General features: G+C 33.0%; 8 protein-coding genes and 1 pseudogene across 13 annotated transcripts in view; 4 read left to right on the top strand and 5 right to left on the bottom strand.

The window, feature by feature from the left end:
- LOC137819175 (ABC transporter G family member 36-like) overlaps window positions 1–5957 on the top strand; it is a 10255-nt gene extending 4298 nt beyond the window's left edge. Inside the window, exons 9-23 of the mRNA XM_068622946.1 lie at window positions 1–208; window positions 670–1268; window positions 1445–1605; window positions 1708–1817; window positions 1902–2058; window positions 2149–2304; window positions 2409–2578; window positions 3130–3462; window positions 3560–3850; window positions 3945–4028; window positions 4104–4237; window positions 4327–4554; window positions 4642–4813; window positions 5040–5294; window positions 5405–5957. The exon at window positions 1–208 is cut by the window's left edge and continues 94 nt beyond it. Coding sequence (XP_068479047.1) covers window positions 1–208; window positions 670–1268; window positions 1445–1605; window positions 1708–1817; window positions 1902–2058; window positions 2149–2304; window positions 2409–2578; window positions 3130–3462; window positions 3560–3850; window positions 3945–4028; window positions 4104–4237; window positions 4327–4554; window positions 4642–4813; window positions 5040–5294; window positions 5405–5677 — 3331 coding nt within the window. The 3' untranslated portion in view covers window positions 5678–5957. The remainder of the gene's footprint in view (window positions 209–669; window positions 1269–1444; window positions 1606–1707; window positions 1818–1901; window positions 2059–2148; window positions 2305–2408; window positions 2579–3129; window positions 3463–3559; window positions 3851–3944; window positions 4029–4103; window positions 4238–4326; window positions 4555–4641; window positions 4814–5039; window positions 5295–5404) is intronic.
- Window positions 5958–7513: 1556 nt separating this feature from the next.
- On the top strand, window positions 7514–12774 carry LOC137819523 (NADP-dependent malic enzyme-like). Its single transcript, XM_068623401.1, has 20 exons — window positions 7514–7721; window positions 7854–8128; window positions 8225–8345; window positions 8447–8521; window positions 9131–9282; window positions 9376–9481; window positions 9587–9652; window positions 10165–10260; window positions 10366–10437; window positions 10546–10629; window positions 10714–10812; window positions 10977–11024; window positions 11094–11147; window positions 11234–11332; window positions 11414–11503; window positions 11588–11665; window positions 11763–11837; window positions 11929–12019; window positions 12110–12238; window positions 12496–12774. Exons 1-20 carry the CDS (start codon window positions 7692–7694, stop codon window positions 12582–12584), a joined length of 1929 nt encoding a protein of 642 aa, XP_068479502.1. The 5' UTR covers window positions 7514–7691; the 3' UTR covers window positions 12585–12774.
- An 8938-nt stretch (window positions 12775–21712) lies between these two features.
- On the top strand, window positions 21713–23424 carry LOC137818605 (histidine-containing phosphotransfer protein 4-like). 3 transcript variants are annotated; one of them, XM_068622127.1, is made up of 6 exons: window positions 21713–21921; window positions 22153–22283; window positions 22382–22453; window positions 22602–22673; window positions 22833–22905; window positions 23129–23424. In XM_068622127.1, exons 1-6 carry the CDS (start codon window positions 21862–21864, stop codon window positions 23174–23176), a joined length of 456 nt encoding a protein of 151 aa, XP_068478228.1. In that variant the 5' UTR covers window positions 21713–21861; the 3' UTR covers window positions 23177–23424. The 3 variants fall into 3 exon arrangements, with proteins under 3 accessions (XP_068478228.1, XP_068478229.1, XP_068478230.1); XM_068622128.1 differs by having other exon boundaries at window positions 21771–21921; window positions 23107–23424; XM_068622129.1 differs by having other exon boundaries at window positions 21773–21921; window positions 22833–22922.
- Window positions 23425–26086: 2662 nt separating this feature from the next.
- LOC137818239 (protein PAF1 homolog) lies at window positions 26087–30330 on the top strand. The gene is made up of 13 exons (XM_068621531.1): window positions 26087–26310; window positions 26387–27254; window positions 27440–27508; window positions 27602–27709; window positions 27793–27973; window positions 28051–28127; window positions 28227–28346; window positions 28515–28620; window positions 29043–29129; window positions 29225–29293; window positions 29453–29524; window positions 29630–29773; window positions 29853–30330. The coding sequence occupies exons 2-13, from the start codon at window positions 26440–26442 to the stop codon at window positions 29988–29990; spliced, it is 1986 nt and encodes a 661-aa protein (XP_068477632.1). The 5' UTR covers window positions 26087–26310; window positions 26387–26439; the 3' UTR covers window positions 29991–30330.
- A 1304-nt stretch (window positions 30331–31634) lies between these two features.
- On the bottom strand, window positions 31635–33774 carry LOC137819504 (uncharacterized). The gene is made up of 4 exons (XM_068623378.1): window positions 33590–33774; window positions 33273–33419; window positions 32436–33189; window positions 31635–32104 (listed from the first exon to the last, which is right to left on the bottom strand). The coding sequence occupies exons 1-4, from the start codon at window positions 33671–33673 to the stop codon at window positions 31893–31895; spliced, it is 1197 nt and encodes a 398-aa protein (XP_068479479.1). The 5' UTR covers window positions 33674–33774; the 3' UTR covers window positions 31635–31892.
- A 922-nt stretch (window positions 33775–34696) lies between these two features.
- LOC137818507 (lysM domain receptor-like kinase 3) lies at window positions 34697–41321 on the bottom strand. Its single transcript, XM_068621972.1, has 11 exons — window positions 40082–41321; window positions 38725–38802; window positions 38309–38614; window positions 37552–37697; window positions 37373–37462; window positions 37156–37261; window positions 36218–36369; window positions 36023–36120; window positions 35795–35942; window positions 35443–35550; window positions 34697–35189 (listed from the first exon to the last, which is right to left on the bottom strand). Exons 1-11 carry the CDS (start codon window positions 40677–40679, stop codon window positions 35025–35027), a joined length of 1995 nt encoding a protein of 664 aa, XP_068478073.1. The 5' UTR covers window positions 40680–41321; the 3' UTR covers window positions 34697–35024.
- Window positions 41322–50021: 8700 nt separating this feature from the next.
- Window positions 50022–53617, bottom strand: LOC137819577 (auxin-responsive protein IAA16-like). Of its 4 annotated transcripts, none has more exons than XM_068623470.1 (6): window positions 53448–53617; window positions 52304–52793; window positions 51333–51616; window positions 50700–50895; window positions 50313–50377; window positions 50022–50227 (listed from the first exon to the last, which is right to left on the bottom strand). In XM_068623470.1, exons 2-6 carry the CDS (start codon window positions 52678–52680, stop codon window positions 50208–50210), a joined length of 942 nt encoding a protein of 313 aa, XP_068479571.1. In that variant the 5' UTR covers window positions 52681–52793; window positions 53448–53617; the 3' UTR covers window positions 50022–50207. The 4 variants fall into 4 exon arrangements, with proteins under 4 accessions (XP_068479571.1, XP_068479568.1, XP_068479569.1 ...); XM_068623467.1 differs by having other exon boundaries at window positions 51333–51619; window positions 53448–53584; XM_068623468.1 differs by lacking the exon at window positions 53448–53617 and adding an exon at window positions 53114–53227 and having other exon boundaries at window positions 51333–51619.
- A 3794-nt stretch (window positions 53618–57411) lies between these two features.
- On the bottom strand, window positions 57412–63233 carry LOC137818187 (hexokinase-1-like). The gene is made up of 9 exons (XM_068621454.1): window positions 62887–63233; window positions 62071–62221; window positions 61771–61953; window positions 61243–61317; window positions 60953–61108; window positions 60729–60827; window positions 60522–60652; window positions 58575–58656; window positions 57412–58049 (listed from the first exon to the last, which is right to left on the bottom strand). The coding sequence occupies exons 1-9, from the start codon at window positions 63156–63158 to the stop codon at window positions 57711–57713; spliced, it is 1488 nt and encodes a 495-aa protein (XP_068477555.1). The 5' UTR covers window positions 63159–63233; the 3' UTR covers window positions 57412–57710.
- A 706-nt stretch (window positions 63234–63939) lies between these two features.
- On the bottom strand, window positions 63940–68502 carry LOC137818186 (nuclear poly(A) polymerase 4-like; annotated as a pseudogene).
- Between the last annotated feature and the right edge of the window lie 246 nt (window positions 68503–68748).

Here is a 68748-nt window from a genome sequence, read left to right as displayed (position 1 = left end):
GCAGCAGATTGTGCACCTCACTGAAGCAACTATCTTAATGTCCCTTCTTCAACCTGCTCCTGAGACTTTCAATCTCTTTGATGACATCATCCTCATTTCTGAGGGTCAGATTGTATACCAAGGTCCACGTGAACACATCGTGGAATTCTTTGAGTCATGTGGGTTTCGCTGTCCCGAAAGAAAGGGAACCGCTGATTTCTTGCAAGAGGTGTGTTCATCATATCACATACCTTAAAAAACAAGACATCACATGACTTGTGTACTTAAGCTTAACAAATACTATATAACTTGTGCCCATAACTTACTGCCACATTCCAATCATGCAAGGAACATTTTTTTATGACACGTGTTAACTGAAAAACAAAACCTCACAATTTCTGTATAAAGTTAAACTTTTAGAGAAGTTATACATTGACAACTTGTAACAGTCTACAACTCTGCCTAAAATTTCAGTTTTTTTTTGTATGAAATAATGAAAATACCATTTTTTTCATATCATGAATCACAAATTGTATAATGGAGCAGGTTGTCTGAAACTTTTATGTGAATGATTGAGTAAAAACACTATCTGTTCTCTCCTACTTTAACTTTCTAGAATAGGTTTGTCTTAATTTGAAAAACAGTGTGAGGGGAACTAAAATTACAATGTTAATTGGAAATTTTGAACAGGTTACCTCAAGGAAGGACCAGGAGCAATACTGGGCAGACAAAAACAAACCATACCGTTATGTTACAGTGACAGAGTTTGCAAACAAGTTCAAGCGGTTCCATGTTGGAACGAGGCTTGAGAGTGAGTTATCTGTTCCATTTGATAAGTCAAGTGCACATAAAGCAGCTCTTGTATACAGTAAAGGCTCTGTGCCCACAATGGATCTTTTTAAAGCATGTTGGGACAAGGAGTGGCTGCTGATTAAGAGGAACTCCTTCGTCTACATATTCAAGACAGTCCAAATTATCATCATTGCCATCATATCTGCAACATTGTTCTTGAGGACTGAAATGCACCAAGATAGTGAAGATGGTGCTTCACTTTACATTGGGGCAATTTTGTTCTCTATGATCATGAACATGTTTAATGGTTTTGCTGAGCTAGCACTCACAATTGGAAGGCTTCCCGTGTTTTACAAGCACAGAGACCATCTTTTCCACCCTGCTTGGACTTACACCCTCCCCAATTTCTTGCTGCGTATTCCCATATCTATTTTTGAGTCTCTTGTTTGGGTTGGTGTCACCTACTACACCATAGGATTTGCTCCTGAAGCTAGCAGGTAAACTCCTGCTTTTTCTTTTCTTTTTGCATAATTTGCATGTACATTTGGACTCATTTACATAGCAACCTAACAAGATTTTGCTACAAGTTTAGTTCATTGTATAATATCATTGATGCAAAATATGAGATGTATTTATAATTACTAAGTGAGCCTTTTCTTGCCTATTCTTTTAGGTTCTTCAAGCAATTGTTGGTGGTGTTTCTCATCCAACAAATGGCAGCTGGGATGTTTAGGGTCATTTCTGGAGTGTGCAGGACAATGATTATAGCCAACACTGGAGGGGCTCTCATGCTCCTTCTTATTTTTCTACTTGGAGGTTTCATCCTTCCCAAACGTGAGTGACAATCCAAACTTTTGAAGCAAAAGCCTTTGGAAACTGACTCTATACTTACATTTGTTCAAAGAATGTGCTCACATACATGCTCAATGGTTACAGGTGAAATTCCTCCTTGGTGGGTATGGGCTTACTGGGTGTCACCATTGACATATGCCTTCAATTCCTTGGCTGTGAATGAAATGTTTGCTCCAAGGTGGATGCATCCACAGGTAAATTTTGGAAAAATGAACATGAATATAACTCACTAAGAAGAAACTCATTGGTTTCTAACTTGAACATGTCTTTGACTGCAGACATCTTCGGATAAAACTACCACATTGGGTCTGTCAGTGCTAAAAAACTTTGATGTTTTTGCTAAAGAAGAATGGTACTGGATAGGAGCCGCTGCTCTTTTTGCTTATACCATTTTCTACAATGTTCTCTTCACCCTTGCACTTATGTACCTTAACCGTAAGAGCTCTGACTTCTATCAATCTTTCAAGCTACTTGCTTCACTTTCTATCTTAATAAAGCTTTTTTTTTTCTTGTTTGGTGCACTAGCTCTTGGAAAGAAACAAGCAATTATTTCTGAGGAAGATGCAAGTGAAATGGAGACTGGAGGAGACACCAACGAAGAACCTAGACTTGTAAGGCCCCCACAGTCCAACAAAGATTCAATGTTTCGATCATTATCTACTGCTGATGGAAATAATTCAAGTAAGTGTTAAAGCACACAACGTTAATAATCTTTGATGGTCTGGCTAAAAGTATGTTCTTAACTTATTGATGTAACATGGTTTGTGTTATATGAATCATTTCAGGAGAAGTGGCAATGCAGAGAATGGGTAGCCAAGCTACCAGTGGACTAAGAAAAGTTGATTCAGCAAATGATTCAGCAACTGGAGTTGCCCCCAAAAGAGGAATGATTCTACCTTTTCAACCACTTGCAATGTCCTTTGACACTGTTAATTACTACGTGGACATGCCTGCAGTAAGGATCCGATTACTTCTATAGTATAATTTCATAATATGCACAGTTAACAATCTATGAGGCTCGGACACACCTTTTGATTTTTGATGTGTCGGACACACAGACACCGACACTTGTAAGACACGTATCGGTGAAGTGTCTAATTAAAAAAATATTTGTTGTATTTTTGACAATTCTGACACAATTTTAAAAAAAATAAATACATTATTTTTCTAAAAACTCAAACTTATTGTATAAACTTTTATTATGATTACAAAAATAAGTAACAATTCCTTTTGAACCATCCATGAAAAATATATTTCTGTTAAAAAATAATTGAAACATACTTACGCGTGCACATAAATATTTATTGTCAATTTATATAATTCATAGTTATATAATATATAGATCCGTATCCCCATGTCCTATATTTTAGAGATTATATGTATCTCCGAGTCTGTGTCCGTGTCATATCAGTGTGAGTATCAGTGTGAGTGTGAGTTTCTGTGCTACATAGTTAACAATCCTTTGTGTACTTGTAAAGTATGTTCTAACTCTAATAACTTTTACAGGAAATGAAAGCACAAGGAGTGGCTGAAGATAGGCTGCAACTGCTTAGGGGAGTAACCAGTTCCTTTAGGCCTGGAGTCCTAACTGCACTAATGGGAGTTAGTGGAGCTGGGAAGACAACTTTAATGGATGTTTTAGCAGGAAGAAAAACTGGTGGCTACGTTGAAGGAGATATTAGAATCTCTGGGTTTGCCAAGAACCAAGAAACCTTTGCAAGAGTTGCTGGTTACTGCGAACAAACTGATATTCATTCACCCCAAGTTACTATTCGTGAATCTTTGATTTACTCTGCTTTCCTCCGTTTACCAAAAGAAGTTAGTGAGGAGGAAAAAATAGTAAGTACTCAACAACATTATAGCCCTTTTATTCTTCTCTTAGTAAGGGTTCATAGAAGGGTGAACTAAAAATTTATTTATTTATTTATCTTTTCAGCAATTTGTGGACCAAGTGATGGATTTGGTAGAGCTGGATAATCTGAAGGATGCTATAGTGGGGCTTCCAGGAGTTACAGGGTTGTCAACAGAGCAAAGAAAGAGGTTGACCATTGCTGTTGAGCTTGTGGCCAATCCTTCAATCATTTTCATGGATGAACCAACTTCAGGACTTGATGCAAGAGCAGCAGCTATTGTTATGAGGACTGTGAGAAACACTGTGGACACGGGAAGAACAGTTGTTTGCACAATTCACCAGCCTAGCATTGATATCTTTGAAGCCTTCGATGAGGTACCAACTAACCTATAAACTATTTCATCTTGTGTTTCTTATCTTTGTATCGTCTATAGCCTCTTTGGAGATTAATGAAATTTTTTTGGTCCAGCTTTTGTTGATGAAAAGAGGAGGGCAAGTGATCTACTCAGGACCATTAGGCCGAAATTCCCACAAGATTATAGAATACTTTGAGGTATTACACCTAAGTGATTCTATTCATTTGATCATGTACTTTAGCATAGGGTTTAACATCAAGTTTCATTCACAGGCAATTCCAGGTGTTCCAAAAATTAAAGAGATGTACAACCCAGCAACATGGATGCTAGAAGTGAGTTCTGTAGCAGCTGAAGTTAGGCTTGGAATGGACTTTGCTGAATACTACAATTCTTCATCTTTGTTTCAGTGAGTCAACTAACAATTAGAATGCCTACATTGTCAAATGGTTTATATACTTTTGTTGGTTTGAGCTGACACATTTGCTTATTGAACAGACGAAACAAAGCCCTTGTGAAGGAGCTAAGCACACCTCCACCTGGAACTACTGATTTGTATTTCCCCACCAAATACTCTCAATCCGCACTGGGGCAATTCAAATCCTGTTTCTGGAAGCAGTGGTTGACATACTGGAGGAGCCCAGATTATAATCTTGTGAGATTTTTCTTCACCTTGGCTAGTGCCCTCATGATAGGGACAATATTTTGGAGAATTGGTGGAAATAGGTGAGATTTGCTTCCTGTGAAATCTAACTCTACTCTTCAACCTTTAGTTCTAAATTTTAGCTAATTTCTCTGGTTATATTTTCTTAGGGACAATTCAAGCGACCTTACAATGATCATTGGAGCAATGTATGCTGCTGTCATTTTTGTTGGCATCAACAACTGCCAAACTGTTCAACCAATAGTAGCAGTTGAAAGAACAGTGTTCTATAGAGAAAGAGCTGCTGGAATGTATGCTCCCCTGCCTTATGCCCTCGCACAGGTTGGTGGATTGATTTACTAGTTGGAGATCTCACACCGACTAGAGATTAAGATATTTCATAATATATAAGTGGGTTCAAACCTCATCTGATAAGTCAGTTTTATGAGGTTGAGTCAGGCTTAAAGTACACTTAATAACTTTAAAGAACAATAATATTTTCTAATATTTGTTTCTTGTTATCATACCTTGTTGTGTTATCCTTAAGCTAATGCATTTGCAATTGCAGGTTTTTGCTGAAATACCGTACGTATTTGTCCAAGCTGTGTATTACTCACTCCTAATCTATGCCATGGTGGGCTTTGAATGGAAAGTGGAGAAGTTCTTTTGGTTCTTCTTTGTCAGCTTCTTCTCTTTCTTGTACTTCACATATTACGGTATGATGACTGTTTCCATCACACCAAACCACCAAGTGGCATCAATCTTTGCAGCAGCATTCTATGGACTCTTCAATCTCTTCTCTGGTTTCTTCATCCCAAGACCAGTGAGTACCTTCTAGTTTGGTTATTATCACATTTTAAGGCATAAGCACTATAACACATATCTTACATAATCTTTGCTAACACAACTCTTCTATCAACTTTGCCTTTTCAGAAAATTCCTAAATGGTGGGTGTGGTATTACTGGATTTGTCCAGTGGCATGGACAGTGTATGGATTAATTATCTCTCAATATAGAGACATAGACGACCCAATTTTTGTGCAAGGAAGTACCATAAATTTCACTGTAAAAGGATATATTGAAAACCACTACGGGTTTAAACCAGACTTCATGGGTCCAGTTGCTGCAGTTTTGGTAGCTTTCACTGCCTTCTTTGCCTTTGTATTTTCCTTCTGCATCAAGACACTGAACTTCCAATCAAGATAAAAGAGCTACAATGTTGTATGTGCAAGTTCTGCTATGGCAAGTTGTAATCAACTTCTGTATGTAAATAACTGAGGCTGGAGTCCATGCTCAAGATTTATGGAACATATTTCATAAGCTTAATAGATGATCACGATAGTTTTGCTAGCAGAGGGTTCTTCAGTAAATGTAAATCATGTCATTCATGCTATTATTAGTTTGGTTTGGTACCTAGAAAAGGTTAGATTTTCTTATGCTTTATTCTTGCAACAATAACAGATAAAAGCTAATTCTTTTGCATTAACTCTTTGTCAAGAAAAGTCTATATTGTTGTTTGCCTATTGCCATTTTTCTCTGATTAACTTTGTAATTTCCTAAAATGAGTTTTACTGTCTAATTGAGACAAACTAATGTTGCATTAAATAATGGAGCCAAATGGTGCTCTTGGTATGTAAAAGGTGGAGAAAGAGACGAGAAGGAAAAACAGCAAAGAGAGAAAGAGAGGATGTTGAATTGTATTGAGAAAGTTGATCTACTTAACACAGACACTTCGACACCTGTAATTTTCAAAATGTAGGACACGAATACATGGATTTATATATTATATCATTATAAATTATATAAATTGACAATCAAAATTTATGTAAAATATTAAGAGTTTCCTCTTTATATGACAAGAAGATATTTCGATTCAAAATAATTTGTTTCTTATTTCTATAATCATAGTAACAACTTCTACAATAAATTAAATTTTTAAAAAATTATTGTATTTGTCATCTTTAAAATTATGTTGAAATCGTGTTAGAATTATTAGAAATTCAATAAATATTTTTTGAATTAAACAATTCACCGATACTTATCATACGAGTTTTGTACATGTATCAGTACTTGTATCTAATATGTATCAGTACTTGTATTTAAGAGATGATCAATATCTAATATGTATATCCGATACCACATTTAAGGCGAGTATCCTATACCACATGTATAATGCATAATGTTTATTGGTCGTTTTCACATGTGTTGTTCCCCTAATGTGTGCACTTTGCATCAACAATTATTTTCAAGGCATTGCTCTATCTTTTCAAACATTCATCACACTAACAATTTACTTCTATGATTCGACTAATGGATAGATATCAGATTCAATTACTCTTATTATTTTCAATAATTACTTATAATCTGCAAGGGTTTATTTACATCGCTAAAAACATGTTCAAATAATAAATTAGTGTGACATTTTTAATCATTTAATTCATTTTTTATTAAATATAATATTTAATTCTTTAATATGAAATCTTAATTAAGTGTTTAAACACCTTTTAACTTGTCCACGAGTGTTATATATATATAATACCATGTTTATAATATTTTTAGTAAAACAAATATATTTTAATTTTAACATTTTTAAAATTGAATTTGATCCCTAATATTTTTTTCATGACTAGAAAAAAAATAATTTAAATGAGTACTATTCTAAATCGTACCTACTAATATTTCATATATAGTTAACATGTAATATTTTTATAAAACTTTTAAGATATGAAAAATACACGTTATTTATTTTTCTTGATATAAATATTCAAAACTAAACTGCTAATTTCAAATTTTATGTTCTTACTCACACCATCACAATCTCTTAATATTCTATGTAAATATAAAAGAACACTCTGTTCTTGCCCACAATGTAAAAAAAAAAAACACATATTTATGTTTTTCACGGGAATTAATAATATGATAGTTTTTTTCTTATAAAATACTTACCAATGTCAGTTTTTTCTGTTTTCAGTTTCACGATAAATATAAAGTAATTAAAATCAATAAAAATAAATAAATAAAGGTACACAGAGGCAAAGAAGAGAAGAGGAAGAGAGAGAGAAAAAAGGAGGGAAGTTTCAGTTATTTTCCTCTGCTTCTCCTCAAGAATCTCTCTTTCTCTTCATTTCTCCCTCCCTTTTGTGTCAACTCGCTCATCCAACCGCAACTCGCTCATCCAACCGCAACTCGCTCTCTGTCACACACTTGTTTCATCAAGATCATGTTCTCCTCCAATGCACACTCCTTCATGGTACTTTATAACACTTCCCAATCCTCATATGGAAGCAAAAAAAAAATTAAAAAAAACTCATTTTTCTAATAATTTTCTTGAGATCGTTTGATTTCTGTACATGGGCATTGATAAAATCTTCTCCTTTTCCAGTTTTCGTGTGAACTTTACCCGCAGTGCAAGTCGGGCATAGGTGGGTGGTCTTCGGGTAGTGACTTCTCAGCTTCACAGAGGAGGCGTTCTGCTCCATCGAGAGTGACGTGTTGTGCTTCAACTTCGAGCAGCGGCAAAACTCACGGCGGCTTTTTGATGGAGGAAGAGGCCAGTGGGACTTCCACAATCGCCGGCGGCGGCGTCCGGGACGTGTACGGCGAGGATAGAGCTACTGAGGATCAGGGTGTGACTCCGTGGAATGTCTCTGTTTCTTGGTGAGTGAATGAGTGTGAGACTTGCTGTGATGATCTTCCATTTTTCTTGTTTGTATTTGTGGTTGAATGAATGGGACACTGTTGATTGGCTTGTAGTGGGTATACTTTGTTGAGAGATCCTCACTTCAACAAAGGACTCGCCTTCAATGATAAAGAGAGGGACTCCCACTACTTGCGTGGCCTTATTCCCCCATCTGTTCTTTCTCAAGAAACTCAGGTTAATCATCTCATCACATCACTTTTTCCTAATAATCTTTCTTTATTAAGGGTAATGATATATTGAAAACCCAATAATTTATCAATGCTTCTTTTGTTCAGGTAAAGAAAATGATCCAACACATACGCCAGTATGAAGTTCCATTGCACAAGTTCGTGGCAATGATGGATCTTCAGGTGGCCTTGAGAACACTTCCTTTTCTTACTTCCTGGCAGATTTTTATGTTAAAAATTTGCTTTAGGCTGTTTCTCCATTTTGAATTTAACTTTGGTACAAAATTAGAAATTGATAAAAAAAATCAATACTAGCTTTAATAAGTTACTGGAAACATTTGATAAAGTGGATTGAAGGTTTATTAACAAGCGCCCTTACTGCACTCATTAGCATGTGTTTGTTTTGAGACATTCTCACATTACAATGCAAATGGCATTTGACAGCAACTAACATCTTTCCCAATACACTATTAGACATTAGTATTTGGTGGAAGACCCTTTTACTTATAGTATGCTGGAATATATGTAGAGTGCAGTATGAAAAAGTTGCAAGTGCAAAAAATAAGCATTGAATAATGAGTCCAAAACTTTTTCACAGAAAACTCTATATTTCCATAGACGTGCTCTTGTCTGCATTCTGCACATGCGTAGTTATTGTCATGATTTTGTTTTGAACTTGGGATCTCATCCTTACCATAAAACCATGTCTTTGGAGAACTATATTCGCAATTTGATTTGAAAAATTTGGGATTAGATTCTAATGCTTTCCATTTGTGATTGGCTGGGTTGCAGGGGAGAAATGAAAGATTGTTCTACAGGCTTCTGCTTGATCATGTTGAGGAGTTACTACCAGTTGTCTATACTCCAACAGTTGGTGAAGCATGCCAGAAATATGGGAATATCTTCATGAGTCCTCAGGGACTTTATATAAGTTTGAAGGATAAGTAAGTTCGAGTTCATTTGCACTTTCATCCTCCTCAATTTTCTGTCTTTACCGTTTAGTCATTGTTGGATTTCTATTGGATGGGTTTTAAAAGAGGGAGGATTCTTGAAGTACTAAGGAATTGGCCTGAGAGGAACATTCAAGTCATTGTTGTAACTGATGGAGAGAGAATTCTGGGCCTTGGGGATCTTGGTTGTCAGGTATTATACTCGTCCATGTATAAAAATTATGATGTTTTGTATTATGTTGTAACTAATGGTCTAATATTGTGATCTCTCTTTTGCTAACTAATGCTGTATTACCAGGGAATGGGAATACCGGTTGGAAAACTCTCTTTATATACAGCACTTGGTGGAGTTCGTCCTTCTTCTGTACGTATTTTGGGTGTACTATACTTGTTACAAACTTCTTGTGATATGGTACTTTGTTTTACGATGGTACTGAAATTTGAGTTGCAGATTTTAGCCCCCAACATATCCACATGCAGAACACCACCCTGGAATAAGTTAAAAGAATGAAAGAAAAACAAAACAAAAAAGAACAGAAGTTGTTTGGGAGATTCCTATATTTGACTTTGAATTTCATTAGTTGGGCCCTTAAGTCCTTACCACCACTCAGAAAAAAGAATCTTGATTTAAAAATTGAGCACCAAGACAATTTGCCATGATTTTTCTGCAGAAAAGTAAATACACTTGTAGTAGCAATTTATACTTTTTTACTGTTGAAATAGTAGTGCTTATTTCAAAGTTTGCTTGCCGCATAACATTCAATTTTGGAAGATTGTCAATAGTGGCTCCTCTGATCTCTGATTTGTTTATAAAAAAATTGTATGGTCTTCCACTTCTTACTAAAATTGTATTGCTATATCATCAAACTGTTTCAGTGCTTGCCTATTACCATCGATGTGGGTACAAACAATGAGAATTTGTTGAATGAAGAATTCTATATAGGACTCAGGCAGAAACGGGCAACTGGGCAGGTTGGTTCATAATTTGTCTTTTTTTTTAGCCTTAGTTTTAATCTCAGGCATTATGTCGTCTGATGTACCACAATAATAATTTTTTTTTACCTTTTCTTTTTCCAGGAATATGCTGATCTTCTGCAAGAATTTATGAATGCAGTCAAGCAGAATTATGGTGAAAAAATCCTTGTTCAGGTACTAAGCAGTATGCGAAGACATCATTTCAAGCCTTATTGGATAGAAAGAATGCAACACTGCTAATTTCAAGTTCCTGTATTCTGCATCTGCTTTGCCATATTTTAGTTTGAAGACTTTGCAAACCACAATGCCTTTGATCTACTTGAAAAATATAGGTCAACACATCTTGTCTTTAATGATGATATTCAGGTGAGAAATTCCTTTCTTAAATTGTATGTTTAGATACTTTGGTAATCAATAATTTTCTTTTATATGCTATCCACTTTGTTTCAGGGAACAGCATCAGTGGTTCTTGCAGGACTAATTGCTGCTCTGAAATTGGTTGGGGGAGACTTGCCTGATCACAAGTTCTTATTCCTTGGTGCTGGAGAGGTAAGTCATTACCATTCTGGGATCATGTTTCCTTCTTTGTTGTTTCCTAGAGATAAGAAAGTTTAATCATTTCACAACAGAGAACAAGGTGAAAAGAAGAGAGTACTGAACATTATCAGATTACGTTGAATTGTTCACTTGAATTGCATGGTTTGTGGTTGCAGGCTGGCACTGGAATAGCAGAACTCATAGCACTTGAAACTTCAAAACGGGTTAGATATTTTATGCTAGCATTAAATGAACGATTTAGATTTTTCCAGAAACTAACTATTGTCTTGCAGACAAATCTCCCAGTAGAAGAAATGCGCAAGAACATTTGGTTGGTGGACTCAAAGGTTGTACAAAAGCCAATTTAGCTCTTTCCTGTAGAAAGCAATTGTTTGCTTACCATTGTATTAATCTTTTATTCCTACTTTTACAGGGTTTGATTGTGGATTCCCGCAAAGAATCACTTCAACATTTTAAGAAACCCTGGGCTCATGAACATGAACCTGTTGAGGAACTTGTAGATGCTATTAATGTATGGCTCTCCATTTCTCTTGCTCTCTCACCCAGAGAGAAGTTGTTTCAAATTTCTTACATTTCAATGTTTTCTTCTCAGGATATTAAGCCAACAGTTTTAATTGGAACATCAGGACGAGGAAGAACTTTTACCAAGGAAGTGATTGAAGCTATGGCTTCCTTGAATGAGGTAATATGTCAATCCACTTGCCAAACTGCTGTGCATTTTGATGTCTACAGAAGCTAATGTATCCATCATTTGCAATGCTTGTAGAAACCTATTATTCTTTCCCTTTCCAATCCCACATCACAGTCAGAATGCACTGCTGAAGAAGCTTACACTTGGAGCCAGGTAATATGAAGACAAAGTTATTATCTTCTCATTATTTGGTTGGAATGGATGAGTAATAACTGGTATCATTTTTCATTTTATTTCGCATTTCAATCAGGGACGTGCCATTTTTGCTAGTGGGAGCCCTTTTGACCCAGTTGAATATGATGGAAAAGTGTTTATGCCTGGCCAGGTCTTAAAGGAGTTTTTTTGTAGAAATGTTAATTTCTCAAATCCTATGAAATGAATTTTACTAATATAAACTTGTTCTTTGTTATCATCAGTCCAATAATGCATACATTTTTCCTGGATTTGGTCTTGGTTTAATAATGTCTGGAACCATTCGTGTCCATGATGACCTGCTTCTGGCAGCTGGTAAGTGCAGAAGAAATTCAAACATTTACTTAAAGTGTTTAAGCTTGGAATACTTATAATTTAAATGACAAATCATATTTCTTGGAACAGCTCAAGCTTTGGCTTCACAGGTGGCTGAGGAGGACTATGACAAGGGGCTCATATACCCTCCTTTCTCCAACATCAGAAAGATTTCAGCACATATAGCTGCCAAAGTGGCTGCTAAGGCCTATGAACTTGGTAAACCTTAGTTTTTCTTTTGATATCTGAAAAACTTTGGCTATGTCTGGATTAAACTTGAAAGTGTTTTTGCAAATTCAATGCACCAAATGAAGAAGGAAAAAAGTTGTTGCTTTGAGAGTAAAAGAATTTTTTAACTTTCCAATGTTAATCCAAACATGCACACTTTATGTTTCATGTTTCTAATACTTATTCTCCTTGAAATAGTGTAAAATAAATTACAAGAGTAATGAAATTGAATTCACATTCTTGAACAGGCTTGGCCACTAACATTCCTCAGCCAAAAGATTTGATGAAGTTTGCTGAGAGCTCTATGTATACACCAGCCTATAGAGACTACCGGTGAAGTGACAACAGTCCATTTTTCATCTTTTTGGGTTTTTTTAATTATAAAATGTTTTCTTTATCCTTTCCCTGCTCTTTTATGTTATGATGGGAAATGATGCTTTAACAACCCTTAGAGTTATATACAACTCTTCTTCGTGATATGTGTTTAGAAATAAATATATATAATAAAAAATAAATTTGTAATTAAATGATAGGAAAGTATTGAGGATTGTAACGTTGTTGTATAAAAAATGAGATGTGAATGTATATTTTTTCCGGTAAAATAGAGTTTAGGTTGTTGTTAATGTAGGTAGATGAACATAAGAATAGCTTTAAATACAATAATTTAGATTCTGGTATACCATTTTTGCATGTCTCTTTTCCTTTCATTTATTCATTAAAAAATTAAAATAATCAAGATTCTGTGCACCTTAAGTGGTAGATACTCCAGAAGAAAGCATCACCAAATGTAATTTACTGTTGAAGGAAACTTGTAGCCCTGGTGGCATTTGCAGACACAGAAATGAGCATAGAAATCTTTCAAAAAAATCAGATCACTCATAACTGTTTTATGCAATATCATTATTGGACATAGAGAGATTCACCATTTGCACTTCTAATTTCATTTTTACTATCTACTGTACTTTAGGATAAACTTAGTTTAATTAATTTCATGTCATTATAGAAAATTCTAAAACATTTATTCTTCATCTAGATCCCATGCACCTATTCTTCATCGCTTTTCATCTTAGTTTCTTCACAAATTCACTCACTAATCATTCTTTCCTCCAATCATGCAAACTCATAATTATTTTGATGGAAGGAAAGACAAAATAAATTGAGATATGCATGCTGTATGTTCAATTCCAGACCTATTCCGATAACATCTTATGGACTAGCCATTCCGGAATGCTACCATGTAATCTCCCATTTCAATTTTGGATTTGCAACTCTGCAAATAAATTGAATTACCACTTCTCTAGTCGCAAACGTTTGAGAGAATAGTTTTATCCTTTGAGTGTATGTCATAGGGTTGACGAAAAAATTCGTTGTATTCAACATTCACCTGAAGATATATTTTTTAGTTTTGTATTTCAATTTTGCAACTTGTAAGTTTTTTTTTTTTTTTTGAATTTTGTGCTTTCCTAATAATAAAAGTAAGCATATTTTTTAAATATCTTTCTGTTTTATTTGATTCAGTTTTTTCATTATTTGAAAAAAAAAATTTAATCATTGTCAATTTATATTTTTATGATACAAATTAACTTAAATAACTTAATACTTTAGTACATCAAATAGATTTTTTAAAATAAACCGGAATCAATTTAAAGGTGACATTTTACTAATTTTATTTTTTATAAGAAATTTTATTGGGTCATCTTGAGTTTTTAATCCCTTTTTATATATTTTTATTAAAATAAAGTTAATGTAGATTAGACATTTAATTGAAAGGTATTGTTAGAATAAATAAAAGTATGGATATGCAATAGAAGGTATGGAGGTGGAGGAGAATTTGCCATAAAATTATTATGAAAAAAATGGTAAAATTAATTTTTTTTAGATTGTAGAAAATAATTTCCTTGAAGTTGGGCCAAAGAAGGCAAATATGGTTCTATCTTTATTGTATGGGCTCTCACCTATGTCCAATTTAAAAATATTTCAATTTGGTCATTTATATTTTTAAAATGGTCATTGCTTTAGTTCAAAATTAACTTCCTTCCTCTTCTTCTTTAATCTTAAACTCTTGCAAAATCTTAGATTTCAGAGCATGAAATTTATGACCAAATTCATCACATTGCTCAAGTACCTCAATTTTACTTGCATCATCAACTACATAACACCTGCAACATATGTAGAAACACATCCTCCTTCCTCCATAATCTTTTCACAAACTCACTCACATGGTGCATAGACACCAAGTGCTTCAACCCCAACACTTTGATTTGGGTGTTCATTTTGATTTCAAGGTTGTTGAGAAATTATATAATGTTATTAGTAAGGATTGTGATTGAATTGAAGACCATATTTTGATTAACAATAATTGTTGTAATATGAAGATAATGCTTCAAGTTGTAAGCTTGTTTTCTAGGGTTTATAGTGAGGATATATGGGTGATTAATCACTCATCACCACTCTTGTTTAATTTTTTAGGAGTGTGAATGTTGTGTGTTATCCTTGAGTGACTTTTCTATTGAAATTTCGATTGTTTGTGAACCAAGTTTCTCTCATGCTAATTGGATTGAATATGAAATTGGAGAGGAGGAAGAGAAAAAACCATTTTTCAATCACTTCAACAACATAAACGATTAAATTAAACTTTTCAAAAGATAAGAGAAATAAAACATTAAAGATAAATAATCCTTTGTATAATTTAGCATAGTTTTACAAATCTGAAATATTTGAATATAAAAAAAAAAGAATTGTTTATTGTTTTTCATGAAATTTAACAACATGTTATTTAAGAAGTGACCTGATAAGTTTAATAAACTTTCTTATTAGGTAAATTCTAAAGAATTCTCATACCATATTAAAAAGTTGACTTTAAACTTAAATTATTTATTTATTTATGTATTATGAAATGTTGTTATATCTAATTAATGCAAAATTTTCGACACCAACTCAAATAAAGTTACTCTTATAAAATTTGGGAAAAAAATCAAACTAAATAGTAATATTGTAAGATTATATATTTACATAAAAATTAAAACTAACTTTATATATTAAACAAATAAAAAATAGGGGAGGGAGAGTCTATGCATATCAATTATGTTTTACTATTTCTCTCACATTATATTTTATATTTGTTCTGTTTTTCCTAATCCTTCTAAAATGATTACAACTCAAACAAATTCGTATTAAGTTGATCTCAATGTAAGAATTAGCTTTAAACATGTTACAAAAGATCTAATAAGCACCCATTTGTGTATGATGTTGTGATAAATTCTTTGATCTTTTACACTTGGTGTGATTTGGTATTCTGGCAGATCATAATTTAGTTTAGAGGAATATGAATGTGTATACAATTATTGAGCCTTGTTTGGAAAGCTTGATTAGGTGAAGGGTGCTTCATTCTGGTTTTCTGAATCTCGAATTTTGTTGGCTAGCATTGTTGTTGCATTGTTGTGCACAAGAATAAGAACTTTATGACAACATAGCAGCATATGAAACCATGATTGTATTGACATCTCTGCTGTCTTTTGGACATGCTGACAACTGCATTGGTGAGTGATAGTAAGTGTACCTGATTTCTTTTCACTGATTTGGCCCTTTTTTGGCATTTGATGTTTTCTTGCTCCCTCCTTTTACAAGTTCATCACTTGTTCATCTTATCTTTTGTTGGATAAAATTTTTGATCAAAAGTTGTCTTTAGTGGCATGCTAGCTGCTTTCAACAATGTGTCTTGCTAACAATGGATTCTGCTGTGAAGATGATGAGCAGAATTTATGCTGCCAGAGGAGAATACAATAGACTCACTCAGAAAGCAACTTCAGCTACCCTCTAACCTCTCTCCATTCCCAAAGACGTGTCACAACATTCTTGATGAAGAAAGGAAAGAATAGGTATACCCTTTTTTCAGGTCCTTCACTTGTTGATGCTTCAACGTGGCAACCCATTTCAGAAGCTAATTCTTTGACGTGCCACCCCATCTGTGGTAGAATACAATGCCTCCATCTCCCTTTTCTCATGGAATATTCTCCTCTTTACCAGAATTTATTATCTAGTCCTGCACTATTATAGTTTTTGTTAATCTTCATATCATGTGATATGATTATGTTTTTAGTGGTCCGATACTGTCAATACAGTACTACATCACTTAGGAGTGAGGTTAATGACAGTTTAAATACATATTTTTCTCTTAATCCATCAAAACGTCTACGGAGCACCGAGTTTCAAAACGAACAATATCTCGGATGTGATGATTGATCCTAGGATGTCATCTCTCTAACTTGAGGTCGGAACATTAATATTTTTCTTAAAGTAAAACATGAATCTGTGTTACATAAAGATGGATTAGAATTGTCTAATATGCAATCAATGTTTTTTGTATATGCTTGCTAGATTGATATGCTTGCTTAGTTATTAACTAAGGAATTTGGTATGAAAAAATGACATGGTTTTTGATATTTTGGCAATTGTTTGGGTTATGTTGGTAATAGTGATTTTGCATGGTTGTAGTAGAAACATTTACATCAGCATATGCTGCATTTTCTTCTCTCCTACCCCACTCATATTATGGCCTTTAAAGGGTTTAGACAAGTATTTCTACAATTGGCCAAGAAAAAAAGATATTTTACTGGTAGTTGCTGTTAGATTGCTGAGGCAAGTATCGGTAGGAATGATCATTGTCCACGGTGGGATCCTTATCAAGATAGGAGATAGTAATGAGAGAAAGGAAAAAATAAGCCACAATCTGCCAAACTTGAAAAGGACTAAGAAACCAGATTCTGATCCCTTTCCTTCCACCACTCAAAACATGAAGCTTTTTAACTCTTTACAAAGAAACAGATGTGACCACTCACACATGGAAGAGAAACAAACAAACAATATGCTATTGGAGAAAAGGAGCAGCAAGGGGAAGAAGAGGGTTGAATTAGTCCTTTCATTTCAGTGTGGCGCAGGAATAAAGAAAGAATAGAGACAGTATCTCTTCTCCAACACTTGTTTCTCCTTTTAAAGGTTTCCCTTTCCTGAAATTGTTGAGAAGGACACGATGGACCACTGAGCTGCATGGCAAAATTCTCATGTCAATCATTGGGAATTTTTCTCTCTTAATTTGTTTCCCTCTTTTTGGTCACTTGCTGATTCCCCTCTTCATTATTCTCTCTGCACCATCCCTTCCCACAGTCACATGGTTTTGTTCTTGTCCAACTTATGCTACTTTTACATGTTTAGACACAACAACAAAACATTCAACAACAGAGCAGCCCTTCAGGGTTGCTTCTACACTGCTTCATCTCTCAGCAAAAAGATTCACTTACAAGGCAAGAAAACAAGGATTACGGAAGCACAGAAGCAACAAAAAACAAATAGCTCAATTCAGACACTGTTAAACTTGGGCTTGCCTTTCACTGCTGCCATCACATTCAACATGGTTAAAGTGCAACGTGTTTCAATATTCCACTGGAAACAATAAACAACGGGGCACGTGTCCTATAAAAATCCTGTGTAGAGTGAAAGCAGTTGACTTTTTTCATGCTGAAGATGTCCCTTTACCTTTTCTTTCCACAGAAGTATACAAATTGTTGTATATACGAGTATAAAGGCAGATACGAGTGTCCTGATTTCTGTTTTTTCAAACAAGGGTCTTTCTGATTTCTATCCATAGAGCATTTCAAAGCATAAGAATTTTCAATATCACACTGATGTCTACAAAAATGATTTTGGTTAAAAGAGAATTTGAAGAACTGAAGTAAAATGTGTGCATGAGTTCAAAAATTTAGTTGCTTGCAAAAGACTCCTTAACCCACAAATTCTAGATCTCTTCTGCTGTCACAATACAAAAAAAATAGTATACTGCAATAACAATTAGTGTTGATTTCTCATTATCAGCATCTCAGAAAATCAACACTGATATGCAACTATCTGCAAAAAGTTGTAAGATATAATAGTGAAAAATGCAAATATTTTTGTAATATGGTGCAGAATTGTTAACATATTACTGAAGTGTGATTTCTCAGAGTTGATCACATGAATACATTATTCTACTCTCTTGCCTATAATTGTATCACATCTGATATGAAATACAAAATTTTGTTGAGGAATGGGATAATGTGTCAGCATCAGATAAGAACCAGGTTTAAATATTATCTTATCAGTGTCTTTTCATAGAATCAGTGGTCTGCTCCACTCTTCTTTCTTGCAGTTATTCCTTCTAGAAATCCTATTTAATTAATGTGAGTTCTGTTATGAAACCATGGTGATGCTACAAACAGCAATTAACAAAGGCAATTCTCTCTTTTTGGTTTTTTCAATCATAAACACTCAGCAATTTAGGATAAATTCTTTGTCTCATGCGATACCCAATATTTTAGGGTATTTTCAATTTTAATTTAATTCCCTTTTGCTTCCAACCAAACATTTTTTCCCTTCCACAAAGTATCAGACATCAAATGAAAAGGAACTCTCAATGTATTTAAATTGTATATATAGAAATATGTTTGTACTAAGGGATAGCCGAGAAAGTCAAATAACTCTACTAATTCAAACATAGTCCATAAATTTATAGTTAACCGTAATTAAGTCAATTTAGTTGTAAATCATGATTAAACTATAATTGAACTCTATTTTGGACCCACAAGCGGGTTCATGACAATTAAGACTCATTTAAAAGGTATAAATATCAGAGGAAATCAAGTTTTAGAGTTAATTTTTCTCTCTCGACTAACCTGCGTATTGTATTGAGACAAACTTGATTGTCAAAGTGCTTTTGCAGGTTCCTCCACTCATTTGACGAAAAGAAAGAAACAATCAGAAATCACTACACCTGAAAACCGTCAAAACTAGAAGCAGAAGACAAAAAGGAGTCACTTTAAGATAAATCCGACCATGTAAGATTAGATTTAACAAACGAATAATAAGTTTGATAATTTTGACTATTAAACTACTTTTTTCAATTAAAAAAAATAATTTAATTTAATTTATGTGGCTTCAAAAGTGTGTTTTATAGTTGTTTGTGAAGAGAAAAAAATTCATCCGGATATGAGTTAGTAGAGAGAAGATGGTATATGCTAATTTGGTGTGTCTGATAGTAGTAAAAAGGAGAATAGAAAATATTGTAATTATTCTTTCTTCTTTCACATCAAATGTCCATAACCTACTTTTCTTCAATCCCATTTTTCAGCAGTTGTTTTTCATTGACGTGGTGCCACATGATGATGCCACGAGACAATCAATGGATCAGATATTAATTGAAGAATTTTATATTCCTCTATGTTAAAAAAATCTACATGAAAATAAGTTAAATGACTTAAAAAAAGGTATATTTTATATTTAGTGAGAATATTTAAGTGTTAGGAAAAAATGTTGGGTGAAGTTAAATTATATAAATGATATTTATCTTTTCTGTTTTATTTTTTTTAATTTTTTAACTTAATTTAACTTTTTTTATAGTTTTAAAATAGTTTAAAATGGTTCCTCTGTTAACTTAAAAAGTTTAATTTTAATTTATGAATTGATTAAAAATCTCTTCGGATATGATTTAAAAATTATTATAAAATTAACAATTTTATCATATGTATAGTAGATAACATTGTAAGACAATTACTTTGTAAGATTAGTTCATGTGTAGGTTAAAAATTAAAAAAAAAATAACAATTATATAAAAATAGTTTATAGAAAAAATAATTTTTAATTTTCCCTTTTTCATAAAAATACTTATATTTTTTTTTATACTATAACAAAAAAAAGTATATTATATTTTCAAAAATAAAAATCATATTTAAGTCAGTTCCTACTTTCTAAGTACTATATATCATAAGTTATGTTATCTTATGATATGCATGGTCACTTCTCATCCATAATGCTATTTCCATTTAAGATTCTTTTTATTATTATTATTATTATTATTATTATTATTATTATTATTAGAATAATTTTGATTATACTGCAATGCAATCAGCACAAATTCTTAAACATTTTTTAATTTTTTTCTGATAAGATGTATCGATAAAAAAAAATTAAAAAACAGTTTGTCATGAACTCTAAATATGAATTACTACAAACCATCTCTTTTTGAAATGCCATATCTAGTAGGTTTTGCCTTTTTAAGATTTTCTTACAATTTTTAGTTTAATAAAAGAAAATTTATAAAATTTGCATTGGAATTCATTTTTATTCAATTATTTGTAAAAAAATATATTTTATGGCTCAAAATTGATTTTAAGTATAATTGAGTATATGTAAAAAAAGAAAGAATAAAAGAGTTAAAAATATGCAATGAATTTGGACTGAAAATGCGTCTACGTATATAATGTCATCTCAACGTTCTGTTGTAATGTTCGCAATCAAGTTAATGCGATGCTCAACAACCATGGCCTACCTTTCCGTACACCCACTTTTCTTCCACTGTAAAATCATCTCTCTTACATCTTCACCACTGTTTCATCTTTTCAAACCATTTTCTCTTTTCAATACATATTTCTTATTTTTATAAATTTTTTATTAAAAAATTATTTTAAATCTAACTCAACCTTATAATAATATAAAGTAATATTCATATTCACTATATACTGTCCATGAGACTATAAAACAGGTGATAACCTAAAAAATCTACTAAACTTTAGTCGGATTTAAATTTCTATACACTCATTCATTGTACGATATAGAAGATTCATTTGTATAGATATATCATCTAAATCCATATATTTTGTAAGAAGCTTGTACAATTTGAAAAGATGTTTTGATTAATCTACTTCAACTGATGTGTCCTTAGACACGACCATACATAATATAGAAATCATACTCGAAAAACGATATGCCCTTAGACACAGTCATACATAACATAAAAATCACATTCAGAAACGATAGACAATTATAGCGAAACTAGAGTAACCGGTACTATAGCGAAACTAATTGCAAAAGAGAAAAAATCGACCACATTAAAATTACTTGATTCTGACACCATATTAAGAGGTGAATTTTAAGTTCAACTTAGTCTTATAAAATTCACTTATAAGATTAGATTTATATTCACTTATATACTATTAAATGTTCTTATTTCTACTCGACCGATTCTTTTGGGTTATGTATGGAGTGTGAAACTTAATATACAACTATTAAACTAATTTTCCATATGAGAAAACTTGTTCTGAAGTCATATTTTTTAGAACATATAATGACAAAACTTGGTTTGAATAAAGTGGAAGTACGTGATCCATCAATTTGTGTATATCCATCCATCCATGTGATGTGAAGGGAGAAGAAAGAAAATATGAGTAATGGTGGTGATATTGAATGTGCAAATACCATTGAAGAAGATACTCTTCCTCCTATAGTGCTTATGAAGTGACCCTTTCCTTGACAAACACCATTTCACTCTCAAATGTGGGAAAGAGAATGAGAATGCATGCAATGCAACATTCCAATTTTCCACCAGCCCCACCCATCAATGATCATAAACAAAAGGTGGAAGCTTTTTGTCTTGTGCTTCTAACTTCTTAGATCCTAGACACCTGACATCTTTTTTTCTCTCCTATAAAACCCTTTCCCTTCACCTTCATTTCTCCACTCCCTTCAACCACCATAACCTTCTCTTCTCATTCTCACCCTTTTCCTCTTCTCCTTCACATTCTCTTCCAATGGACAGAAACCAATCCCGCAGGCAGGTTGCTGCAATGAAACAGTCCCTCTTTGATCAGGTTCTTCCCTCATCCTACCCTTCTACTTCTATGCAATACATCATCTCTTTGTTTTCTTCCAATTTGCAACACTCAAAAAGAATGTTGCAAATCAAAGCTTAGCTTGTGTTGTTGTTAAGATGTGGATTTAAGTCTAACACAACCTTATAAAATTGACTTCGTTTCTTCTACTGCTATCTTCATATCAGTTCAATGATGGATTATCTTTTAACATTGGTTGGTTCTCTGCAGGGGTTACTTGATGAACAGTTTATCCAACTGGAGGAGTTGCAGGATGATGCAAATCCCAACTTTGTTGAGGAAATTGTGACTCTTCACTACCGTGATTCATCACGGCTAATCTCAAGCATAGAGCAGGCTCTGTAAGCTAATTAATTTCACCATTCTTTTGTATTTTCTGCAGTTTTCCTTGAAAGCAAACTGATAAATGGTTTTGTTTTGTTCATTTTTGTGGTTGCAGCAAAGAGAGAAACCCTCTGGATTTTAACAAGCTGGACACTCTTATGCATCAGTTCAAAGGAAGCAGCTCAAGGTAAAGTATAAAATAGTCCAAAAGAAAATAACAAGTTTGGTGAAATGTTCTTTAAAAGTATCATTGTGAACATACTGTGTTGACTTTATCACAGCAAAGAATCTTGATTTTTCAATTCTTTCTTTTGTTTCTTTTACATGGATTGCAGCATAGGAGCCAAAAAGGTGAAAGCAGAGTGCAATCTGTTCAGGGAATATTGCAGGGTGGGAAATGCAGAAGGGTAATATATCTTTCTTTGATCTTTCACACAGGCCATACAGAACTGAATGCTTAGTGCATTTTGATAAGTGCAAAACAAAAAAAATGTTTCATTTCACTAACCCAATTGTAAATTTTCCTGAGCAATGAATGATGGTATTGTTTTTGCTTGAATATGCAGATGCATGAGGAGCTTCCAACAATTGAAGAAAGAATATGCAGCACTCAGAAAGAAACTTGAAGCTTATTTTCAGGTAACTTGTTGGAACACGTCGATTAGTATATAAGTGAATGCAAATCTCATTTTATATATCGGTTTTACGAGATTGAGTTAGACGTAAAATTCATTTCTTAATACTAAACCGATTTTATGAAATTGAATTTCATCACTAAATCATAAAAAAAAAAAGTGAAATGGTGCTGTGAAATTGTTATGTTTGGCAATGTTGTTAAAGCAATGTTGCTTGTTTGGTGCAGTTGGCAAGGCAAGCTGGACCACAAGAAACAGCATGTCGCTCCAAATAAAGTACTGATGAGAAAGCTGCAAAATAAGGCAAATGAAATTGGTGAATTTTGTAGCATAGAAAAAAAATATTCACCACAGGGAAGTGTGATGTTCCCCCTTTTGGGATATTTTGTTTCAAAATATCAATTTTGTTTTCAGATGTTACAGGAATATTACTCATGTACTTTATACTATTTGTATTATATACATAATATAATATAATGTAACCCTGCAATCAATAATATGTTCCTAATTCACACCTTTCAAAGTGTAATCTCTTTATAATATTGCTTAAAAAGAGGCTTTTAGGGTTTGTCAAAACTTACCAAGAGACACACTGCCATTCTCTTTCTCTAGGCATTACTAAAAGTATCTAGATAGAATCTTGGAACATAATGCTGTACAAATATAGAAAAGAAATTTATTTTATTTTATTTTGAATATAAATACTTCACAATCCTATTATAATAATATAAAAATTAACATCTAAAAATTATCTTGTCAATTATCAAATAGGTTTATCAAATAAATATTATTGACTAAAGATTATGATATTTCATATTTTTTTATAAGTGGGTAAACCTTATCTTATAAACCGATTTTATAAAGTTGAGCTAGACTTAGTTCACTTCTTATCATGATATCGAGAGTTTGTTAAGTCTATCATGGTATTGGATCGATATCTGACCACTCATAACATATATTTCTAGGCATAAGTTGATAGTCTCGGAAGGAATGTATTGGAGATCCTTCCACTTCTTAACGATTATAAAAATATTATTACTCATAAAAATAATAGAAATCATTACAAATAAATGTTCATTAAAAAATTGATTGAATATTTATAATATATGTTACACATATCGAATCTACAATTTCGTTTTTGCCTAAAAAAAATCATATCTAACTAATTTTCGTGCTCATTTAATTTATTATGTCACTACAAAATTTATATTAACTTTTGGATATTTTTAATATTTTTTATATTTATCCAATTATTATTTTATATTCATTTCATATTTATACAATTATATTTTTTATTAATATTTGATATTAAAAAAATGTATCCTTTACACTACAGATATGTGAGTATGAATATACATGTTTTTAAATGGGCATTGAGATAAAAAAAATCAAATATTCAAACATACATATCATTTTTATTTTCAACTAGTATTAAAAAATCACTAATATATAAGCACTTCAAAAACTCAAATTAAACTACTAACATATATTCTAAAGTAAAAGTAAAAGTCTCAATCAAACATATCCTTATATTTAAAATTTAATAATGTAACAAAACTATTGGAAGATGAATTTCTATTGCATATCAACAAGAATAATTTATTCTATCAACAATTTACTAACACATTGATGATCACATAAATTGCTTCCACTCTAACTTATAAAATGTCTTAACCACAACAAATTATCAAAGCTAAAATATCTTCAAGAAGAAGAAAATCTTCTAAAATTAGTATCACTCAACCCAAACTAAGATTCAAAAGAGTTTTAACTTCTCTTATTTTAAATTCTTTTATTCTCAAATATTTTTTAAAAATTTTAAAAGAATGATGAAAGAAGCACTTGATCATCTTAGGAATCTAAATGTTATCAATATTATTAAAGACTAATTAATATCTTTGTGGTGATCTATTCTTCAAGAAGTTAGAAAAGAATAATAAGTTTGAAGTTATTATATTTTCTACTAGTATAAATATTAGAAAATTGGTAGTAGAGAAATCATGTTTGCATATATTTTAGGCTTTTTTGTTTTTCTAATAAAGAAAAAAAAATCCTAATTTATTATTTTTAAATACATAAAATTTCATAGTTTAATATAAGCTGTAATTTTCTTTTATCTAGCTTGTTCTTCAAGTTTTTTAGGTCAATTCATCCATATATTTTGATATTTTATCTTCATTATCTAAAAAGTGACATTAATAAAGCCTAATAATTGTATATCATTCTTTAAATAGAAGAAAAATATATTTAGTTAATTATTGTAATTTTAGAAAATTATTATTATTATTGCATTTAAAGAGGATGAAAAAATATAAATTATAATAATTTATAACCGATATATTTAGCCATTTTTTAACGAATTATTGAAGCTAAAACAAATACAATTAAGAAGTGCAACCAATAATAAATTTAGTAACACTTTTCCTATATTTTATTAATATCTCGTTTTTTTTTAAATCCTTAGTAAATAAATTATATTTTTTTAGTATTTATAAATATGTTTTTTCAATCTCTATAAATAATTTATTTTTTATTCTAGTTTTAATAATAACAGCAATATTAAATTTAATTTTTTATTACCATATACATGTGATGAAATCTTCATTATCCTAAAATTAAGATAGATAGTTATTGATAGGGACTAAACAAAATAAACAAAAAAATAAATAGTTACAAAAACAAAATAACATATATCATAGGATCAAAAGTCAATTAAATCAATAATTTATTTGATTTAAATATGAAATTACAATAATTTACGTCAAATTTTTTTTTTTTACTAAGCCTACAATATTTAAACATGTAAGAATACATTTCAGTTAGCCTGAATTATCAAATCTAACTTTTATCTTTTATCATATATATTAGATTCAATTTGATGTCTTATTTTTTTTTTTAATTTAATTCTTTATTAGAAAATTGTATTTTTAAAAATGATCTTATTTACTAATATGATAACTAAAATTAATTTTATTATTTACTGTAACACTGAAAAACCATCACTATAGTATGCAATGTTTTCTAATTTCATTATATTTAAATTAGTAATGGAGATTTTTTTTTTTTGACTTTTTTAAAAGTGAAAAAGGTTAAATTGTTTTTTTTACGAAAACAATTAAATTAATATTTTTAAAAGGTGAATTAATAAATGTAATGTATAAAATAAAAAAAGATTTTGATTATATATGGTATGATTTATGAATTCTGTTATTTTTCATTATATTAGATGATTTTTGGCCAATTGAAAAGGAAACCCTTGAGTCCGAGGAATGATTGGTGAAAGAGGAAAAGGGAGAAGAAAAATTGTAGCAGAAGCTCTGTTCATAAGCAAAACAATTTGAACTTTGCTCTGTGTTCCTCTGCATCAGCATCACCTCCTTCTGCATCGTTTCGTTTTCTGCGACTTGAGGTACAGAACCAGGATTCTCAGTAATGGAACCCATTTTGGTTTTGATTATTATTAATATTGGTGTTGTTTGTTCTAGGGTTCAGCTCTGTTGAAGTTCAAACCCTAGCCTGCGATTTCTGCTTCAAAGGAATGGCCTCTTACAGGCCCTTCCCTCCGCAATCGAGTCAAATTCAAAACCCTATTCCAAGTGGGAATCATCAGTATACTAACAATAATCAAAATTGGGGTGCTTACGGAGATCCCTCTAATGCTTCATTCCCACAAATCCCTCCAAATTCCAATTATCATCATCAGCAACAACAACAGCATCAAAATCAGCATCATGCTCCATACGCGCCTCCAAATCCCCATCACCCTCACTATCCATATCCGCCGCCGCCTCCACCGCCGCCGGAGGCTTCGTACCAGCCTCCGCCACCTCCGCCTCCTCCTGCGTACTATCCCTCTAATAGCCAGTATAACAACCAGCCACCTCCGCCACCGCCGCCGTTGTCGCCTCCGCCTCCACCACCCCCTGTTTCGCCCCCTCCTCCTCCCCCGGCAACTCATAACAACGAAGAGCGGCGCTTCAAGGATCCTTCCACATCCGGTCGCCGCGAATATGATCCTTCAAATCATGGCATTGGTCACAAGCAGCACAAACACCAGCCGCCCGTGCCAGCAAAAAAGGTGAATGGGCCTCCTGGCAGAGCCGAGACTGAGGAGGAAAAGAGGTTGAGGAAGAAGAGGGAGTTCGAGAAGCAGAGGCAGGAGGAAAAGCATAGGCAACAGCTCAAGGAGTCCCAGAACACTGTTCTGCAGAAGACTCACCTGTTGTCGTCTGGGAAGGGACACGGCTTGGTTGCAGGTTCTCGAATGGGAGAAAGGAGATCCACTCCCTTGTTGAGTGCCGAGAGGGTGGAAAATAGGTTGAAGAAGCCCACCACATTTTTGTGTAAGCTCAAGTGAGTATGTTGATGTCATTTTATGTTTGCGAGTGTTTATTCAATTCAATTTACATTGTATTGGTGTTGGTAATGATCCATGAGGCGGGGAAATGCTATGTGTATATTTTGGATGTTGCCATGTAGTGGTTTTGTCATGCTTATTTCTAACACTGACACTTTTTCTTTGTGTATTCTCATTTAAGATTTCGAAATGAACTTCCAGATCCAAGTGCTCAACCTAAGCTTATGGCTTTCAAAAAAGATAAAGATCAGTATGTAATCTTACTGGCACTTTACATCTGTAGCTAGGAAATACGGATAAAAATCAGTATGTAATCTAATGGTGATTTTATGATTGTTGGCAGATATGCAAAATATACAATCACATCCCTGGAGAAAATGTACAAACCCAAGCTTTTTGTGGAGCCAGATCTGGGGATACCTCTGGACCTGCTTGATCTCAGTGTCTACAAGTACTGTCCTCTGTTCCTTTTTAAAATTTGAATACTTGAATGAATTATGCGGACTGAGAGGTCTGGTGAACCTTTTTATACAGTCCTCCCAGTGTCAGACCACCTCTTGCTCCAGAAGATGAAGAACTGTTGCGGGATGATGAAGCTGCTACACCCATTAAAAAAGATGGCATAAAAAGAAAAGAGAGGCCTACTGATAAAGGTGTAGCATGGCTTGTCAAAACACAATATATATCTCCTCTAAGCATGGAGTCAACGAAACAGGTATTAGGCTTATATATTGACATGATGATGGATTACTCTCTCACACTACAAGCAAAAACTTATAAAAATGTTTGTAGTCTTTAACTGAAAAACAAGCTAAGGAGCTGAGAGAGATGAAGGGAGGCCGTGGCGTTTTGGACAACCTCAACAGTAGGTATGTATATTCCACCATTACAAAGTCCTTTGTACGCATATGAATTACTATGTGAAAGTAATTTGTATCTTCTAACTAAAATTGAAATCTCCATTTTAGGGAAAGACAAATCAGGGAAATTGAAGCATCGTTTGAAGCAGCTAAGTCTGATCCTGTTCATGCAACCAACAAAGATTTGTATCCTGTTGAGGTTATGCCATTACTGCCCGATTTTGATAGGTACAACACCGTATTTAACTTATTGCTCACCCTGGTGTTCTATTGATCGGTCTTTTATTTTGGTGATATTAAAGCCTAATCTTTTGAGAATAGATAATACAAACTGTAAGACAACATTCATATTTCATAATAACTAAAGCTACCTTCTATCTACTGATCTCTTTGCAGGTATGATGATCAGTTTGTCGTTGCTGCATTTGATAATGCTCCCACAGCCGATTCAGAAATGTATGCTAAGTTGGACAAATCTGTTCGTGATGCTTTTGAATCAAAGGTAAGCTTTTCAAGGATGAATGTAGTAGTAATCGATTCCTCACATATCCCCTGTTTTACCAAGGTTAAAAGCTAGGATCCGGTTAAATACTTCCGATAATGTAAAAAGGGAAACACTCGCAAATTGTCTGCAACTTTTCATGCATCATCTGTCGTATTCTCTCTTGTAGTTTTGATTCAATTTGTGGTGGAACTATCTAGTATTGAAAAGTTCAATTTTCCTTTGTTTGTCAGTAGCAATAAATAGTGTTGGCTAAATTACCAGTGTCTTAACTACCTGATTGTTGGTCTTTTGGTTCTGTGTGCGTTTGAAAGTGGCAATTATGAAATATATCAAGTAAATATTATCTTGGCTCCTGTGTGACTAATGGTGCCAATTGCCGAATGTTGTTAGACTGATTCCTATCCATTTGTGGCTTGCAGGCAGTTATGAAGAGTTATGTTGCAACGAGTTCAGATCCTGCTAATCCTGAAAAGTTTTTGGCATATATGGCCCCAGCACCAGGAGAGGTATGCATTAAATCTATATATGATTTCAATTTTGAAACTTTAGTTGTACATAATTGTGTATTAACTCTGGATGTGTCTAAATTTTGTGATGGCAGCTGTCAAAGGATATATATGATGAAAATGAAGATGTCTCATACTCTTGGATTCGCGAGTATCATTGGGATGTGCGTAGAATTATTTTAACAGTTCAAAGAATGTTACCATCAAATTACATCATGACCTGCTTTAAATTTTCCACAAACAATTTGAGTCGTTAACCCTTTCAATGTTAAAATAAATTCCCCATTTTAACACTATCTTACAATTTTGTATCATCTTAATAGGTTCGGGGTGATGATGCAGACGATCCTACAACATTCTTTGTTGCATTTGATGACTCAGAAGCACGTTACTTGGTATTTCTTGGAGCCTATATCTGTCGTTTTAAATTAAGGATTGGAACATAGCTTCTTGGTGACACAATGTCGATGTGTTAATTTTATACTTAATTTGATATGCAGCCTCTTCCAACTAAACTTGTTTTAAGAAAAAAGAGGGCTAAAGAGGGAAGATCAGGTGAAGAGATTGAGCAATGTCCAGTACCTTCAAGAGTGACTGTAAGACGGAGGTCTAGTGTCGCTGCGATTGAGCGGAAGGATACTGGGGTATGGCACTGAATTTATCTATTAAGTTTGTCAATGTGTTTTAATGCATAACTATAATCTCCTATACAATCCTTTAAAGGTTTATACAAGTTCAAGGGGCAATTCATCAAAGAGATCTCGTCTAGAAATGGACGATGGTCTAGAACACCATCATAGAGGTGCTCCACACCAGGACAACTATCAGTCTAGTGGAGCAGAAGATTACATGTCAGAGTGATTATTTGATGCAAATGCTGCCGCCTTAAAGCAAATTGGTCCAACGAAATGGTAGTTGGATGATTGGCTGCAGATAACTGAATTTTTAGTGGCGCCTTTGTGCTTCAATGAAGAATGCCAACGACAAATCCCATATTTTTGTATGACCATATTAACTTAATGCACATACACTCAGAGTGTAGGCAGCTGTTAAATTAATATAGATTTTCTTTTCAATACCATTATATTAGAAAAGATTGATAAATGATGAATTGTAAAAAGCATGTCAGACCAAACAGAATCTTGTCATTGCTTAATGTTAATCGTGACCTGCTTGCCAATGAAATTACAGCCTTCGGTTATCCTTGCCCATAATGTTGTGACATTCCGATTCAGATATGTTTGCTTTTGTGATATTTTTATCAATTGATGAAATTGAGTGAGGTCAAACTATGACCGACTTCGCTCATGGATCATTCTACTACTTGGCAAGTAAAAATCGCCTCCTATGATTGTCGAATGGGAATTTAGTTCAATAATTTAAGGCAGCTATTCATTTTTTTAAAACACAAATGAACAGTTGATAAGTTCTTGGGTATTACTCGTGGATGTGAGAACATGATTATAAACCTGAACTAAAACGTAAGTCTACAAATTCAAAAATGGGTACCAAATGGTTGAGAACACGAACAAGATCGGTCGGTTTCTTAAGGTGTGGATGATTATTGTCTCTGGTTTCTTGAGGCGATGATGATTATTGTCTTTGTTTTTTGAGGTGTGGATAATTATTGTCTTTTTGGGTAACATTGAAGAACTCAGAATTAACAAGCAAATTTGAAAGAGCAAAACATCCAGGATTAGAGAAGTAGGAGAAGAGACAAGAGCAAGCAAGTGAAGGTAAGGTTGTCTTGAAGAAGTGTAGGAACAGATCTCAGAGTCAAGGGTTGCGGAGGAGATCCAACGTAATACTCTGTTTTAAAATAATTCTCCACATAGTTGGTGTAATAAGTTATATTAACTAATCCTAAATTAATGAACTTAACATCTAGTTAGTATAACAAGCTATATAATTCAATACTAAATATCTTTAATATGATGTGTTAACGATTTATTAATCACAATACACTCTCACAATTTTTATAACGGATGTGCTACATTTACTAGGTCATGCTAATAAGTATGCTTTAATAAAGAATATTTTATTTTATGACCGTTTCCGTGTACACACTTCATTATAAATTTTACCCTTATTAATATAAATTATTTTACCTAATTACTTTTATCAATAAGTAAGATCACTTCATTTTACCAATTCTATTGGGATTAATTTTAGTAACATGCAATTTATCATTTCTTAGATTACTCATGTGCCTGTTGACTTAGAGGCAGTTTAAATAAGACAGACTTAGAACTATTCGTTGTTTTTAAAAAATTCCTATGCTTTGGAACGAAGAATGTTTATTCTTCGTCTTTTCTTTCCATTTTGCATCAACATTATATATAAAACAAAGGTTATATTCCAGCAATTGCACAAACCAACTGTTAAGAAAGTGATCAAAATTCAAAAGTAAATAGTAGTCAGTATGTTGTTGCTTGTGATGTAAGGATAGTTTGGATAAATTAATAGATAAACACTTCCATGATAAAAAAGTTAAAAAGCAATATAAAATAAAGTTTTCCATAAATTGATTTGTAAAAATTCTTTTACACTAAATATGATATTAACACTAAATAAAACGGCCGAGAATAGTGATATAGAGAAGTAACATTAGAGAGAAAATAACAATGGGCATTTGGTAAGCATTGCCCTTAAGTACATGAATGAATTCTTTGCTACAAATCTTACAACATAAAAGAGCATTTACAAGTCAAAAATCAAAATTTTCTAATGAGATTATATCTTTGACACCTTCATATCTTTAATCTATTTATCACAGGAAGCTTCTTCCAGTAGGTCAAGAAACCCTTTCTGGGCACTCTTTTGATCTGTGGGTAATCCCCAAGTGGAAGCTTCCTCAAACTTAGTCCATAACTCCCTCTTCAAAGTATTTTCACCAGGTCGTTTTCCAGTTTGAAATGAGCTTTCTGGTATGATGGGAGTGTTCTCTGCGTGTTTTAAACTCCCAACAAAATTATCTGCACAGAAGAGAAAAATGACAGCTATTTTTTATGCATGAAACCCATGTCAAGTGTAAACCAACGATTCAATAATAGATTAAAGCCATATTTGGGTAAAATTCTCAATGAACATTTAAAGGAGCAGAAGATGAAAAAGTAAGATGATTTGAACTTCTCTCATAACCCATAATCTAAAATCAACAGATACAATTCAATTTATAAAAGTTGCTCAGTTTAACTTTGGAAAAAATTGAGATGCATATTTTCATTTTCATTTTCATTTTCTTCTCCTATATGATCATGTTGATAAATTTATCCAAACAAAACGAGCAATTGCAATAAGCATTACCTTGGTTACTATGATCTTTGCAAACATCATCACCATCCCCATCTTTAAACTTTCCAACTTGTTGATTAAGAATGTTGCCATTTATGTGTACACACAAGCGATCGTCAATATTATCATCAGGTGGCTCCAGCAGAACACAAGTTTTAGGAGGTGAGGTAAACCAATCCGGCGATGCTTCCACTGTTTTGTTCCCAATTCCTGCCTTAGAATCGCGGCATATCCCAAGGAGCTCCGGATACATCAAGAATAAATCCGGCGAAGAATCATCACTACCAGAAGATTCTGAATCACTGCAACGTATCCCAACAGGATAAGGAGTGCCCTTGCGAAACTTGTGATCACCCAAATGCTTGATTTCGGAAATAGGTTCGAGCACAAGGCAGGATTTGGGAGGGGACATTTTCAGGCAGGGAGTCATCACAAGAAGCATAGATCCGTTGTCTTGGTTGTTTGTCAGTTGGTGCTTGATTGGGGTTGGTTTGACAACTACATTGTCCATGAAAGTAGTGGCTAACGTGGAGGGAGGGAACTGTGGTTTAGGTTGTTCGTGGTGTTTGGATGATAATGGAAGAGGTGTAAGCATGAACATTTGTCTACCTCTCTTCACAGTGCAATTTGCACGCCAGGACACAAGAGGTGAAGGAGACACCAAACTTAAGGTTGTCTCTTCAGGACTGTCACACGCTATGCCTTCATCATCGTATGAATCTGTCTCTTCAGGGTGAAGTGCAGTTTGAAATTTGGGTACCCAAGACTACAATCAATGCAAAGCAAATTAGAAAAAAAAAAAAAAAACTAAAATTACAAAACAAAGAACAGGGTTGAGTAGGGTTTCACCTTCAAAGAAGAGAGCATGGCAGAAAGGACTCGGGAGAAAGATTCAATTTGCGTTTTGCCCTCTTTGCTTATGCTATTCTTCTTCTTCTTCTTCTCATCATTATTATTATTATTCACTTCAATTGCTCGCAGAACAAGCTCGTCAATCTGTGAATCCAATAATTAAAGTATGGATTTTGATGATTACATGTTCCCTAAAATTGGTGGTTAGGTTAAGAAATAATGAATGGTTGCATTGGTTCTCTGGAATTTGAAGAGATTGAAGAATGAAATTTTGCATTTGTGAAAGGATTGAATTGAAAGAGAGTGTGACACACCTGATGCAGAAGAGAAGAAAGATCGGAGCGAAGACGATGGAGATCATTGTCTTCAACCTCACTATCCAAACTCATATTCTTCATTTCTTCTTCTTCTTCTTCTTCTTCTTCTTCTTCCTTCTACTCCATACAATCTCTCTCTCTCTCTCTGCTTATTTGAATTTCTCGCCAACGCGGGATTGCACCAAACTACGTCGTTTTGTTGGGTTTTTTTTTTTTTTTTGGTCTTTTCGGCCCATAAATTTGTTTGGATCATGACTCTTCATTGCACACATCTAACTTTTGGTGTATTAATTAATCTAACCATAAAGGCATTGAATAAATAATTTTAATTATAATCCATACTAAATATATTAAAATGATTGTACTTTTTTTAAAAGCTATACACCACTTATATAAAATAATTTGCACTATTTTCTAATTAGAAATTTATTAACTTTTCACATTGGTTAGTTACCCATTTATCATTAGCAAAAGATTTCTTTAACATCCAGAAAGTAAAAAAACATATGCTAAACAAACCATTATAATAATATAATAATAATTTTAATTAAAAAATAATTAAAATATTAATTTATTGGTATGTAAAATGTATGTATTTTAGGGTTTAAGTATTTTACTATGGTGTTAACATATCATCCTTACCATTATAATATAAATAATCATGATATATTGATAATTATTTTTTTTTCTTACGCTTACCTTTCAACTTTCAATACTATTATTTAATTATTTTTTATATTATTTATAAATTTATTTTTTATTATATATTTTTAAAACTATTATATCGGTGGTTATATACCCATATGAATATACTCCTTGTTGTCGGTTAAAACTCGCTTAAAATTGCACTTTTACTATTTTAAATATCACGACTTATTTAATGAATTTTATTCCTAATTTTTAAAATTTTGAATAAATTTTAATCATTAAACAACCTATTAAAAAATATATTGCTAGCTCTTTTATTTTTCCTTTCTCAATATTGTAAATTTGGTCTACACATACAATTATTTAGACCATGAAAGTAGTAACATTACATCATGATGCCTCTCCATGAAACCATGAAACTCAAGGAAAATGTTACAATAACAGAAGAAATGGAAGGAATCAAAGAATATAAACATACATAGATTAATGTCGAATTACAACTTATATCAATACAAATCTCAGAACAATAAATTATGAGATTCTTCTTTAGCTTCGTTATCACACTCTAACATACATCCAAAATTTTCTACACATAGAATGCAGCTAAACAAAAATCAAGGCATGGTGCATAAGATATTAAGCAAAATAAATGCCTAAAAGTAGATATTGACCCACATGTCCCAGTTCCTATTGATCCATCACCATCATCAACCAACCAAAAAGGTATAGAGCTAGCTGGATACAGAGATAAAGAAAAGAAAAAGAATGAATCTGGGTGTGTAAACTATCTTCCCTGAACAAGGCCACTGAAAACCTGGCTATTCCCAGCTAGAGTTGCTTCCCACTCAACAGAAGAAAGGAGAATCTGTGAGAGGGAAATCACAACTTGTCTCATATCAGGTCGTAAGATGGGGTCCTCATCCACACATTGCTTTGCCAGTGTGGCCATCTAATATATACCAACAAAACAAATGAGTACAATAGTAAAACTTCATGCAATTATTTAGTCAGATCAATAATACCATGATGAGATATTACAAAGTTGCATGAATTACTTAATTCAGGTATGTAAATATCTATTTTTGTCATGCTTTGAGATTTGAGCTGCAGAGTCTTCAATTTTCCAGGTTAATAGATCCAAGATATTGAAAACATCCAAACCAAGGTGGATGAGGAAAAACAATGTGAAAATGAGAACTAACCTTAAATACACAATCATGGGGATACAAATCCATCATATTTGGATCAATATAATCTCTCAAGCTTGACATGCTCATGGAATCAGGTGAATTCCTAAGAACTCCCAGCATCTGCAATTTAACATACATCAAGGCTATACCCCAGAACACAGTTGTAATGGTAAAATAACATGCATAACCAACAACTGGTATTGCTGAGAAAAACACATACAGAAACCGAGTTCCGAGAACCAAGAAAATTATTCAATAAATTGTCGTCATACTTTGTGCAAGTTACTTACACCTCAAAATCTTTTACGTAAAGCAAGGCAGAACTATATTCAGTAGAACTGAAACTCATGCAAGCAGAACTTACTATAGAAGCCAGAGAACGTCTTTCAGGATTTTTTGTCGTTGTGCCTTCTGATCTAATGATGGCCTCCTTTCCTGATATAATCTCGAAAAGGACAACCCCAAATGCATAGACATCACTTTTAGCTGTCGCAAGACCCTCACTCAAATATCTGCAAAATATGAGAAATAAAAAATATTATTTTGTGCAGGAGGAATAAGTAAAAAAAATGTTGTTAGTGGCATTACTTACTCTGGGGCAAGATATCCATATGTACCAACAACTTTGGTAGTTGATATTTCTCCCTCATTTGTTTTCCCAACAAGTTTTGCTAACCCGAAATCTGAAATCTAGAGAAGACAGTAGATCTAAGACAAACGATAACCAAGAAAAGTGAAACATTTTGAAATTGAAATAGCGTAGCATTGTTTACATTTTTTTTATTACCTTTGCTCTAAAGGAAGCATCAAGTAATATGTTACTGGTTTTGATATCACGGTGTACATAATGAGTTTTTGTGTGCTCGTGTATGTATTCGAGGCCCCTAGCAGCATCAAGCGTAATCTGCACCCTCATGATCCAAGAAAGTGGGGAATGACCTGTAAGCAGCACACAAAAATGAAAACAAACCATAAATGCATAGCTTAAACTTGTTCATACAATAAAACATGGAAATTTGGCAGTCTTGACACCAATTCAAGACTAGTCTTTGAATAACATAAGAATTTTCTCATAACGGACCCCACTGCTAGTTTCATTCATGTATCAACACACACAAAATTGCATCATAGAGACAGTAGCTAGCTCATGAAGTATCAACTTAATATCTGACTCGCTTAAAAGGTAAAAACATCTCCAAACAAAAGATATTGAAAATAATCAATTGCTCATAGTAAAAAAATGGCAGTCCACTGAATATAATCTCTATATAGTGGAAAATCCGGATAAAGACATCAAATTGAAAAGAAAGATGGCATTTCTTGAGTTCAAAAGTGTTCATAAGGTGGTGGTTAGGCACAAATGTCATTCTTTCGCTGTCAACTTTCTCAATTGTGACAACAAAATATCGACTAACAGTTAGGAATACGATGAAAATAAGAAAAATCCAGTCTAAAAAACTATTTAGGTTTCCAGATTAATGCTGGTATCAGATTGAACCCCTTAAACAAATAAGGAAAAAGAAAATCTCGTTACTTTTATTATTGCACGTCTCATCACAATAACAAGGCAAAATGCTGTAAGCATTTAATTTCCAATAGTACTGAATAAAAAATTCTGTGAAATTTTCAGAAACTTCAAATCTCAATGTAAAAGCACCGGCACCAGTCCGTACAGACAGTGGTGATTAATATTCTACGGTCCAAAGCATAGATGCATAGTCTTACCCTTACTATTAGGATCATGCAAATGGCTTCTAAGTGAACCCTTCTGAGCATATTCATAAACTAGGAAAAGCTCCTCGTGACTAGCTGCATAGCCAATCAATTCTACCTTGACAATATCAATCAAAAGTACAACTCAGGCTTTTGAAATGTGCCAAGCAATTGACTCCAAAATCAAATCATATAATTTATTTGATGGAATCATTAAAAAGGAAATTACCAGATTAGCATGATGAACCTTGCACAAAACTTTCATCTCTGACAAAAATTCTTTTGTTTTAGTAGCAGTCATTCTTTTAATAGCAACTTCCTGCAAGGATTCAAGTAAAATTGGTCTGAGAAAAAATGCCCACTGCATATAATAACAAACTTCAAGTCTTCAAGTACATGCCCAAAAACCTGATCACGAAGGAGGCTATAATAAACAGAACCATATGTTCCATGCCCAAGTAGATTTGAATCAGAGAAACCATCAGATGTGGAGAAAATCTCTTCATATGTAAAAATAACAGGCTTATCCATTTCAAATACATCAGGCCCAAGAGCTGCAATAATAATAAGAGCATATTATGCATCGATACTAATTTGAATGGACAAATCATTAATATTGGTAGTACATACAGAGATGTATGATAGAACCAAAAGTTACATATCTAAGTTGAAAGAGTGGCATGTATTCATGTCATCCTAAGAACGTATTAATGAATAATATTCAAAATTTAAAACCAAGGACGAGTTAGTCGTAACTTACAAGTTGTTAATAATGCATCTTACAGCCAGAAAACTACTTTGCTATTTAAAATCACCTCGACAGCCCGAATGAAAATGAATGCAGGTTATATAAGCAAAGTTTTCAGATATCATATGTTTTAAAAAGTGGAGGACCATATGTTTTATGCATGCTCGACTATATAGCAGACTGGACCATACGATCACCAATCATTCAATCCAATATCCATCAATACTCAACATAATCAGATAAAAACCAGCACTAGGCAAACCCTTTTCCTGATTCCTCCTTAAAGAAATAAGCCCACAAAATATAGTTTTGGTAATGTACTGAAGAAGATAAAAATAAGACATGCGAGACATTATTACTTCATCACACTGAAATAGTAGGAACAATACACACGAGAATCAGTATGTAGGTAGTTACTTGAGGCTTTTGGAATGGTAACCGTGTGATTGCTGGATTCAGCATCTGTTTGCTTCTGCTCAACATGCTTGCCACATATGTACCTTCCAGAACCACAAAAAAAACTTGGGTTCCTTAGAATGTGGAATTTATGAGAAATCTTGCCCTCAGCATCTTTCTCATGAGTTCTGGCATCATCAGCAAAACAATTTGATGATCTCATACAAACACAGAGAATCACAGTTAATATAATTAGAAGTAGACCAATTCCTAAGCCCCCAACGATCCATCCGTAGGGTACATGAGTCTTGTGGTTGACTTGATCAGCTGTAACCAAAAAATTAAATAAATTAATGCATAGTCTTTGGTAGAGGCATGACAGACAACTACAAGCCAAAAAAAAGAATTTTTTTTTCCTTTTTACAACATATCAGTACCTGAAAAATTATCAAAGGATGGGGCAGGAACAGGAACTGGTGGAGCAGCATTATTCAGGGGATAAGGATCACCAGGAACTGCAATCCATTGAAACGGTCAGCATTTCACAAATACAATTGGAATAGTGGTTCAACGCTAAATAATGGTAAAGGAATATAGACAAATCCATTGCACGTAAAACATTGAAGCAGTGAATATAGGCAAATATTTAAATGAGCAATTTCAGCTTGGTCAATTCAATAAAAGTGAAGGTCATCCCATGCATATTCTCCCAATTAAACTGCATTACAGAATATGCAACTTCCACCACCTCAAAGAAACCGATCATATTTGTCCTAAACGTAAGGAAACTAATACATAATCACCAGCATAGAATATATGATATTCTCAAACTTTCACTCTGCATGGAGAAACTACCACAAACCACTGTTTAACAACAATCTGCTACCAAGATAACACAACACTTTACAACTTGATTTAATATTAAATCAATCTCGTTTGGAAACAGAATGCAACTGTCTTCAGGGGAAAGAGAAGATGCAAAGGAAAACTTCTTTAAATGCATTCTGCAACCCCTCCAAACTAGTTCCTCAAACAGTCAAAGTAATCAATGCATGAAAAATAAACAAAACTGTTCCAAATTTTAAGCAATTGATAGTAGTAGGTATTTCCCGCACACGCATGATTTTCTTAACACATTAAATGCCACCAGCCCACCACGCATGACAAACCAAGAATTTTACCAATTCCCAACTACGTGAATGAATCACTTTCAATTCATAATCAACTTATTAAATGTACACATCCTCTTTCATTTGCCAGCTGCTTTGTAAATTATAACCTATCCTGAAATTCTATTTTATCATGATAAAATATATTTTTCTATTGAAGTGCCTTAAGAAGACCTTAACCATACAATTCTCAAAAATCACTGTCCCAATCCCAACCAACTACATAACCCTCAACACCCCCAACTCTGACATCCTATCCAGACTTTCAAAATGAACAGTAAGCAGATGCACAAAGCAAAATTTAACACTTAAGTCGAAAACATCCTCAACCAAAACAAGGCCTTCTCCAACATATAAACACACACATTCATGTATGTTTGGACAAATTTTTCCGCATGTTCCTTTCAAAAAGAAAATTAAGAAAAAATTGAAATGAACTTCTCTAGAATTAGTTTATACATTAACTAATTTGTAGAACTTCTTTCGTATAGTTTTTCTATATTTTTTTAACTTGGGCATTAGCTTATTGAAAAGTGAGATTCATTTTTTCTGAAAAAACTTGTGAAGAAACTGGTTCCAAAATATTCCAAGAAAAGTATTGAGGAAGATTGCAAGGAAGACTAACCAGAATCAAGTGGTATATAATAAAGTGAACCAACTGTGACATTATCCAGATTACTAATGCCATTCACACTCTCGATGCTATCCATGCTAACCCCAAACCTGCTTGCCAAGGACTCAACACTATCCCCATCTCTCATCACATAACTGACCAAATAGTTCCACAGTCCACTGGAGCATCCACAAAACAACCTCAGAGACACAACAGCACCATTCCTGGCCCTCCTGGTGGTGTTGGGAAGGAAAGCAAGGCCATCATAGGCATTCATCACCACGTCATACACCAACCCCTCATTGGATTTCACAGTGAAGGTGGTGTTGGACAAGTATTCCTTGATACCCGTAGCACAAGAACAATTCTTCCTTATGAACATGTAACCCCACCCGTTGCCTTCAACTGTGATGTCACCAGGCAGCACATCAAACATGCTCTGAATCAGAGGAAGCGTTTGGTTCGGTCCAGGTTTGAAGGCCATGAAAGAAGTGCAAACGCGGCTTGTGTCCGTACAGTTCATAGGTTCTGTAGAGTGACAGGTGCGGCAGTGAAGGTGGAGAAGAAAAAGAAGCAACCCCCAATGGGGTTTTCTCACCAGAATCATCATTGATTGGTAATAATATTTAAGTGACTGGTATTTAGAGCAAAAGGGCCAATGAAAGTGAAGCAAAGAGCGAGCTTGATCCAGAGAAAGGAAGCAGCTTGATCTAAGTTTAAAGGAGAACAGTACAACCCAGTACAAATTGAGTAGGGAAAAAGCAAAGGAAAATCCAGATTGAGCAGAAACTAGAAAGCAAAGTGATGGGATTTTGATGCTCCAACTCAGATGACAAAAGAGCTTGTTTTTGGTCCTTTTCTAACAATTTGATGAAAGATGAAAAATTTTAAATAGGAAAAAAGTGAGAGCTGAGGAATAGAAGTTGAGAGAGATTAGTGAAGGGTAAAAGAAATGGTAGTGGTTAAGGGGGTTTGAAGTTGAAGGAAAGAAGAAGACGGCAATGAAGAAAGTGTAAAGAGAGCATTTGTACTTGAAGTGTATATTGTTATGTGATTGGAATTGGAAAGGGTAATGGTGCATTGTTTGGTTGTGGTAACTGGTAAATCGCTTAATGAAAACAGTAAAAGAGAAAGCGACCTGCAAAGCAAAGAGAGAACTTTCAGACCCACCCACTCACCTGGCAGACCTTATTGTCTTCAACACACATTTCTCTTTGACATTTTCACCCCTTCCTTCTTTGGATTTGCCCAATTGGAAACAAGTAAATACATTTTAACTAGTAACTCTTCTTTTGCCTAATTTATATGGATTATTTTAACTGTGTTATAATCATGCATAAACTTTAAGTCTAACTCAACCTCATATAACTGGCTTATAAGATGAGGTTTGCATTCACTAAAAATGAAATATCATAATCTCTAGTCGATGTGTGATATCCAATACACACCCTTCACATTGAGGCTACCAACTCGTGCGTGAAAATATATGTTATGGGTGATTCGATAACGAGTCGATAGTTGGTGACACAATATATCAAGCAAACTCTCATTAGGATAGACTTTAAAATGATTTTGATATCATATTAAGAAGTGAACTTTAAACCTAACTCAACCCCATAAAACTGACTTATAAGGTGAAGTTTGCACTCACCAAGAATGAAATATCTTAATCTTTAGTCTATATAGGATCTCCAAAATATTATCTCTAGTTTTCTAATTCTAACCCTTCTCTTAATTTATAATTCTAAACTTATCTTTAACCTAATCTCCTATTCCTAATTATAATTCTAACTCTAACCTTATTTCTAACACTAACCCTTGTCCTTACCATAACTCCAACTATAATCCTAATTTATTTCCAATTTTAATTCTAACTCTAACCATAACTATAACTATAACTATAACCCCAATCCTAATCCTTACCCTACCCACAACCTTGACCATAACCTCAACACCAACACTAACTCAACTCCTAAATTTTATTTTCAAATAAAACAAATTATTTTATTTATAATTATTATCATCTTTTGATAATGTTAATAATTCGTATTTTTTTCAAAATATTTGTAAATTTGTTCTTACATATGTTTGAAAAAAAATTCCAATTACAAACAACTAAAACTCAAAACAAATAAAATCATATTTATTTTTTTATATACAACGACAAATTTGTAATCATACATTTATATTGATTAAAAAAATATAATTTTAATCACAATCATCACATTACTCGTCAACTCTTAAATTTTTTTCTTTCATTTTTTATTTTATTTACCTTACTTCAAATACCTTAACTTTCTTTATATTTTCCATTCAAACCATATCAAATTTACCATGTAATCCAAACAAAGCATCTATTTGTACATTACTTGAATACCTATGTTGTCTAATTTGGTAAATTGACATTAATTTATTTTTGAACCATTAATTATAGTCATTTAAATAACTATTTTCATTATTAGGAAAATTGTGAACGAAAAAATATGGATAAAACTTGAAAGCCATGGGCCATAGAGAAAAAAAATGTTGTTTGATAAAAGGGATTTTGATATTTGAATGGGTGAGGGTAATATGGGAAATAAAAGTATGGTTGCGGAAAGGGGAAGGCACAATGGAGGAAATAGCTGTCAGTAGGCAAAAGGAAAAGGACAGTTTGGAAAGTGGGGGCAACGCACAAGTCACCAAAACACAACCTTGCCCAGGAACAATTCTAAACTCTTCTCCAAATTTTTTCATATAAATATATCATTAAATAAAAATTAAAAATAATTAATTGTTATATTAATTAAATTAGATATTATTTTAGAAACTAAAAAAAAAATTGATTGATGAATAATTTCTAAATTAATATATAATTAACTAATTTAGAAATCAATAATTTTTTTTTTCTAAAATAGTATATAATTTAGTCAATATAATAACTAATTATTTTTTGTTTTTATTTGATGATTTTACTGTAGTGTATATTATTGTTCATAATAGGACTAAAAGAATTTTTACATGTTGACATGTTTTTTAATCAAACGATAAGTTTTTTTTTTATGCTAAATGGATCAAGCTACTTCATTCTATCATTCTATATTCTCATTTATTTTTTTTGTGTAATGTCGGTTGGGGAGTACTGGAAAAAGATGCTAACACTAAAATAAGAATTTCTTATTCGGTATTCGATGTAATTAATGTGCGATAATGACTTTTTTTTGGAAAGTTGTGACTATTTATATATTTATTATGAGTTCATTATTATTGGGTTGGATTAACGTTTGAGTCATAATTAAGAATGATATTACTTAATGTTTTCATATTGTTTAGGCTCACTAATCTCCTTCTGTCTTTATGCATTTTGGATATATCGGTCGACCATAATCAAGTACCGAGGCTTCTAGATCTTGTCTGGTACATATATTATGGATGATTGATAGTGGTATGATAATGAGTGATCTGAAAAATCCAACAAATTATCACTATGATAGGTTGTAAATGATTATAATATCATATTAAGAAATTAATTTTAAGTCTAATTTAACTTTATAAAATCCGATTTATAAGATCATGTTTGTACCCATTTATATACTACGAATTATCATTGTCTTTAGTCATGAATCCCAACATTTATCACTAGTCAATATCAAATTTTCAACCAACACAGACATGAATATGACTACATGATTCATTAATTATAATATAATTTTTTATTTTATGTTCACAATTTAAAGATTTGAGTTTATCAAAAGTTTATATCATAAAATCTAACGTTAAGTTTGATTCTTGTTTAGAGTGTTTTGTGTTCATTTTGAATTTAGTTTAAGATATCGTTCCTTCGAAAGTATGATTACATATGTAAATTGTTTTGCTAATTCAGTTTATAAACATTAATTTACACATGTATTTAACATTTTTTTATAGTAAATAAATTAATTTAAATTTGAGGAAGATTTTAACAAGGGTGATTAAGTTAGAGGTCTCACTTTTAGTGTTGGAATGACGGAATAAAAATAAGGAGTTGTACATGTGTTGAAGTGTAATGAAAGTGAAGAAAAAGTGTAGGTGTCTCTATTAACGAGGGAATGCCAAAAAAAAGCATGGCACCCTTTAGTGGAAGACGAAATAGTGGTCGCCTCTCCTTGAGTAAGTGTACCCCACCACCATAATCACCCCTTCAATTCAACTTGGTGATGTCATGTTCTCAATAACAAGAAGGAAACTACCAAACACACCTAATTTTTACTATTACGGTGAAAGGAACTCCTTTTTCTTAGGTTTTGTTTGGTTTCGGGTGAGTATTGTTCACTTGAATGGATTTGAGAGGGTCGGTTATTTAGATATGTTCATTAACGATGAAACGTGAATGTGGAAAAACGAGGAAAGTAAAAAATGAGTGTCTTGTTTGTGAGTGAAAAAATGGTGCGAAATGCTTGAGCTTTGGTTTACAAGTTTTGCTCAAATCAATCTATATTCTAGTCTTGGTTGAGTATTATGAGTTGCTCATGAAGTGCTTGCAACTCGATCCGATGTTGATTTTGTAAGTTCTTCAAGTCATATTCAAATTTGGTCTGCATGCTAGCTATCGTGCTTTGGAGGTTCTCTTTATTTTTTTTGAAAAAATACTTTCCATGTGTGCTTTTAGGGCACTGGAGATTGAAGGATCAATCTCAGCGTCTGATGAGGATGAGACGATTCTACTTCTGGTAAGTGACATAAGATTTGTGGTCTAGGAAAAGTTTTACTTGACCTCATGGTGAACACTAAATGTTTTTACATGAAAGGAGCATTGCTCTTCGGACGTGAAAAGAGTAAGTTTTCTGAGAAGTCAAGCTAAATCTTTTGAGATGTCGATAATTTCTACATTTAATTACATTTTTATATAAGAAATAGTTTCCGTGTTAGATTTATAATTTTATATTAACTTCTACATTGTTTTAGTGTGAGGGGTTAGTATTCACCAGTTGAACAATTAAATCTCCTTCCTCGATCGCTCTTGTCCTCTTTCTTTCAGTCGTTCAGGTTAAACTCTTTGTTGGGATGATACTTGTAAAAAGTTCTCCGACGTTAAATAAGTGTTCGGTATTTGGATGCAATAAATACGATAATAATGACATACTTTTGCCTTGATTATAGTATTTATTTATAACATCTAATAAACTCTTTCACGGTTGAACCTTAACTGAAACGATCATCACAAGTAACATTCATATTATCTAATTTTCATATGAGCTAATTATCATTAAATCATACTTAACTCTGTATTTTTATTCCATCGATACGAATACAGACACGTTAGATACACAAATGAAGTAAAGAAAGAAAGAAGAGAAGTGAACTTTTTTTTTTCCTTTCTCAGATTGTGTTTCGTCCAAACTAAGCATGAAATTTGAATTGTAGTGATGAATGAGTGAGAAGAAGAATGATAGAACATAAAGATGGAATACTTACGCACGTGGACTCATCACAATTCTAAATTATACCATAATCTATGGGACACACACATCTCATCAATTAAGAATCTTAATTACCACAAAAATATATAAACAATTTCTGCTTTTCAAAACCCACAACTTTAGTTTATAAATTAGACAAAAAAAAAGCCCACTTGTTCAGGATTTTGGGCAGTTTATACGGAATTTCTGGTTTAATGTTTATTATCACACTTTTTTTCTGAAAATTATTTTATTATTAATATTATACACAACAACATTAAACATAAAAAAGAGTACAAATTGAGAATATTTTGTTTTTTCAAGCTTATAACTATTTTGGAAATTATATATTGCACTAATTATAATTAGAAAAGTAGTTATGTTTAAACTAGGGTTATATACGTTGTTCGTCCTTATTTTCACACAAAATTAATTTTCGTTTTTAGTTTAAATTTTAGAGATTATGAGTATTTATAGTAAACAAACTACTAGAATGAGTTCTTACTATAATTTTTTTAATGTGACAAACAAATTTTTAGTGTAGACTAAAATATTAAAATATCTCATGCTGATTCATCAGCTTATATGAATGAATGTTATAATTATAATATACGTTGAATGATTGTTTGTTAAGTCAAATAAAGAATTAGTAATAATCATTCTCATAGTTTCTTTACAAGTACTCAGATGATTTAAAATTTAGGGATGGACGAAAATTAATTTTGATAGTACAGGACAAAAACATATTTAACCTTTAAACTATCGATAATATCACAGTGAAAGTTTTATAAAAATCAATAAAAATGTTCACATATTTTAGCATTAAGAGAGTGTTTTGCAGGATTAATCCAAAATTAGAGGATGATTGATACTGTATTTATAACTAAAAAAATCAGGATTATTTTCAACATACTTGAAACGATTTTTTTAAAATTGAAATTTGAAGCTAAATGAATGTTAAAAATTGAAAAAAAAAAGTAATATTATTTAAAAAAAAGACTCTTTGATTTCAGAAAACGAAAACATGAAATAATTTGAGTTTATATAAACGATGAAATAGCATCTAATGAAAGTAGCATGATTGAAGATAATTTTCACTTATTAATAAAATATTAATAACACCTAATCAACCTAATCCCAGGAACATAATACAAATAAAAGATTAGGAAAAATATGTTGGGCCCATAAGCTACGTCAGTTGCATGTGAAACCCTTCCAAAGCATAAATCATTGTCCACAACCTCAAACCACACCATGTGTTCTATACTATCCAAGGAACCATCATCAATCATACACAACACATTACCTACGGTTCATCATAAAAATTTATCTGTCATTATAAATACTAGAAAAATATTCACTACAAGAAAAACATTAAATAAAAACCAATTTTAGAACTAAAAATAATTAGTTGATAGCTACTAAGGTTTTAACTTCCAATTATTTAGAATCTAAATTTGGTAGAAAAACCTTAATCGCTAATTAGATAATAAATTAAAAATTATTTATTAATAATAGAAACTAATAATTTTTCTAGTCGGTATACCAACTAATTATTTTTTGTCTCTAAACTTGATTTTTATTTAATGATTTTCTTGTAGTGATTTATAAATATTCGTGAAGAAAAATTATATTCATAAAATTTTGAATTAGATTAATATATGTACCGGTCGGTACCAGATATGCCATATCACTCGCTCTCGACGACCAACCAAATATGAATGTGATTGATCTGTCGCCAAAACTGAGTGACATGGCTTGTCCAGTACCAATCGGTATAATATCAAATTAATGGTTTCTAAATAAAATTTCTTTTAAAAAACTATAGTAATTAAGGGTAATTTAATGAGCTAAGCTGGTTTATGATTGAAACATTTTTCTTAACCATCAAATCTCAATGTTATTGTAAAAGTCTTGGGTTTCTTTTTCTTGAGAAATTATAACATTGAAGAAATTAAGCATTATAGTCAAATTGGGTATGTGGATCACAATATAGCTGCATGAGGCCCAAAGCATTGGCACCAACCATAGGGATAGGAAATAACGAAATACAAATATGTAGATAGCTGGAGTATGTTTTAAAATCATAATAAAATATATAAGTTTTTATATTCTATTTGCTCACATAATATTTTCCCCATAATTATATAAATTTTTTATTTTTTATTAGTTGACAATAGAAATCTGCATATTCTTTCCTAACTTATTTAGGGATGGTAATGCACACCGTTCTGAAAAAATGCGATACAAATTGTTTATTTTAATTCATTGATCCGCTTAGACCCGTTTCACGTAACAACTTGCACAGGTCAAGTGTGGGATAGGACGGGTTAATCTAAATATCTTAAAAATTTAGAAATTTCTTTATGGGTATCCTATCATTTCTTCCTGCAACCTTATATTTTCAAAAATTCTAAAAATATTCATTCCAAATTCTACAATCTAGAATATAAATTTATATTTTGGATTGTGAAATCTTGAATACAGTACGATCCGAAACACAAACTTAACTTTTGGATTCTATAATCCAGGAAGTCTATGGATTCCACATTTTGGAATTAAATAACATTTAATGAAAAATATGAAAGAGTAATTTGAGTATTTTTTGAAATATGGAATGCAAGAAGAAAAACATGAAGGTATAGTAAGAAACTCCCATCAACTCCTAATTGATAACACCTTCAAGCGATAATTATTTTGTTATGTCAGAAAAGAGCTGATACAAACTTATTATAATAGTTTTATTTACAAATATCCAGTAAATCTAAAGTTTAGATTAGAAAGAAAATTAATTTTACAAAAAGAAAAATATATTTAATACTTTTTTAATGTTTGATGTTTACCACCTAAATTAAATTAGGTGTTTAAAGAATAGATTAATAATAAGTGTGGTGACAAGAGAAGTGCAACAACCTTTTAAATACGTTACATTACCCTAACCTTCTTGTATTACCACACCTAATCTTTTCCCCATTTAAAAACCTATGTTAGGTATTTCCTATATGCTATTGCCTTATGTAAAAAGTCCTCTACTCCCCTTTTCATTTATATTCTAAATATATTATAACATTTTCTTCCATTTTTGGCTCTCTATCAAAACAATAAACTACTTTAATTTATTTTAAAAATAAATTAGTGAGAGAAATATTATGCTAGAAAATAAACTAATAGATATTTAAATTCTAAAAGTATGAATAAATGTAGTTCCTTCCATAGTAGGCAAAAAGGGAGAAAAAAAGAAAGTGAAATGTTTGATTGTTGCCTCTTTCTCAAACTAAAGAAACAATGGGCTTAAATCTTGGTCCACACTATTTCTAAACATAAAGCAATATCTATATGTTTCAAAGCAATGTTTTAATGAGAAAAGAAAGAAAGAAGACTTGCATTTAGCAACTTTGAAAAATTAAAGAAATTAAACAACAAAATATTCCTTTTAAATTATAAAAAATTATTCTTTATTTTTTTTTCTATAACTTTAGTCTCAAACATATTCTTAAAGAATAAGTTGATGCCCCTAAATCACTTTAGATTTTGTATTTAATTTTTTGATCTTGATACTTTCGGATCCAACCATTTTTCTACATTCACTTTAACAACAACTATCGAATCAAGAATCGTATGCAACTTCAAAATATGTCAAAATATATTTTCCTAGTTTGTTTCATAACTATAACCATTAACATTTTTTAAATGTTACTTTGACAACTATATAATAAAAAATATCACTTTATAACTATGATATATCACAATACAATTTCAAAATTGCTCAATCCTTTCAAATATAGTTCACATTTCAGAAAAAGTAGAGTTGTCAATATATTATTATTTTTAATATGTTAACCATAGGGATAATGATATACTGACAATCCATAATTTTTATATAACCACGTTACAACTCCCAATACTAATATTTTAGTATTTTTTCATATCATTTAATTGCAAGTTTACCCTTATTATATGTATTTATATTTAAATTCATTACATCAAAAATTGTATACAACTATCAGAGTTGTCAAAGCATCATTTCCCTAACAATAGAGACCGATAATAGAAAGGACTCATTAAATTTAAGAGTAATGATATATTGACAACTTGCACCATTATAAACCTCTAATTAATATATAAAAAAGGATATTGTTGTCTTTTCATACAAAAAAATTTAAATTTTAGGCAAAGAAAGAGAGTTGTATACTTTAACAAAGTTGTTGATATATATTTTTTTAAAATTTAAAACTGTTAACTTATTGATATTTTAAAACATTTATCTAAAAAATGCTTGTTGTAAAACTTAATATAATTTTTTTGACACATGAGAAACTATATTTCTTTTAACTTCTAGTTAAACTTGTTTTTCTCTGCAAACCTATCTAAAATTCACGTTCATGATGAAAAAAACACAAACCAAAAACTCAGTAGCATTTACTTTAATATAAAAAGCTAAATCTGTGATCCATTTTCAAAAAAGAGCTACTAAGTTAACGGCAAAATCACGACTACACACATTTGTGAAGTGCAGAAACAAATCAAAACTTGAGTAAAAACAAAGATACATTCATTCATACAAACATTACTTATTAATTGAACATTTCATTGCCTAATCTTCAACATTGAAAAGAACAAAACTGTCAAATAAAAACACTCTTTATTCTTGGAGTTTCAGAATGGAAGAAGGCCTCAACAGCTTCATCCTTCATTCCTCATGGCAAAATCAAGTAGTGTGGCTAGTCTTGCTTACTACTAACTGAAAACAAAAAAAATTGTTCAATCATTGATCACTCTGATAATGAACAAATTCTTCTCAATCAAGTTAAAACACTCCAACTCACGTGTAAAAGCAGGGAGATCAGAACTCTTCAACACCCTCAGCCTCCTAACTGTTGACACAAACATGCTGCCAAACAAATACCTTAAAAATGAATAACATAATAATAACAGTCACAGCTTCCAAGAATCATAGATTTCTGGCAATAACTACACCATAAGATGAGAATTAAGCAGTAGCAAAGAGACAAAAAACTGCATGGTTGTTACTTGAAGTGTCAACATAGCTGAGATGTCATTGTATAATGATAACGAATATAAAAGCCTTATAAAAAAAACTTGCAAGAGTTACTTTTAGTCTAGTGTTGTTTGTGTTTATCTTGGCTTCAAAGTATAGTCATGGAATGGAACATGAAAAAAATGCATAAGATCTTTGTTGATAAGGTGCTTACTGCCAAGGTACATCTCCAACAAGCATGCTGTCTCCTTCATTATCCTCATAAACAAGAGTATAATCTCCACTTCCAACCAATAAACCTGTGTTGGCTTTCTCTTTGTGTTCCTCTCCCTTGTTTTGAATTCCACCAGCACTGGAATCTCTTTGTGCAGAACAAGACTGGGAAGAGGCAATATGAGATAACTTCATCTCTGCAACAAGAGTCATTATCACAAAAGAATGAAAAAAAATGTGAAACTTAATTTTGTATAAAAGTTGGCTTAGAAACTTAACATAAGGGGATGCCTATTCTACTGTGGTTATGATGGTTGAGATTTAGGCTTTATTTAGATTAGCATCTTGTGAGATCTTTTTGATTGAGATAGGAATTTGATTCCCTGTAACATTGAAGGTATTACTGGAAAAGTGATATCAGAAAGCTTGTGACAAAGTTAAGATCCAAAAGTTTATCCAAATAAACTCTTTTCCTTAGGAGTTAAATTATTGACTTATCATAGCCAACAGAAGGACACATTTTGCCTTAACTTCAATAACATGTTTACTAGTTGGTTAAAAAATTTGCAGCCAACACAGATAATGAAATACTTTCATTCTCATTGAAACAAATTTCTGTATTCAAGAGTAATACCTGCAAGAAGGCCTATAAAGAGTTCATCGACAGCAGAGGAAAGTTTTTCATAACTGTTATAAGCATTGATGTTCAGTTTTCTTCCTATAGGAACACCATCCATATTGATCTTCACAAACAAGCCTTTGCCACAGTTGTGAGCAGGTTTTTTGCTAGCAACGTTGTCTGGAACAACATGTTGATGCTGTTGGGACCCAGTAGGCAGCTTAGAAGAGCTTCCACTTGCAATGTTCTTCCTGAAGGAACGAATTGGAGGCCAACCCACTACTGGACCTGAAGCAGTTCTTCTTTTGGGGGGTCCATATACAAAAAGTTAGGCAGCAAAATTAACAGTGAAAATAAGAAGCACCACACTAAGAAGACAATAGCATATCAGTATCATAGCAAATTACAAGCGTACAGAGGAGGAAGAAAATAGAGGCAAGGTGTGTCTAACATTTATACAAATAATCTCAATACAAATTTCGTATTACCAAACTAACTGAGAATCCAACAGACATTACAATACATAGGCCACATTAACTTACCATAACAAGATACAGAAACACATCAAGAGGCAGGGTGAGATGTTCCTATGCAATGCCAATGTCAAATTTTAAGATTAGATAACAAAGCCACATAATAAATGACGTGCTGTGGTAAAGCAAATACATAGAAATCATGTTGCAATTAACAATGAAATTAGAAGCTTCATACAAAATTATCCGATGAAAAGCGATTTATATAATTATAATCTGAAATGCTGTAGAAACACAGCTTTGCATGTATTACAGCTATATCAAAGGTGATCTGAGAATGAATATACTAAAAAGAGTTGAATAAATATATGTATACAAGATAGGTTTCAAAAAAGGTCTGCAACTGCCAATATTTGTCCCCAGTTTTCGACAACATCAAGGATTGTGACAAACCTCAAAAGCAGTTTAAAAGCCTTGAATACAAAAGAGAAAAGTAGGAGTAAGTAGGAGTACCTTTTGGACACGGCTGCATCTGCAGAAGAGGGTGAGAATGCCATGTTCTCTACACAACAAAGTTGTGGAACTTCTTTTCTCATCATTAACATGTTTTGTGGCCTTGATTGGAGTTGAAAAAATGATGGAGCTTTGGGTTTAGCCTGGTGTTGGTGGTAGGATGTGGAACGCCATGCAGTGGTTAACATAGCCCCACTTGGACCTGGCTTGTCAGAAGTTGAAATTTCGTGAGTTGAGGAGTAACCAAGAGTAAGTGGTGAGTCATTTCTTTCTGTGAAGCACTTTTTGATGCTTCCATTGAGAGACTCTTCACTAGGTGGACCAAGCCTAAGCTCCAGTTTCCTCTCCTCTGAAGATCTGTGGCTTCTTTGCCACATCTTGCTTGCAATTGTGTTCCTTCCTTCTTTTTGCCTTTTTTTATAAACAAGCTTCTAGTTATGGATTGAAACAACACAAGTACTTCTTGAACCTTTGATATCTGAAAAAGCACCTGCCACAAGAATCTATGATAACTACCCCACGTACTAAGATACCAAATCCAAGACAAATATCATCACACCATTCATGGTAGACTAGATGGAAGATGATGAAAACTTTGGAGCATTCACTGAATCCTCCATAATCAGAAATACTCAGGAGGAGTAGTTTGATTTGACATTGTTTTTCTTTTTCAACAGTTTGTGCAGAAAACAACAGTGAGAAGAACATTATATTTTCAGATTTCATTATTTTCTCTAAGAATTTCTGAAAAAAAAAAACAAGTAAAATAGTGAACTTTTTTTCATGAGCTCCTAGTGTTGTGCTTCTTACAATTGCTGGTGTTGTGTAAAAATTGTCTCATGACATCAACACTGCATGTGCATGGCAGCAGACATGTCTGCAATGCATCATGATTCGTCTGCTGATCTCAATGTGGTTGGAAGCAAACTGAAAAACATTTTAGAGGTATATAAAGTTTGGATTAAGATTTTCCAACAACCTTTTTTTTGTTTATACACTCACCTTTACAAAGCTTATTCCCTTGAGAGTGATATCAGTGTTCTTTAAGTACTTCTAAGTTATATATAACAGTTCTAATGTATCTGATACAACAAAGATACATTATTTTAAACACATACAGATTCAATATATGTAAGATACATACCCCTGTATATGAGCACTATACTGAGTATAGCAAGTGCCTAGAGAATACCGTTAAAGAATTAGTTGGTGAAGATGTCTCAGAAAGTGTCATCATTGAGCATTCCAATGATGGTTCAGGAATTGGTGCTGCAGTTCTTGCAGCCTCTCAGTACCTTGATGCTTAATAATAGTGACATCATCATGATATTGGGGTTTGTATCAATAACTTTTTGTGGTGGCCATCATCCATTTATGGCCACAGTGTCTTTGGGAGTTGGGAGGGTTGACTTGCACAGCCCTTTAATCTAACCAGTCTTTGCTACATTTACTTCACACCATTTCTTTAAGTTCATGTATTCAATTCTTTCAGCAGGATTCTGCATTTTTCTCTTGCCCTGTTAACCTCAACATCATACTTGATCTGATCCTTTTCAAGAGTCAATTTTTGAAAAAATTGTATGTGTTTATCAATCGTTTTCAATGTTTGCATGAGCTTGTTCTACACTATACTTAGAATAATGCCTTCTATGCAAAAATTATTGGATTACTAGTTGGTGATGAGTCTAAAGATTATTGTTATATTTTATCTTCTAAAATGTATCCTTTACATTTTAAAGGAATTAGTTTAGTTGATAAAAGCAATCTTTCAATGAGTAAGAAATAACTATCAATGCAAAAGTAAATATAAGCTAAGTAATTTTTTTTAAGGAATATTTGCACACAAAAATTCTTTCCACACCATACCATATGAACTTGCACCTATCACCTTTTAAAATTTCCAAAATTATTCACTATTCTGGATTTGAAATTCTATAATTCAAAAATCAAAATCTTATCTTGAAAAAGTAAATTTAAAATGAAAAAATACATTTTGAAAATAAAATTCAGAACACAAAATATGAAAATATATTTTGGAATAAAATTTTCAAAATTCAGAAATGTGTTTTGGAATCTAAATTTGAAAATGTATTATTGAAAAGAGGTTCCAAAAGTATTTGTTAATCTGCACTCTTCTTTCATTTAAGGTCATTTTCGTCAGTAATATTTTCATCATTTCATTGACAAAATGTTTACACTTCTCTCATGATTTATGGGCAATTAACTTATTCTTTAAGAATGTGTTTAGAAAATAAAGGATAGAATTTTAATTTATATTTAAAAGGTTTATATAATATTTATAAAAAAATTGAAAAGTTAAATTTATATCTATTTACTGTTTTACTTCTTTCAATTTACAAAGTTCAAAAAAAAATTATTTTCTCTTTAAAGCATTGCTTTAAAACATACCTAATTGTTCATCCGATGGTAAAGCGAAACCCACGATACTATGTTTGTGACATTAATTATTTTGTGGTAAATGGAAATGCTTAGTGTTAAGAAGTAATGCGGACCAAGATAATTAAGCATTAACCATTAATAAAGGAATTATAAGATCAATTCCCAACACTAGATGGAATTAGGTTTCCAAGCCCCCATGAACTCCAAATCTGAATTAAATATGAATTAAACATGTAAACAACTTTAATCGTCATTTTAAGTAAAATGAAAAACTTTTGAACAACTTCAATAACACTTTTGTGTATGGTTTGATTCCAATTGTAGTGAGATTCTTTCACTTTTTAATATAGATTCATGATATTAGATAATGCATAACATAGTTTATTGTTTATGAAACTCAATGTTATTGAAAAATGTGTGTGATAGTTGATTGTTCGGAAGTTCGAATCTCATGGTGGACACCAATTGTATTTACAAAAAGTCGAGAAGGTCTCAATCCTCCCTTAACCTCTTTGAATCACTACTAACTTCTGATTTCATGTTGTCTTTGATCTTCTGTCGGTGTAGGTGGTGTATTTTTTCAATGTCTAAGTTAGTGCTCAATTTGAGGTGATTGAGTGTAATCAATATTGTTTAACATGTACATTTACCTTGATAGGTCGTTTATTTATAGGATCGTGATGGATCTCTGACATTGAGATAAAATTAAGTTAGATTTTTGGGTTAACCTATGAATTTTAAGTGAATTTTCATACAATGATTAAGTTAATCATTTTGTATTAAGAAATGCATGTCAGGACCATGTCCAAAAGAAGACACAGGATATATATAATCAATTGCTGAAATATTAAACTATCAAAATGCTTTGAAAAATTCGTAAAATAGGTTAAGTTGACAAAAGAAATTGTAACCTAAATTAAATTAAGATACTTTTTATTGTTTAACCTACAACCTAAACAACTTTAGCTCGAACCAACCATTGGACTTATAAATTCACCCATTTTATATAATAACAATTACATTTAAAAATAAATAAAGTGATATTATTTTTATTAAAAAATATAGTATTATAATATTTAAAATTAAAAATCAATTAGATGTTTAAAAATACATATTTTATATTTTTTTTAAAATAAAGTAGTTTATTATTTTGATAGAGAGCAAAAATGGAGGAAAATATTATAATATATATATATATATAATATAAATAAATAAAAAAGGGGAGTAGGAGGTAGTTGTAGGGTATAGGAAAAGCCTAACATAGGTTTTAAAATGGGGAAAATATTAGGTTTGGTATTACACGAAGGTTAGGGTAACGTAACGTATTTAGAGGGTTGGTTCTTTCTGCTGTGACCACACTTATTATTATTAACAAAAGAAATTTCTGCTTTCAAGAAGACACAGATTCAACCAATACATACTTCACATATTTATTGCCTTTCTCTTTATGTTTTGAATTCCACCACCATAGGAATCTCTCTAACGATAACTTCACTTTTGCAACAAGTTTCACTATCACAGAATAAGTACTTGTTTCTTTAGGGTTTAGAGTTAGGATTTGATAGTTTTGAGAAAGTAGTTTTGGGGTGTTTCTTTTAGCTGTTCATGTTGGTTTTCAGTTGCAATTTTTTGTAATAGGGTTTCATTTTTTAAATGAGTTCTTTTGTAAATGGGTTGATAAAAGAAATTATCCCTAAAGAAGGGAAAAAAATGAAACAAAATTGGTATAAAAGATCACTTAGAAATTTAACTTTAAAAAAATTCTTAAGTTGCAGAAAGATTGACATAGCTAATGCCTATTGAAGTGTGGTTATGAAGGTTGAGATTGAGGGTTTGTTTAGAGTAGCATGTTGAGATAGAAAGTTAGGTTGTTTAGCAAACCCTCATAGATATATTTCTCATGTATTTGACTCAGTAAGCTACCAAATGACTTTGCCTTCTCTTCATGCCACTCCACTCAGAAATTATTCATCTCTTTATTGGTTGGAGTCAATGTTTCAAGTAACACTGAAAATAGAGGCACTACCACACTAAGTTCCTACTTTGTTGCTACATATCAACACCTAGAACAAAAAATCACTATTGTCAATGATGTTATTTATATGATTAGACGAGACTTCAGATTAGACATAAACACGTGTTGAGGGTTTAATCAAAGCTGAATTAATTGAAGTTAGTCACCTTTTTATGTGTCACAAGAAATTGAATTGATGGATGAGACTCCCAATTTGCCACAGTGGTCTTTCTAAGTTTCTTTCAAAAAGTTTCTTAGAACTTTTTCAAGTGAGAGGATTTGCATGATCCATACTCTGCAATAAAAACACAGATCTCATACTTTTTTGTCTGGTCTGCCTCTCTGTCATGTTCTGAACTTTTCATATTTCTTGTTTCTCTACATATTCTCATACGATTATATATATTTTTTTAAAGTGTGATTTGGCTTCAAATGAAGTTTAAGATTTTTTCAAAGATTTTTTAAGTAAATGTTGAGTAAAAAGGAACTAGAAATTATAACTTTTTAACTTTAAATTGAAGTAAGAAAAAACACAAATGTTTTAATGATGTTGATCAAAAGAATTAAAAGAAAAAAAAAAGCTGAAAAAAATATATTATCAATGCATTCTTTAGTCTCATCGCCAACTAGTAATCCAATAATTTTTGCATAAGAGGTATCTGTTCTAAGAGTATTGCAGAACAAGCTTATGTAAATATTGAAAACCACTGATAAAATAGATACAAGTTTAAAAAAATTTGACACTTGGAAAGAAACAGATCAAGTATGATGTTGAGGTTAACAGGGCAAGAGAAAAATGCAGAATCCTGCTGAAAGAATTGAATACATGAACTTAAAGAACTGGTGTGGAGTAAATGTGGAAAACATTGAGTTAAATTAAAGGCTGTGCAAGTCAACCCTCCCAACTCCCAAGACTACTGTGGTCATAAATGGATCATGGCCTCCAAAAAATAATTGATACAAACCCCAATATCATGATGATGATCACTGTTATTAAGCATCAAGATACTGGGAGTGAGAGGCTGCAAGAAGGGCAGCACCAATTCCTGAACCATCATTGGAATGCTCAATGATGATACTTTCTGAGACATCGTCACCAACCAATTCTTTAACTGTATTCTCTAGGCACTTGCTATACTCAGTATAGTGCTCATACAATCCACCATCCATGGCTATCACATTCTTCTCACCCTTACCATCACTGATAGTGTCTTTTCCCAACTTCTTCAAGATTCCTAAGATGCCAGCAGCAGAAAGACGAGCTCCACGGGTAGCAACAATATTGCAGATCTCTACAACCACCTTCCTCACTTCTAGGGAGGTATCAGATATCTAATTTAAAAGTGAGAGAACAAAGTTAGTTGATCAAAGTAGGAACTCTTAACTTGAATCAGAATGTTTTTCGTATGAAAATTTGGAGTGAGTTTCATGTATAATACTAATATGCATCTGTGAAATATCCAGATCTTTGATGTTTGAAAAATCTAATATAACTACGTAATAACATAGCAGCATGTGCTTAACAAAAAGGAAAGTTATAATGACAACAATTTGCACTAGTAATTTTTATTAATGTCTAAGAAGTGTGTTCTTGAAATAGCAGAACAGTAATAACTATTTATCATGTTTTATAAATTTATATATAGGTATGTATCCTACATATACTGAATCTACATATGTTTAAAATTATGTATTGTTGTATCAGATGCATTATAACTATTGTAACTTATAAGTACATAAAGAATCTTGACATCACTATCTATCAATTGGAATAAGCTTCCTAAACGTCAGTGTACACAAGCTGTAAAAAGCATGTTGGAAAATCTTAATCCAACCAGAATAGAAAATTTTATATACCCCGAAAACGTTCTTCAGTTTGCTTCCAACCACAGTGAGATCAGCAGACGAATCATGATGCATTGCAGACATGTCAGGTGTCCTGCACTTCCAGTGTTGATGATCATGAGACAATTTTTACACAGTACCATTAATTATAAGAAAGCACAACACTAGGAGCTCATGAAAAAACATTTACTGTTTTACACAGATATACCCTTTTCTTAATTTTCGGAAGTTGTTAGAGAAAATAGTGAAAGCAGAAAATACTTGAATTTCATTTCTGAACTAAATAAAGGAAAATAAAAGAGATAAAAACAGAAAGAGAAATACTTGAATTTCTTTTCTGAACTACAAGATATATACAACACACCGAATTCTTGAAGAATCCTATAACTAATTTATCGTTCAGCTATTCCTGTAAAGCTAGAATCATTTGGACTGTACAATGTTGATTTTGGACTGAAGGTGGATTGGGTTTCTTGTCTATTAGCCTCCCACAAGTTGGAGTTAGAATTGTGGGAGTTAGAAATATATTGATTAACTCCAACTTGGATAAGTTCAAAGCGAATAAATTTAGAGGAAGGGTTTTGGTGAAAATGTCAGTCAACTGATTGGAAGATGACACAGAGAACAATCACATGAGCCCCACTTGCAATTTTTCACGAACAAGATGACAATGTCCAGATGTTTTGTTCACTCATCAAACACGGGATTGACAGCAATATGCAGTGCACTTTGGCTGTCACAGTACATAACAACCATTTTGGAACATTTGAGACATGGTGTTTTGCTTATTCTTTTTCCTAGAAGTTAAGGAATTTCCAAGAAAGAAACGGTACCTTGTGATAGACCTTATTGAATCAACACAAGTAGCCCAGTCTGCATCACTGAATCCAAGAATTTGGATAGGAGAATCACGTCTAAACATTAAACATTTTTCTGTACTACTATTGAGATATAGAAGGACCTTCATGGTTGCTAAAAAATGCGTTTGTGGGATACCCATGAATTGGCTTAGTTGTTACGTGGCAAGAGTGATATCAAGATGTCTGCCCGTGAGATATAATAGGTGACCAACAAGTCTTTGGTACTAAAGGGATCACCGAGAGGTTCTTTAGAATCATTTTGAAAATGAAGTGCACTGTCCATGCGTGTGCAACATGGTTTGGATCCCATCATACCAAAATCCTCAAGAAGATCTAAGCAGTATTTGCGATGACACAATGAGATTCCTGCATCTGAATGAGCAATCTCTATACCCAGAAAATATTTCAAAAGACCAAGATCTTTAATATGAATGTGAGAATGTAAAATTAGCTTAATTAGCAATCTCTTGCACACAATTCCCAGTTAAAACAATGTCATCCACCATAGACAAGCAGAGCAGTGAAATTATGCATCTTGAATTTAATGAAAGGTTGTGATCACCATGAGCTTGTTTATACCCACAAAATCAAAGTAATAGAGACAGTTTTTCATATAATTTCCTAGTTGTCTATTTCAAACCGTAGAGAAATTTCTTTAGTTTGCATCTAAACGTCTTCAGAGAGTTCACCATGCAGAAATGCATTACTGAGATAAAGTTCTTGAAGATGCCATCTATTGACAGAGGCCAAACCAAGAACAACTGGTGGGTGCTAGGGTTGAGTTTGGTGAGGATTCAAAATTTGATGAAAGGGTTGGGCTAAAAGAATCAGTGTTGGGATCTGCATTGATGAGGAAATCAGAAGTAAGGAGAAGTTTGGGTTGGGATTAGGCTTCTTCTCTGACTGAAAGGGAAGAAAGTTCATGAAATATCACATCTTTCACTCTGCATGTGTTCCACAGGGAAACCCAGAAAAGCCATTTGGTAAAGCTAAATGAAAATCACAAAATTATCCTGTCCCATAAAACAATTGAAAAAAAAAATACTGAAGAAACAAAATCTCACTGATAGAGTGGCCAATCAAAAACCTAACATTATACCTTAATATGAACGGATCTTTTAGTTTTGGGGGAACATCGTCACCAAAAAGTAAAGCTTCTTCTGCCATTTTGCATAGTACTCTACGAACAATTTCTCCCAAGTACATGCCAGAAATTATCTTCTCAAAAATCTGAGGTGTAATTTAAAAATAATTATATAACTGGTTTATTAAGAAAAGATGGAGCTTAAAAGTAGCACAAACTAACCTGTTCACCAGGGTTTAAACTCACAGCATCTAAGGCATGATCATACTCAGTTAATGGAAGGTGTGATGATCTAAAATTTCCCCACTCCATATTGATAACCTAGAATCATCTCTCATATACCAGACAAGATTCCATATTAATCAATCATTCATATCAAATAATATGTAACCATTGTTAAGACTACACACACTCAACCAAAGAAAACAATGACAGAAACTCCTCACCATATCTCCAGAATCTGGCAAAGGACCATGCCATTTTGGTATTGCTTGAACACGCTCCACATAGGCAGCATTTGTTCCAGTTCCCAAAATAATAGCAGCAATGACATTTTTGTTTGTATATCGACCTCCTGCTAATGTCCCAACTGTATCATTGACCTAGCATAGATACTGAATATAATAAATATGGAGATAATACCTTGAAAATTCATTTTCCTTAAGATCAATAAAAGACCAAAGAGATTTAAAGTCTTATTGTTATGCAGATTGAAAGAGGTCAAACCGTCGATTACCAGAGCAGTTACACGCATATCAAGACTTCGTTTCCGAATGGCTTTCATTAATTCTTCCACAACATCTTGACCAACCTATTTAAACAACAACAAAACTAAGTAGAAAAAAGGTGAAAAAAGTAGTAAGTTTCTAGAGTCTACAAACCTTCAATCTCCAAAGTTATTAGTTTCAAATCAACAATATTAACAGGTTAATAGATAAAACTTAAATCCACATCAACGAGTTTAGGGGAATACCAAAATATATAAAGGGTATTTTTCTAACGAGTTCTGATAGAATATTTAAAATATGCAATGAACAATGAGCATACCCTCATTATGTTGTGTAGTCACTAAAATGAGATGATACTGGGTATTGTAATATACATTGTGATTCAATTTAAATTCAAATGTAGGGTAATGTGATAAGATATGTATGAATAAATCATCAAAAAGTTATATCTCTGAAATGCTATAATCAACAGACAAGGAGATAATGAATCTGAAAGAATGGAAAAGGCATGAAAGCAATCAGGAAACGGGATTTACAGCGTCCTCTATGTTGAAGCCTTTTGTCCACTTGATAAGGTTCCCAGAAGCAATTAACGTTTGCATGACAGGAAAGGAAAAGGTAAAACCTATCTCTCTCTGTCTACCTGGAGCAACTTCAAAATCTTGATTCTCTTGGGCAACAAATTTTCCAAGTTCTGCTGCAATATAGTCAAAGAGTTCCTGGATCACAATTTATTTTAGATTGGTCTTGTTTCTCATTTGATTTGCACAAAGATCAACAACTGCTGGGAAAAAAGAGAAAACAAAACAGCTGGTGGGCAAAGAAGAAGAACTTACAGCTGATGTCCCAACCATCAAATTAGGAGGAATTGAGACCTCTGTAGATTCTTGACTAATGATACCTCCATCCTTGCCTCCCAATTGCACACGTAACACCCGAAAATTAGTCCCTCCAAGATCCAAGGCATAATATAGTCCTTCCTCATACCTAAAAAGGGAAGGGATGCATAAGAACAACCCAACAGCCTCTAAAATTTCAAAATGTTCCGAAATGAAGAAAAAAAAGTACATTCAGCACAGAAAACTTAAGCTGTAGAAGTGTGTGTGTGTGTGTGTATAGTCACTAACTTCTCATTCACAAGAACCTCATAAATATGAATTCAAAGGATATTAGCAGTGAATTTTTCAGTCATGTTACAGTTAAGAAAGGTCAGATTCAGTATGCTCGTAGCTTCCTAACACTCATTTTAGTAGCACAAGGCACATCATTGGCGATGCATCCACAACTTCCTTTTGTAGACAATACATTTCAATAATCAAATAATCAACGAGCTGGAATAATATATAATCATCCACACAATAACAAATCTACCATCTCAGCAACATCTAACCTTTTTCGTTTTTGGTTAAACCACATGTATGCTCACATAGACAATCCTGTTCAAACTAGATAAAATCACTATAAACATTTTCGTACCAGCAGATTCATGTATGGAGGTAACGAACTTTTAATTATATGAAAAGCGAAGAAATGTGAAGAAGGAAATTGATCTAGATTGATCGAAGAAAGCAGTGATAAGGAGAACGATAAAGACATTGAATAAGATCTTAGATTGAAGGTAGATTGGAAGAAGAAAAAGAATGAAACAATACCCAGTTGGGAGCTTATCAACGTAGGTAATGAGCATCTTGAGCTTGCTACCACCTTCGGAAGCAAGGCCAGCGTGCATCTCCACGTTCATGGCATCCGCAATCCGCTTCAGCTTCCACGACGGCGTCGCACACTTCTCCTCCAATTCCTGCAGTATTTCCGTCACTCTTCCCCACCGTCGACATTTCCTCACGTACCTATGCACCACCACCGCACCCACCGCGCACGCCGTCGCGGCTCCGATCACCGTCGCGCACGCTACCACCTTCCTCATTTTGCTTTCACGACCGGCTTTAACGCAAAACTAACTAACTGTTTGTGTTTGTATGATGTTCTTGCATATAAATAGAAAGCGCGAATAAACACATTTTATTGACCAACGCGGCTAATTAGGAAAACGAATAACGAATTTAATTAATTTTAGTTCAAGCTTAAGTCACTGTTTAAATGGAGTCATTCAGTACTTGTTTGGCTGATGGTGACGTGTGTACGAGGATGATGATGCCAAAAATCGGAACAACAACGCGACAAAACAACTAAACCAAACAACGTTGTCACAAATTGCTGTTTGAATAAAGAAATAAATTAGTACTTTCGTGTACACACAAGTTTGCTAGAAAATATACACGAGTAAGTGTACTTAATGTAGTTTTGCTTCAAGAATTTTTAAATGCCAGTTTATTATTATTATTGATATGAAAATGTAAAGTACTTGTAACTGTGTCATTCAATAAATCCTTAGAAATGTTATCGAGGTCATGTTTAAACCAACTTTTAAGAAACATTTTTAACAGATTAACGCAATCAAATTCGTTGTTATTTAAATTATTTTGTCAATTAGCGAGAGTGCCTGAAGCCAATATAAGCTATTAACAAATCATTGTTCCATTGATAACAAATTCATTATGATTACGATTACGATCAATTTTGCTCATCTTTGTCCTTATTTTATAGTTCATTTGTTTGTGGTTATGAAATGAGTTGCATTTCTCTAGTTTTAGTCGAAAGAGTGAAGTTATGAATTAATGATTGTAGAGCAGAAGAGAAGATTGAGATGACAGTAGCAGTAGAGTGTTGAGTTCCCAAAAATATGAGTATAATAATGTTGCAGCTTACAGAGTAGCCTATGCTAGAACACACTAGACAACCCAACAACCACCACACCACCACCCTCTCCCTGGCTCTCCCTACTCCTAGAAAAAGCAAATGAAAAAGAAAAAGAAAAACCCAACAAAAAGGTGAGTTTAGGAGAATCCTAAACAAGATATAGTGTAGGTTAGCTTAGTCAAAGGGCATAAAAAATGCAACTGTACAAGTGGCTGCTCACAAATCCCAGCTCCAGCTCTTCAGCTTGATGTGATCAGTTGCAGTTTGCAAGCTTGAAAAGCCTGAAAAAATTAGAGAAATGAAAGCCAGCCATTTAAATTACTACTTACCCAAATTGCTGGCTCCCCTCTTTTCTCCACTGCACAACATCCTTCACACTGCAGATGCCACACGCAGTCTCCTGTTATACACACCAAAAAAGCACCAGAGACCACATAAAGACAAAACACAAATACACAACCTCTGAACACATTCATTATTAAACATGAACATGCCTTATCACCGCCTCTTGCACCGCCTCTGAATGAACCTTTACTGTAGAATCAAGAACCATCCCTAGCACTGCATTTTGCTACACAAAAACCCCGGAAAGAAAAATGGTAATTTTTGTTCAGATTAACCTAAAAAAGAAAGTTATAATTGAAAAAATATTCAGGGAGGAATTGAAAGCCAAAACCTGCAACTGCACCTTTAGCTCGTGTTGAAATACTTCGTCACCGCTTGTTATTCTGTTTTCACCAGTTGGACAGAACCGTTCACGTATGTACTACTCTCAAACCTGCCATTGTTGTTCATATCAACACCCCCGGTGCTATCTTCAACACAACCTGCCACAGATACAGCTCCAGTGTCTTCAGAAGAACCACTATCACTTGTAACCGAAGCAATCCCACTAGAATTAGAGGCGGGTTCAGGAGACTCCGTTCTACTCAACTCTTGCCCACTGTTTGACAAATGATTGCACTCCACATTTCTCAACTGTTGACTATCAGACACAGCACCAGTACCAAGGCCACTGCGACTTGCCCATCTACCTTCAGGAGGACTAGTACATTGCTTTTTTAGTGTAGCATCCTCCCTCACACCCAACCCATCATTGTTCTTCCTCTTACGCACCTCAGTCCCAGAAACTTCATTTTTACAAGATGATTTATGATTCTCTTTTGATGTTGGCCTTGATGGTCGCAATCTTTTATAACCATCAGGAAACACATAGCATGGAATTTGCCTTCTACGAACATGAGAAACAAAAATCTCCATCTCTGGTTTCCAGAACATGTACATATTAACCGCATGCAAAAATTCTTCAATTGTTCCTCGTATATCAAACTGTTGGCCTTCTTGAACTACTTCTCCCTGCTTCCTCTGCAAACCCACAAAGAAAGCGCAATGTGCACTCTGCCTCGAGGTATCGATATACTCGTGGTGATAGGGATGGCACTGCAACTTCCCAAAAGTGTCACGCTCAATCTGCAAACAGGAACCAAAAAAATTGAATTACACGCTTACAAATTAAGCAAATGTACCCAGGAGTTGTAAACTCCATTAATTCTAATGTATCAATTTAAACATACCATCAAGGTCAACTGCCGAAGGCGTGATCCCACCCAACCCTTCCAATTGCGCAAGTCATCGACATCAGCAGCAACTACATCAACTTGCAAATAGTTTGTATAACTTTCAAAAAAACCGTATGGTTCAAACATATCTTTCCAACAACCTTTGTTCAGTTCTACATCCTGGATTTTTGACAAAAACAAAGGAATCGATTATCAATTACTTGTAACAATCGACATCCAAATTATTTCTATCTAGCTCAACAAGGAAAGAATGGTGATTACCCCACATATCTTGTTGCCAAATTGGAATTGCTCCATCATAACACGAAGTGTGCTTGTAGAAACATTATAACTAGAATTCATACAGGGATAGGCGGGAGTAATAATTGGCATAAGATGGGATCGGTCACGAGGATTTTTACGAGGATGCCAAACAGAAAAACCAAGTTCATTCTCCTCTATTGGACATAGCATGACAGGAGTTGGCCACCTCCACTGTGTATATACCCTAAAGAATCGAGAAACAAGCATGCTTGGAACTGCATTTGGATACAACTGGCATACTCGAGCTACAAGAAGTGCCAAGTTAACACCACCAAGAAAACCCGTCACCTGAAAAATCATTAAAAAAGCATAAATAAATTAGCCAATAACCATGTAAGTGGGCATTCAAAATAAACAAACGTATTCACAAGGGAAAAAATTGAAAATATCACTCACATTGGAATAAATGCCTCGCCTTTTGGCCCAAAATTTCAAGCAGCGAAGTGTGGTGCGAAAGTGCTATAAGACATACAAAAGGTAAATATATTAAAAGTAAAGGGGGCACAATAAATAATATTAAATGGAAGACGTAGCACAGTAAGACAAACAACAGTCTAAATAATCACCTCAACATTAGGAACAAGCTTTAGAATTTGATCTGCAACTCTGCAGCCATTCAAACTTCGCACAGTAGGCTCGTCAACATTGTGTAGAAGAGAGACATCAGATATAACCAAGTCCTGTCGATTTATTAAAAAAAACAAAGTTCCAAAATATGACAAAAAGCCAAATGAACAGAACTGGATCTGGAACAAAATAACATTTGCTTCTGTTGGAGAACTTAGTACAAAATAAAATGATTTGACTTACTTCAGGTACAATCAAGTGAGAAATACTGGCATAAAGGAGGTCAATTGATATTCCATCAAACTTGAATTTCATGACAGGGACATGAGCATCCGGAATTGGTTGCAATTCCGAGACCTCCTCCATGTTGGCAAGGATATCATGCAGTGTGTAGAAAAAATCCTCCTGATTGTGAAAACATTAAAAATCAGATACAAAAATATATGATTTTGATGGACCACACAAACAAAAATATTTGCATTCCCAACCTACCTCCCGATTCACGTAGGAAGGTCCGATGCATATTGTGTCTAAGTCAGCCCCAGGACCATGAACCTGCATCATTAAACTCAATGAAAATGGGCTCAACTAATCCACAAATAAAAAACAGGTGCAGCAAATTGCATTCAAATCTTGACAAAGTAAAAACATTGTTCAATTGCAAAAACCAATAGAATCTATCAAACTGTAAAATTATAACATTCCCAAGCAGAGTAAACATATCCAAAACATTTTTGTCTGATTCTACGACGATAACCAAGTGATGAAGGTATGCATGTCACGCAAGGAGGTAAGATACTCACACCAAGCCGAAAAGAACCAAAAGTCAAGATGATAGCATTTGCATCTTCCACCATTTGATCAGTGTATCCCCTTAGGCGAGTAAGTTGCTTCACCCAGTTTTTTACTATCTGAAATAAAGAAAACAAATCAAAAGCTATATGGTTAACTCTGAAGGCTTTGCAACCTGTATTAAATAATTCTATACAAACTGACATTAACGCACAATAAAATATTATTATAATTATTATTAACCGCAATTCAAACTATGATGATTAATACCAGCAGAAAAAAATCATCAAAAAATGCGCTCTCATCAATCACTCAATAAACTCCCTGTAGACTTCTGATATACAATAATAAGCATGAATCAACCACTCAATTAGACTAAACTCCACGTGAGAGAAATAAGCTCCCTAATCATACAAATAGCTCCTCCCTTACCCCTAAACTCCTACTTTATCATCATCATTAACACGTACAAGTATCTCACATAAATTGCTGCCATCAAACAATTACACTATCTAAGCATCGCAACAATCATTACAGCGAAGAATCACCAACACATAACACTCTCCCTATCTCTATCTCTCCCTTACCTGTTCAAGTCGGTGAAGAACCTCTTCTCTCTTAGCAGCTTCCTCTTTGTTCTCATAAAGTCCCGAAACAGCGAGAAACTTGTACACATAGAAACCAATTTTAAACACAAATAAGTACATCACCAAACACTAAAAAGCAAACGATCGTGTTATACCCACAACAAAAAAACTAACCTTTTCTAACTCAGTAGTCCTTTGCAAATCATTAACCGTAGGTCCAGCCATCGAAATGGGTTTCGTGATACCGCATTGCTTCGACGATGCCCCCACCCCTTCAGAGCTCCCCATGATCTCAACACCCAAAATTAAAAAAAAAATAAAAAATTTTATATTTTTCCTATTCTTCTCCCGAGACAAAACGGATACCCAGAAAACAATTTATAAAAAAAAAGAACAACGTATCGAAAACTGGACGAACCCACGATTGAAAATCCCCCAGAACGGGAAATCAATCCCTAGAAGATGAAAAAACAACAACAGAAAAAAAGGAGAAATTGGAAAAGAACTTAAAAGCCCTAGATCGCAAAAATCAAAGAGGAAGAAAATTCAAAAGGGAGATCTGAAAGGTTTGAAAGGGATTGGATTGCAGAGAGAGGGTTCGAAAAAAGAGAGGTTCGGAAGGGAGCGGCGAAGAGAAAGCGCGGTGAATGCAATGGTGGGCTTTGCAATTTTCTCAATTTTTCTCAGATATTTATAGAATCGCACATTTAATATCTAATATCTTTTTTTATCCATTCATGCTTATTTATTTTATTTTATTACTGCTTCATAATATTTTATTCAATATTCTTTTCAACAGATTATTTTTTACGGTATCTATTAATTAATCAGTTTAAATCTATACCCAATATAAATTTGAAAATAATATATCACATGCGCGTAAAACTACAGTGTCAACGTGTTTAATTCAATTATATTTTAAATTTTA

The sequence above is a fragment of the Phaseolus vulgaris genome, chromosome 10, assembly GCF_000499845.2.
Source record: "Phaseolus vulgaris cultivar G19833 chromosome 10, P. vulgaris v2.0, whole genome shotgun sequence".
In the NCBI taxonomy this organism is placed as follows: domain Eukaryota; kingdom Viridiplantae; phylum Streptophyta; class Magnoliopsida; order Fabales; family Fabaceae; genus Phaseolus; species Phaseolus vulgaris.
This window is presented reverse-complemented; position numbering and strand designations above follow the sequence as displayed.

What these genes read in the sequence shown, in the direction of transcription:
- LOC137819577 (XM_068623467.1), bottom strand. Translation starts at nt 52,680, where the DNA reads ATGTGGCAAAGAAGCCACAGATCTTCAGAGGAGAGGAAACTGGAGCTT. An exon ending in GATGCAGCCGTGTCCAAAAG is followed by an intron (nt 51,620 to 52,303) that starts GTACTCCTACTT and finishes ACCCCCCAAAAG; the next exon opens with AAGAACTGCTTCAGGTCCAG. An exon ending in CTTTATAGGCCTTCTTGCAG is followed by an intron (nt 50,896 to 51,332) that starts GTATTACTCTTG and finishes CTCTTGTTGCAG; the next exon opens with AGATGAAGTTATCTCATATT.
- LOC137818605 (XM_068622129.1), top strand. Translation starts at nt 21,862, where the DNA reads ATGGACAGAAACCAATCCCGCAGGCAGGTTGCTGCAATGAAACAGTCC. An exon ending in AACAGTCCCTCTTTGATCAG is followed by an intron (nt 21,922 to 22,152) that starts GTTCTTCCCTCA and finishes GGTTCTCTGCAG; the next exon opens with GGGTTACTTGATGAACAGTT. An exon ending in TCAAGCATAGAGCAGGCTCT is followed by an intron (nt 22,284 to 22,381) that starts GTAAGCTAATTA and finishes TTGTGGTTGCAG; the next exon opens with CAAAGAGAGAAACCCTCTGG.
- LOC137818507 (XM_068621972.1), bottom strand. Translation starts at nt 40,679, where the DNA reads ATGATGATTCTGGTGAGAAAACCCCATTGGGGGTTGCTTCTTTTTCTT. An exon ending in AGGTTCATCATGCTAATCTG is followed by an intron (nt 37,262 to 37,372) that starts GTAATTTCCTTT and finishes GATATTGTCAAG; the next exon opens with GTAGAATTGATTGGCTATGC. An exon ending in GCATGATCCTAATAGTAAGG is followed by an intron (nt 36,370 to 37,155) that starts GTAAGACTATGC and finishes TGCTGCTTACAG; the next exon opens with GTCATTCCCCACTTTCTTGG.
- LOC137819504 (XM_068623378.1), bottom strand. Translation starts at nt 33,673, where the DNA reads ATGAAGAATATGAGTTTGGATAGTGAGGTTGAAGACAATGATCTCCAT. An exon ending in TTTCTTCTCTTCTGCATCAG is followed by an intron (nt 33,420 to 33,589) that starts GTGTGTCACACT and finishes TTGGATTCACAG; the next exon opens with ATTGACGAGCTTGTTCTGCG. An exon ending in CAAAGATCATAGTAACCAAG is followed by an intron (nt 32,105 to 32,435) that starts GTAATGCTTATT and finishes TCTTCTGTGCAG; the next exon opens with ATAATTTTGTTGGGAGTTTA.
- LOC137819523 (XM_068623401.1), top strand. Translation starts at nt 7,692, where the DNA reads ATGTTCTCCTCCAATGCACACTCCTTCATG. An exon ending in TATTCCTTGGTGCTGGAGAG is followed by an intron (nt 10,813 to 10,976) that starts GTAAGTCATTAC and finishes TTGTGGTTGCAG; the next exon opens with GCTGGCACTGGAATAGCAGA. An exon ending in AAGCTTACACTTGGAGCCAG is followed by an intron (nt 11,666 to 11,762) that starts GTAATATGAAGA and finishes CATTTCAATCAG; the next exon opens with GGACGTGCCATTTTTGCTAG.
- LOC137818239 (XM_068621531.1), top strand. Translation starts at nt 26,440, where the DNA reads ATGGCCTCTTACAGGCCCTTCCCTCCGCAATCGAGTCAAATTCAAAAC. An exon ending in TTCAAAAAAGATAAAGATCA is followed by an intron (nt 27,509 to 27,601) that starts GTATGTAATCTT and finishes GATTGTTGGCAG; the next exon opens with ATATGCAAAATATACAATCA. An exon ending in ACTCAGAAGCACGTTACTTG is followed by an intron (nt 29,525 to 29,629) that starts GTATTTCTTGGA and finishes TTTGATATGCAG; the next exon opens with CCTCTTCCAACTAAACTTGT.
- LOC137818187 (XM_068621454.1), bottom strand. Translation starts at nt 63,158, where the DNA reads ATGAGGAAGGTGGTAGCGTGCGCGACGGTGATCGGAGCCGCGACGGCG. An exon ending in TGCCAGATTCTGGAGATATG is followed by an intron (nt 60,828 to 60,952) that starts GTGAGGAGTTTC and finishes AGATGATTCTAG; the next exon opens with GTTATCAATATGGAGTGGGG. An exon ending in AACTGAAGAACGTTTTCGGG is followed by an intron (nt 58,050 to 58,574) that starts GTATATAAAATT and finishes CTTTTAAATTAG; the next exon opens with ATATCTGATACCTCCCTAGA.